Genomic DNA, 69,318 nt, shown 5'->3' with positions numbered 1-69,318 from the left:
CTCTAACCCATGAGCAACCTACATGGTTTGATAAGAGTGTAGAAAGCTACACAAGGTTACCCTCCATGGTACATTGACTTCATGATGTATATGTTTCATTTATGTACCATGAGCATAAGCTATAGGGTAAACTTCCCATTGTTGTCAAAAACAATGTGCATACATTTGATTAGTGATTCAAACACTAAATGCACACATTTAGGGGGGTGCTCATCCTATGGTTTGTGATTTTGGAGACTAAAATGTTTACAAGTCTATCTTTTGCAGTCTCTTTCCGGAGTTAACACTCTAAGAGAATGTTGTTCACGCTCAATGTGAATTAACTACTCTACAAGAGTTATTAAATAAAGTAGTGTGCTTTCATGCATATTGAATCATGATCTATTGAACTTAAATTTCGATATCTAAGTTCATAGGCTATGTGCTCATACATTTGCTCACCTTAGTGTACCAAGTGTTCTTCACTTCAAAGACTTTCGATTGGTGTCTAATTTCAAATTATCAATATTGTGCAATTAAGTTGGAGCCATAGGTTAAGGTTTTAAGTTGCCTAATTCACCCCCTCCCTCTCTTAGGCTAGAGCACGCGATCCGAGCTTTCAATTGGCGGAGCATTTTACGAGGTTTTGGTGCTCTAATAGAGGGTCTGATTTGGAGAGTCGGTGATGGAACCAGAATAAATATATGGAGTGATCCTGGCTGCCAAACAGTGTCATAAGGAGACCAATCACACCAAAAGGGAGAACAGCTAAATAAAGTGTCTGAACTCATAGACCCTTACACAGGCAATTGGGATGAGGAGCTGGTGTGTGATATTTTCTGGGAGGAAGATGTGCAACACATCCTAAGTATCCCAGTGAAACAAGGCTATGATGACTCCTTAGCGTGCCACTGCGATGTAAAGGGATTATTCTCTGTTAAATCAGCATACCCATGTGCTTGAGGATGGCCGTGAGCACAAAAAGGTGAAACAAGTTGGCTCAACAAGTTCTACAGAGACTGATCCTGCAGGCAAGTTTTGGAACCGACACTGAAAAGTTGATTGCATTTCAAAGGTGAAACAATTCCTTTGGAGGTTTGCACATAATAGCCTCCCCTTGCCGATGAAAATCGTGCGTTGGGGTATGGAAATCGACACTCGCTGCCCTAGGTGCTGGCACCTTAATGAAGATGGTAGCCGCTGTTTCCTCAAGTGCAAATTGGTTAAGAAATGTTGGCAGCAGTTGAACTTAGAGGATGTTCGTATACTTCTCCTAACACTTGGTTCAGCTAAGGAGGTGGTCGAACATATATTGAGTCTGAACAAAGACAGGCAACAACTGGTCATCATCTTGCTGTGGGCTTGGTGGATGGGAAGAAATAAGGTCAATGTTGGAGATCGAGTGCCTTCGGTGTTCGAATTTGCGAGCAGGGCATCTGTGCTTGCTGCTGAATTTCTCGGAGCTCGTAAAGAACAGCATATACTTGATTCTATATTGCCTTGCTATTTCCTCGAAAAATCTAATGATGAACGCATGTCCTAACTTCCTAAGGCTTATCAATCTAGATCTTCCATCACAAAACCTTTGCAAGAAACCGATGATCGCATTACACATTCTCACCTGAAAAGCTGCAAAGCCAGCCAATTGTCCATGGTAAGCAGCTGATCCTTACGAACCTGCATGATTAACGAACAGTTCTTTCTCGATATTTTCTAGGAAGCCAAATTCTAATGAAATCATTACCATCGACAGATATGTATGTGGGCGCACATACAGTATTCACGCTGGCTTAGCAAAGGCCCGAAGCGCGGCAACGCCGCGGGTTGTTTCTAGTAAAAACTATATTCTGATTGCCATCTTAAAACATACTCTCAAAATGACACGAGTCAACTAGTGATAGCCTCATCGTAACAACGATTTGAAAATGTCAATATAAAGCGGAAGCAAATGAAAAATAATCTACCCTCCAGCAAGGCTATCACCAAAATTTCACTTAACCAAGTATGCGAATATCTAATAGAGATTAGCAAGAACAAATATTTAACTAACTTGATCACATGTGCTAATTAACTAATTTAACCAAGAGAGCAGGTATTACTTAACCAAAAGTGATCAAAGATTAACTAAACAAAGCAGCACCGAAGGAATAAGTAATAATTTTAATTTCTTATCGCCCAAGAAAAAGGAGGCCAACCATACCATCAGGTTACTGTGCGAATGCGTTTCAAAAAAAAAAGTGCACGGCGCTTCCACTCGGTGAAAATCAGATCGGCTGTACTAATGCTCCCTCAACGCGTGGCATATCAGAATTCTCTGGTGCACTTCACGCTGTGGAAAATAAGCGCTCGGCCAGGAGCGTCATCCTTGCGTAGCGAAGAAATCAAGCTCTCCAATATTTCAAAAAAAAAAGAAATCAAGCTCTCCGCGTGCGTAGCCCCAGATCCTTGGTGCTTAATTTACGAAGAAATTATTGACCAGGGAGGAGGATAAAATATAGCTAGAGAATTATTTGCAAAATTACTACTACCTGATCCAAAATAGAACAAGTTTTAGACTTAATCAAAGTTAAACGTTTTCATCTGTCACCAATAAAATCTTCAGAAATAATAAATTTAAATAGAAAAGCTACATGTTACGATAGTTGGTTTCATTATGAACAAACTAACATCACTTTTATGCTGTCCATTTTTATATTGTTAACCATCTATTCTCTCCGTCCTGAAATGTAAGGCACTACATGGTTTAAAAAATTTGTACCAAAATGTAAGACATCCTAGGTTCTTAGATAAAAAAATCCGGTCAGCGTTATCCTATCTCCCCCAATCTCCCTCTCTGTCGTTCTGCTGCTCCAATGGAGTAATTAATTCTGGTGGGCCAGAAGTAGGGGTGGTAAAGGGTTTTAATTTTTTGCTTAGATAATCTAAGGGCCAGTCCATAAAAAGATCGGGCTCTAATCCTATACAATTTTAATCTAAAATTATTAACGGTCAAGTTAGATTGTGAAGAGAGCATTAGAGTCATGGCTCATTACTACCCCTAGCCAGAAGTAATAAAAGAAATGGAGACCACCTGGGTTTTGGTGCGGCAACCAACAGGTGGCCAATAATCTTGCAATTAATCAAGCAAATAGGGGACTAATGTAGGGTACATACGTCTTTTTCCCATCCTTTTATTTTATCGGCAAAAAGCTACAGTACCCATATAACTGGACGGAGGGAGTATAGTCAAATCAAAGTTTAAATATCTAACTTGGAGAAAATAAAAAAATAAATATATGCTAGGACGGAGGTAGTATATTAAAGCAGGAGCGTCATCCTCGCGCAACGAAGAAATCAAGCTCTTCGTGGCTCCAGGTCCTTGGTGCTTAATTTATGCAGAAATTAGGGATAAGGGAGGAGGATAAAATACAGCTAGGGGATTACTTGCGAATGAAATTACTATGGAGATGCTCCACTTTTGGTAGACAAATAGAGATTGAAGCATTTCTTTCTCTTTTTTTTGAATACGCAAGAGATATGCGTATCTTTATATTAAGATAGAAGAATATAGTTTACATATCATGCTACAACTTCGTGCGTTTGCCCGCCTTAAGCTAGATTACATGTTGTAGCCCGGACCAAGAGTTATTACATAAGCAATTACTCACTAACTAAACAACCTAGTTTTATTGCTCCTGCATCAATCCACAACTCAGCTTCTCTCTTGATGACTGCGAGCAGTTGTTGAACCGTCCCTGACGCCTCTGAAAACTCTTGCATTCCTCTCTTTCCAAGTTTGCCAGGAGACTAGAGCAAACACTGCGTCAGTTTACACATCGAAGCATCAAATTCAGAGAACGAATTCTTCGGGTACCAAATGGCAAACATTGCATCCAGGCAACCACCAATGTCTAAGCCAATTGCAGCTGCATAAACACAATTACACAAGTTGGCACAGGACTAATAATCCAGATGAATTAAATCAAGGCATCGTGAGGAACGAGAGTTCTCTATCCTACTTGTGATGAGTAAATTGTCAACCGTGCGGTGTGATCGTGCGCTTGGTCTTTGGATTGCAGGTACACGGGCGTCAAGTGTCGACGGAGAGCTGCCGTGGAGGTGCTGTGGCCGATGGACCGAGCGGTGGACGGCGGTGAAGGGCAGCCGGGACCGGAGCTCGGACCGGGTGGCAGCTGTGGCGTCCACTCCTGGATCGAGGGCGCAAGCGGCGACGGAAGGCGGGTTTCTTGGTTTGCGCCACAAAACCAAGGAGGCGGACGGCGGTTGAAGACGCCGAGTCGTGGAGGCACGGGCGTCGGTCTCGGGACTGACGGAGGCGACGGGCGTCGACGGCGTCAAGGGCCTCGCTGCGGGCGAGGAGGTAACGGGCATCGGGCGGTGTCTAGGGCCGTCAGAAGGCCGAGACGGGAACAGCGTCTGGGGCCACGGCGTGGAGGCGGGAATCTTCCCGCGCGTGAGGTTTTGGCGGTTTTCTCAAAACCGGCCACCTACCCGGGTTTCTTGGACCCTCCAAAACCGCGGACTGGATCTTCATCGAGACGGCGGCATCGCGGAGAAGACTTCGTTTCGAAGAAAGAACCTCGGCCATCGGATGAGATCGTTGTACAGGGGGTGCTGCAGGCCAACCGGTCTGACCGGTCCCTGGCACCGGTCTGACCGGTCTAACCAACCGGTCTGACCGGTCCAGCGTACCGGTCTGACCAGTCCCGCGGGTATAAATACCCCTTCACTTGTGTTAGGTTAATTGTGGCTTTTGTATTGTGTCCGTGAATTCTCTGTTTCCCCAGGCCGCCGCTGTAGTGAAAATGGCCTCTCATGCCATATTTCAATATAATGTTTTGGCGATTGATGACACACACAACACTTGGACTAATGTGATTGTTAAGATGACTATTCTCAGGCTTTTAGATTCAAGTGATGACAAAGAGAAGAGAGGTGTAGCAAGGCCCGAAGGGCCACCCCTACGAGGGTTCCGCTATCATCGGTTAAACCGACGTAGGGCAAAATGAACTCACCGGTGCAATCACAGAGAAGGTCTGCGGGCTAGGGTTTTACACCGGATTAACCGATGTTGAAGAAAATGCATACGTCGGTGCATTGCCAAATGAAGACCGAGGAAAATACCTACACCGGTTGAACCGACGATGCATCAGTCAATTGCATCGGTTCAGTTGTCCAGAGAGGTGGTTTTTGGAGGAACGTGAAGAAGTTACAATCACCGGTTAAACCGACATTAATTTTACATACACCGGTTGATTGCATCGGTTAAACCGGCGATACACCGGTTAATTGCTAACGGCTAGTTTTTCAAGTGGCAGTTTACATACACTGGTTGAACCGATGATGGCTTTTGGGGTACGTCGGATTAACCGGCGTTAAGCACATTTCTGGTAGCTTTTCTCCAACGGCTACATTTGCTTGTGCTGCCTATATATACCCCCAAGGCCGGGTCATTTGAGAGTGCTGGAGTTCAAGGAAGTATACAAGAGCTAAAGATCATCTCCAACCACCATAGAGCTTCATTGTACATCATATAGGCTTAAGCACACTTGTGAGAGTGCTTAGTGCTTGTTTAGGCTTAGTTCTTGAGAGAACTAGCTTGAGAGAAAGCCTTGCTGCGGCAAGCACCTTGTGTACTCGTTGTGTGACCCTCCGACTTGGTGTGGAGTGGCAACGACACTTTGTGCGGGGAAGGAGGCCCCTACTTGGTGTTAAAGCTCCAAGATAGTGAAGACGGTGCCGTGGTGACGCTTCGAGATAGACGGTGGCGGTGACCTCGTCTTTGTGACTTGGCGTCACTTAGCCTTTGCTTGTCGGGAGCCTTTGAGGCGTGGCAAGACGGTGATCAAGCGAAGAGACTCGGCATCACACTTGTTCTTTGTGAGCAAGTGGCCGTGGACGTAGGGAGGGACTTTGGTGTCCTAACCGAACCACGTTAAATCGTGTGTCTTGGTGTCTTCACGGGAGCTTGCATATTCTCTCCCTTACCGCTTTACTTACCACATTACGTTTTCCGCATTTACTCTTTCTTGCTTACCTTTACTTTCCTAGTTAGTTTGATTAGGATTGGTTATAGGTTGCAAGTCTTTTTGGGTAAGTAGAGGGTAGTATAGATAAACCTTAGTCATAACTAGCATGTGTAGGACGTGTTAGGTTTATCTTATGCAATTAGATTGAGCCCTAGGTTAAAAAGCGATTAGCGACCTTATTCACCCCCTCCCCCTCTAGGGTCGGAAACCCCGGTGATCCTTACAGCCGCCCCTGTGTTCCTCCCCCTCTGTTCCTCTCGTTTGAGTTGATTTTGTCCATGGATTGTTGAAACCTTGTAAGGGATTTGATTGGGAAATGAGGCCCTATCCTCCTCGTGCCCTCAGGGCTTTTGAATCTGAAGAGTTCACTTGCATGTGCTGAGCATCTCGTCCTCCCTTCCTCCTTTGCGTTTTGGACTCGATTCTCCTCTTTTGGTGCGATTCTTGTTTGGAGGAAAACAATCCTTGTCTCCGTGGTTTAATGAACTCTTTGCAATGATTCTTTTGCATCTAGCCTAGTGCTACACTCCCTGGAATCATGAGTTCTCATGGATTGGCGATTTCGTGTTCTTGAGAAAACCCCAATCCTCTTCGATTCTCCCTCGATTTCTCACGATCTGTTGATCCTTCGGGAGAGATCTTTTGGGGATATGTTCATGGGGTAGTTACGACGCTTTCCTCCAAGTTTGATGAGATTTGGACTTCGTTTGCTCAAGATTTGTGATTTGGAGCTTTTGTTCGCGGGTTGTCTGGGAGCAACCGGTCTGTGAAACCGGTCTGACCGGTCGGCATTATCAAATCCCAGCCCGATCGGTCTGACCGGTCCGGGCAAGCGGTCAGACTGGTCTGATTCAGCAGAGACGCAGTTTGGGAAGTTTTCTTATTTTGCTTCCGCTTTGCGACTCGGGTCTTTTGCTTCGAGATAGCTTGTTCATAGCTATTCTCGCTGACCTAGGTTCGAGGGTTTGCGGTGGTTTTGGGATATAGGCCGACAGTTTGAATTTCGGAAGAAATTTTGATCGGCTCTCATTCACCCCCCCTCTGGTCGCCAGCTTCGGTCCCACAATTGGTATCAGAGCTTGGTTGAGGTTTTCAGTACCTTAACCGGTTCGAAAACCACTTGGCGACCATGGCGAGTCTTGGTAAGATCCCGGTGTTTTCCAGCGAGGATTATGCCTACTGGAAGGTTCGCATGAGAGCCTTCCTGCAGAGCTTGGGAGCCGAGGTCTGGGATATTACCAAGAACCAGCTTTACGAGGTGCTGGCTGTTCGAACCACGCCTCTTCAGGTGACCCAGCACGAAGCTAACACCAAGGCCGTCAATGCCTTGTTCGCTGGCGTTTCTCGTGCGGAGTTCTCACGCGTCCAGGGTTTTCAGGAAGCCCACAAAATTTGGACGTGCCTTGAGAACTACCACGAGGGTACACCTCAGGTGAAGGCCAAACTGTTCGAGACTCACCGGCGTGAGTACGAGAACTTCACACAGGAGCCGGGTGAGAGCATTGACCTGATGTTCAGTCGTTTTCAGTCGATTGTGAACAAGGTCAATGCGAACAGATCTGCTGGTGCCCTTGAGTACACAGAGCACGAGAAGGCCCTCAAGTTGCTTTACGCACTTGATCGCTCTGTGTGGGATCTCAAGGTGAACACCATCATTGAGTCTGTTGTCTATGAGACTCTGACGGTGAACGAGCTTTTTAGCAAGCTCAAGGCCACGGAGGTGGATAACCAGACACGAGCCAAGCTCAATGGTGCCCCTCCTTCCAAGAGCGTCGCTCTTGTGACTGGCCTAGGTGGATCGAGCTCTAACGCTAACTCTGCTCTTGGCTTTTCTCTTGCCTCTTTGCCTTCTGTTTCAGATGAGCAGCTGGAGACGCTGGGCGACGACGACTTGTGCCTTCTCATCAGTAAGTTCCAGCGCGTCTACCACAACAGGCAGAGGAAGAAGAACCCCGGGTGCTACAACTGCGGTGATCTAAACCACTTCATCGCCGATTGCCCCCAAGAAGTCCGGCGGTGGCCAGAACAACTCCTTCGACTACTACCGCCACCACGACCGCGACGAGGGAGGCTCCAACAAGGAGCGTCGGCGCCACAAGCACCGCAGTCGTGACCGGGGAGGACATTTCGACAAGGAGTCGCTCAAGAAGCGCTTCCAGTACAAGGCCAAGAAGCGGGAGAAGGTCTTCCTGGCGCAGCTCAGCGACCTCGACAAGAGCTCCGACACCGACCGCTCTTCTTCACCGACCTCCGACGACGACGACAAGAAGAAGAAGAAGCGGGACAAGGAAGCCACCGGCTTCATTGGCCTTTGCTTGGCGGCCGGTCGGCGCAAGAGCTTCTGCACCATGGCGGGCGAAGCCAATGGTGCTCGTGCGTCTTCGGGTGGACACGCTACACCAACGCACTCCGGCTCTTCTCCTGGATCCGAGAGCGATTCAGAGGTAAACTCCACGATCGACCTGCTTGATACAGAGGTTAGGGAGTTGTACGCTGCTCTCGACAACCAGAAGAGGCTGCTTAAGGAAGCAGCTAGAGAGCGTAGAAAGCTTAGGGCTGAGCTGGCTTGTTCTAGGGAGAAGTCTAGTGAGGATGAGTGCGCTGGCTGCATATCTCACATGAATGATCTTGTTATTCTCCGTGCCAAGCATGATGAGAACGTCGCGGACTTAGATGTTGCTAAGACTTCGCTTGCTAACGTTTCTTATGAGCTTGCTAAGGCCAAGCATGAACTAGAACTGGTTAAGGATGCTCCTATTGTTAGCGATGTGCTTGAATGCGAGGAGTGACCTATCTTTAAGTCCGATCTAGCTTCATTGCAGTCCAAGTTTGCTACTGTTGTGTGCGAGCTAGAGGAGATGAAGTCTAGGCCAGTTTTGCTTGGTGCTTGTAAGCTTTGTCCCACGCTTAGGTCGGAGCTAGAGGAGAAGAACGCTTTGATCAAGTCTTTTAGAAAGACTAAGGTCATAGAGTCTAGCCCACCTATTGACTACTCTGTTTGCCCTGGTTTGATCTCTGATTTGAATAATCTTGCGGTAGAGAAAGCCAACCTGGAGAATGAGAATACCTATCTTAGGGCGATTCTTAGTTGGGTTTCTGCTAGCGAGCCGCAGTTGGGCATGATGATCAAGCAGTTCAAGCGTGGTGATGGGTTTGGGGTCGGTTACACATACACGAAGTCAGACTTTGACAGGTTGTATGGTAAGATCGGCAAGACTGCTGGAAACACTGCTAGCACGAGCATGTGGCCTTCGCTTGTTGACCCCACGGATGGTGTGCTTAAAGAGCCACCGAAAGCACCTCCGCAGAAGCAGGTTTGGGTTCCAAAGCCCAATGAGCTGAGGAACTCCCTCGACACGCTCCCTGCTGCCACAGCCCAGGTTGCCCAGAAGAAGAGGGCTGCTCCTCCCCGTCCGCAGGCTAGGCCTCCACCTCCCAAGCGTGAGGTGAGATACCACTGCGAGTTCTGTGACAGGGAAGGTCACTTGGAGGAGTTTTGCTTCAGGAGGAAGCGGGCTGTGAGGAGAGAGCAGGAGAGACGGAACACGGACATGTACTCTGCTCGGGTGCATGGTCCTTCTCAGCGTGGTGATAGACGAGATGCTAGGGCACGCCGTGTAGGTGGAGGTCAGGGAGACGGTGGTGGTTACCGTGCTCCAGCAGGTGGTCGCTTTGCCGGCCGTGCTCCTGGTCGTTTTCAGTACGGCTATGGACCACGGGACCGAGGCTTTGGAGGAGGTTTTGAGGCTCCACGCTTTCCTCGCGGTAGTGTTCGTCAGTCACGCGGTAGACGGGACGGGGGATACGCTTTGTCTGGTTTTGCTAACCCTTCTGTAGAGCAAATGGCTCGACACTGGTTTGCTTCTCACTTTGCTAACCCCAGTGTTGAGACATTTGCTCACCCTTTGTCTCACTACTGATGTGCAGGTCGGAGGCTTGGAGAACAGGTGGATCATGGACTCCGGTTGTTCGCGCCACATGACCGGAAATGACAAATAGTTCTCCAGCCTCACCCCGATGCGCTCAAAGGAGTACATTGTATTCGGGGATAATGGAAGAGGAAAGGTACGTGGACTTGGCGCTGTTCGGGTTTCTGATCGCTTTACCCTGAGAGAAGTTGCTTTGGTTTCGAATCTTGGCTTCAATTTGCTTTCTGTTTCGCAACTTCTTGATGAGGGGTTTGAGGTTCGCTTCAAGGAGGGCTGTTCGCGTGTTTTGGATTCCTGGGGAGATTTGATTTGCCGGATTACACCTCGCGATCAAGTTTTATTGGTTGACTTCTCTGGAACTCCTTTTGGCCCTTCTCATTGCTTGATGGCTGGTCCTTCTTCTGATTTGTGGAAGTGGCATAGGAGACTAGGACATTTGAGCTTCGATTTGTTGTCGAGACTGAGCTCACTTGGCCTGATCCGAGGATTGCCCAAATTGAAGTTTGAGAAGAACCTTGTTTGCCATTCGTGTCGCCACGGGAAGATGATTGCCGCTTCTCATCCGCCTGTTAATCAGGTGATGACCGCTCACCCTGGAGAGTTGCTACACATGGACACAGTTGGTCCTTCTAGGGTGATGTCTGTTGGTGGGAAGTGGTACGTGCTTGTGATTGTGGACGACTTTTCTCGCTATTCTTGGGTCTTTTTCATGAGAACCAAGGATGAGGCTTTCGAGTTTGTTCGAGACTTGATCTTGAGGTTGAAAAATGAGCTACCCCAGGCCATGCGAGCGATTCGCAGTGATAATGACAGAGAATTCAAAAATGCTCGTTTTGACTCCTTTTGCAGTGATCAAGGGCTCGAACACCAGTATTCTTCTCCCTACACTCCACAGCAGAATGGAGTTGTAGAGCGGAAGAATCGGACGCTGGTTGAGATGGCGAGGACGATGCTCGATGAGCATAGGACTCCTCGCAAATACTGGGCTGAGGCGGTTAACACCGCTTGTTACGTGTCCAACCGCATTTTCTTGCGTGCTTTCATGCACAGGACTTCTTATGAGTTGCGGTTTGGACGCCAGCCCCGTGTTGACCATCTCAGAGTTTTCGGTTGCCGGTGCTTTGTGCTGAAAGATGGAAATCTTGATAAGTTTGAGTCTCGCTCGTCTGATGGTGTTTTTCTCGGTTATGCTTCTCACTCTAGAGCATACCGTGTGCTGATTATTGATACTAACATCGTCAGAGAGACTTGTGAAGTCACTTTCGACGAGACTGCACCGTGCAATTCTTCTGTCTTTGAAGTTGCAGGAGATGATGAGCTCGGCACCTCCATCTTTGAAGATGAGGAGGAAGAAGCTGCAGATGGCGAGGCTGAGGTTACCATGCGTGCTGTGGACCCAGCTATTTCTGCCACGAGCTCGGACGATGACGACGGCCCCGACCCGACTACGTCTACTTCCCGGGGGCTGTTCGAGGAGGTGACTCAGGCTACACCAGCTGCACCCGAGGAGGCACCAGCTTTGGTTGAGGAGGAGGCGACTTCGACACGGGAAGCACCGCGACACATTCAGCGTCGCCATCCCCCTCAACAGATGCTAGGTGATCTCAACGAGCGAGTCACCAGGTCCAAGGTAACAAGTATCGCTGGCTTTGCTCATTCAGCGTTTGTTGCCTCTTTTGAGCCCAAAGATTTTGGACACGCTCTTTCTGATTCTAATTGGGTCAATGCCATGCATGAGGAACTTGAGAATTTTGAAAGAAACCAAGTTTGGGTCTTAGTCGAGCCTCCACCTGCTTGTAATCCCATCGGAACGAAGTGGGTTTTCAAAAACAAGCAGGGTGAGGATGGTTTGGTTGTTCGGAACAAGGCTCGTCTTGTTGCCCAGGGGTTTTGCCAAAAAAGGGTATTGATTTTGAGGAAACCTTTGCTCCTGTTGCTCGTTTGGAGGCTATTCGAATCTTTCTTGCATTTGCTGCTTCCAAGGGTTTTAAGGTTTTCCAAATGGATGTTAAATCTGCCTTCTTGAATGGTTTTATCGAAAAAGAGGTTTATGTGAAGCAACCCCCTGGTTTCGAAAATCCCAAGTTTCCAAACCGTGTTTATAAACTCCAGAAAGCTCTTTACGGTTTGAAACAGGCACCTAGAGCTTGGTATGATAGATTGAAAACCTTTTTGTTGGCTCAGGGCTTTAAAATGGGATGTGTGGATAAAACTTTGTTCCTCATGCGATCTGGCACTGATTTTCTTTTAGTTCAGATATACGTGGATGATATTATCTTTGGTGGCTCTTCTCACGCTCTTGTGTCCAAGTTTTCTGAGCAGATGTCCAGGGAGTTCGAGATGAGCATGATGGGTGAGCTGCAGTTCTTCCTCGGGCTGCAGATCAGGCAGACTCCTCAGGGCACTTTTGTCCATCAAGCCAAGTACACTAGAGACTTGCTGCGGAAATTCGACATGAGCGACTTGTCTCCTCAGCCGACTCCGATCAGTACATCTACGGCGCTTGATGAGGACTTGGATGGCGAGGCGGTGGACCAGAAGGAGTACATGAGCATGATCGGCTCCCTCCTGTACCTGACGGCGACGCGACCGGACATCCAGTTCAGCGTCTGCCTTTGTGCTCGCTACCAGGCTTCTCCGCGCACCTCCCACAGCCAGGTGGTAAAACGCATCTTCAGGTATCTGAAATTCACCCCTGAATTTGGTCTTTGGTATTCTGCGGATTCTTCTCTGGTTTTGGTGGGCTTTTCTGATGCCGATTTCGGTGGGTGTCGGTTGGATCGCAAGTCGACATCCGGCACTTGTCAATTTCTCGGTACATCTTTGGTGTCTTGGTCCTCTCGCAAGTAGGCTAGCGTAGCGCTTTCTTCCACAAAAGCCGAGTATGTTGCCGCTGCTAGCTGCTGCTCCCAGATACTTTGGATGAAACAAACCTTGCAGGATTATGGCTTGAGTTTCGGTAGGGTTCCCATCTTTGTAGACAACATGTCAGCCATTAGCATTGCAAAGAACCCTGTCCTACACTCCAGAACCAAGCACATAGACATCCGATTCCATTTCCTGCGAGACAACCATGAGAGAGGACACATAGACTTGATCCATGTCCCTTCTGAGAGGCAAACTGCAGTTATCCTCACCAAACCGCTAGAGCAGGACACCTTTGCTCGCTTGCGAGGGGAGCTTGGGGTTTGTTACCCCTTTTGATCGCTGACTTTTGTTTTGGTTAGCTTGGTAGGTCTTTGTTTTGCTTCTCTTTGTTTTTCTAGGTTTGGTAGTTGCATTGTGAATATGTATTGTACATGTTTGCATTTTACATTGTCTCACTTGCACTAGCATTCTTGTATATATTGCTATGATCTTCTAGTGCCTGCTAGTGTGAGTTGATAAACTTGATCATGTATAGCTTGCTCCATTGTGTATATGACATCATCTGAGTTAAGCTATTTTGATTTGAAAATCTGAAAACATGATCACCCTGTCTTGGCTACTAGCATGTTAGGGAGTGTTGATGTGCTTTGCTATCTTATTCATGCTAGTATAGCCTTCTGTTCAGCAATTCACACTTGAAATGGTCTAAATCTGATAAAATTGCTTGAACTGTTCTTGAAATGGATTGAAAAGATTCAGGTGGGATTGCTTGTCGCACTGATCGAGCTTTCGGGACGGCTCACTTTGCACTTGTGAGAACCCGGACAAGGCTGTGCATGACTGAAACGAGTGCTTTAAGCTTCTGATTGTCTTTGGCATAGGCTTGGCCTCGTTGCTAAGTAAAGCATGACAAGCTTTCAACCCCTGTCATTAAGAATTACTTCATATAAATTTGGTTGAAAAATGAATGTGTGCACTATGCTTTTGGCTGGTTTGGCTCACCTGTATGAGTTTGAGTAGCACTGCTTTCCATTTCCTAATTGTTGGTGCTAGATCATGGGTGATGCTTTTATTTCTCCTAAACTGAACTTGCCTAGCTCTAGACTGATTTGATATACCATGTTGAGCTAGATGCAGGTCTTGTTTATGGATGCACACATGCTTGAGACTAGATGTTGCTCATATCTTTGTATCCCTGAATGCTTTCACTTACACCTCCTGCATTGCATTCATTGCATAGCATCTGTTCAGGGGGAGTTTCAGTTTCAGGGGGAGCTTTAGGTCTTTTTAGGCTTGATGTGTGCATGTGCCAACAAGGGGGAGAATTTTGAGAAGTGATCGAACAAGGGGGAGACTTGTTTGATTTTTGAAAAACTTGTTGTGCACAGGGCTTTGAGAGTGCATCATTTTGGGAGAGTTGCACATGTGAGAGGGAAAAACTTTGCTTGTGGAGTTTCTGCTTTGGTTTTGGCACCTGGTTTTCCTCGTTTTCCCTCTGCTTCTTGCATGACTGCGTCGAGCATTACCTCTGTCTTTGAGGAGTCATGTTTTGGCTTTTGATCGATTGTGTCGAGCCGTTGCCCTTGTCTTAGGGGATCGATCTTTGCGTGGGTAAGTGACTGTTTCTGCTTCTCTGAGCTTTGTGTCACTTGCTTGAGTTCTTCACTTTTTTGCTTCTCTTTTTATCACTTCTCTGCTTTCAGGTGGTGTGTTGACAATGCACTCATCAAGGGGGAGATTGAGGAACGAGAGTTCTCTATCCTGCTTGTGATGAGTGAATTGTCAACCGTGCGGTGTGATCGTGCGCTTGGTCTTTGGATTGCAGGTACACATGCGTCAAGTGTCGACGGGGAGCTGCTGTGGAGGTGCTGTGGCCGATGGACCGTGCGGTGGACGGCGGTGAAGGGCAGCCGGGACCGGAGCTCGGACCGGGTGGCAGCTGTGGCGTCCACTCCTGGATCGAGGGCGCAAGCGGCGATGGAAGGCGGGTTTCTTGGTTTGCACCACAAAACCAAGGAGGCGGACGGCGGTTGAAGACGCCGAGTCGTGGAGGCACGGGCGTCGGTCTCGGGACTGACGGAGGCGACGGGCGTCGGGCGGCATCTTGGGCCGTCAGAAGGCCGAGGCGGGAACGGCGTCTAGGGCCACGGCGTGGAGGCGGGAATCTTCCCGCGCGTGAGGTTTTGGCGGTTTTCTCAAAACCGGCCACCTACCCGGGTTTCGTGGACCCTCCAAAACCGCGGACTGGATCTTCATCAAGACGGCGGCATCGCGGAGAAGACTTCGTTTCGAAGAAAGAACCTCGGCCGTCGGATGAGATCGTTGTACAGGGGGTGCTGCAGGCCAACCGGTCTGACCGGTCCCTGGCACCGGTCTGACCGGTCTAACCAACCGGTCTGACCGGTCCAGCGTACCGGTCTGATCGGTCCCGCAGGTATAAATACCCCTTTCACTTGTGTTAGGTTAATTGTGGCTTTTGTATTGTGTCCGTGAATTCTCTATTTCCCCAGGCCGCCCCCCTGTGTTCCTCTCCCTCTGTTCCTCTCGTTTGAGTTGATTTTGTCCATGGATTGTTGAAACCTTGTAAGGGATTTGATTGGGAAAGGAGGCCCTATCCTCCTCGTGCCCTCAGGGCTTTTGAATCTGAAGAGTTCACTTGCATGTGCTGAGCATCTCGTCCTCCCTTCCTCCTTTGCGTTTTGGATTCGATTCTCCTCTTTTGGTGCGATTCTTGTTTGGAGGAAAACAATCCTTGTCTCCGTGGTTTAATGAACTCTTTGTAATGATTCTTTTGCATCTAGCCTAGTGCTACACTCTCTGGAATCATGAGTTCTCACGGATTGGCGATTTCGTGTTCTTGAGAAAACCCCAATCCTCTTCGATTCTCCCTCGATTTCTCACGATCTGTTGATCCTTCGGGAGAGCTCTTTTGGGGATATGTTCATGGGGTAGTTACGACGCTTTCCTCCAAGTTTGATGAGATTTAGACTTCGTTTACTCAAGATTTGTGATTTGGAGCTTTTGTTCGCGGGCTATCTGGGAGCAACCGGTCTGACCGGTCTGTGAAACCGGTCTGACCGGTCGGCATTATCAAATCCCAGCCTGATCGGTCTGACCGGTCCGGGCAAGCGGTCAGACCGGTCTGATTCAGCAGAGACGCAATTTGAGAAGTTTTCTTGTTTTGCTTCCGCTTTGCGACTCGGGTCTTTTGCTTCGAGATAGCTTGTTCATAGTTATTCTCGCTGACCTAGGTTCGAGGGTTTGCGGTGGTTTTGGAATATAGGCCGACGGTTTGAATTTCGGAAGAAATTTTGATCGGCTCCCATTCACCCACCTCTGGTCGCCAGCTTCGGTCCCACACATCGGATCTGGGCTGAACCGCTGGAGGAAGATGAAGCACAAGGCAGTACTAGCGTACTACAGTCAACTTTGATGCGGCCAATCAGCTAACTTCCCTCTGCACTGTTGACGAGATTGCCCGGCGACAGAATGCTGATTCTTTGGCTCTTTGACCTCGCCGCCGGTTCCTTCTTGAATCACTACCACGCCAAGCTTGGATCATGAAGCGGGAAGCAGAAACACAATGAACTGACGGACAGGATGGGCAGGCGGCTAGACGCGCGTGGGCTTGAGCATTCGTGGTCGCGAGCAAGAGCCTGATTTAGCTCATCAGGCGTCCAACTGTCTATCTGAAGTCTACAAGCCTTGCAACAGGATCTTTCGAAGAAAAAAAAAAGACAAGCTTTGCAAACAGCAAGCTAGTGGAAGTTTTGGACAATCCATTAATCACAAAAGTCATAATAACAGCAATAAGAATCTCTTTCACAGTGCACAGGAATACATGGGATCCGGGACTCACCTTCACTCCAACTCTGGACCCAGCAACTCAAGTAAAAGAAAAGGACACCACAACAGCACAACTACAATACAATCTGTATCCATGATGATGATGGGGTTGTCAGCTTCGATGGATGGCCAGCAGCTGTTTGGCCGTCGCCACAAGGGATGACAAAGGCACGCGGGCCTCCATCAGCCCTACATCACCTAGGAAGAGGCTGTAGTTCTCGGCCTCCGAGGCCGTCTCTTCCACCATGGACAGTGCTTCCGCCATGCGGCGGTCGATGAAGCACCTCGCGTAGCGAGAGTCATGTTCCATCATGTTTATGGCTTGCTCGAGTATCACCCTCCTGATCCCGGGGCAGTGAGCGCTGGGTTCCATGTTTGCGTTCAGGGCGTCTACGAGCCGCTTCACGAATCTGTCCTTGAGATGGCCGTCTTCTAGTTCTCGGGCGAAGTCTCCTGGAATGACTTTGCATATCTGCGAACTAAGGCCAATGAAAATCTCCAGTTCTGCCTTCTCGTCTGCAACCAATATTATTTCCAACGCCTGCGATGAAACACTAAGTCACCATTATAATGCAACTTATCGCAGTTAACTCATGATCATTCTTCAAACATCTCCCCTAGCTAAGAATTTCAACCGAACATACTTGAATGACTATAGCTATACCGTACCTGTCCACTTTGCTTCCAATAATAATGTAAAATGTTCACATGCATTTCCTCAGTTTTGCTACTATAAACTTTGATATGAGTCTGCATCATTATGGTATCATTGAGAGCTAACTGTATGCCATAAAGAAAAACAAAAGGCTAACTATGCTTTCCTAAATCCGAATAACCACCGAATGTGGAAACTTGTTTAATATTTTCTTAGCCAGACTGATAGACATAATTCACAAGCAGCACTATAGGCCACCCAAGTAAAATCAAGTATCAGTTGGAGAAAAATCACAGCTACAAATGGAGCACATACAGGCTAATGGTAAATTGCACCACTTAGCTTTGATTACACTACTCCAGCACCCCTCATCACCGCCGGTTCGTAAGGAGTATCACCAACGGTTTTGGGTACCGTTGGATTTAAGTCGTTGGTGATAGTGGGGCCATCACCGCCGGTTCCAGAACTGTTGGTGATGGGGACATCAACACCGCCGGTTCGTATCTGGAACCGTTGGTGATGGGGACATCAACACCGCCGGTTGAAGACACGAACCGGCGGTGAAGACCTTTTTCCCATCAAAAAAAATATTTTCATATAATAATATTGCATCATTGTGGAAGCGAGCAATAAACAAGAGTATGATTATTTTTTTAGACAAAAGTTCCTTGCCTTATGCAACAATCTGCTGAATTGAGCCAAGTGGTATACCAATATTTAAATAGTTGTAGCCCAATTCAGCCAGTCCTGTCGACACCAGCGCATCAGCTGTTCAATAACAGGGGAAGTCCACTTAGTTACACGCCTAAGCAAACTCTACTTTGGACAAGGCATTTGGTCCTATTACACGCAAAAACACTAGGTGCTGCTTGCAAACATGGCAGTTGAACAGTAAACATTACTAATCCCACACATGGGCGGAGGGCGCGGGAGAATTGAGTTATTAACCTTTGAGGCTTGAAGAAGATCCACAGATATTTGATGTAGCTAGCCGGAGAAGAACTGCAGTTTGCTACGCGTTACCAGAAAACAGAGATTTCATGAGAGCTAGAAATAGTCACAAAAATAGCTAAAACTGTCACGAAAATAGTCTATACATTGAAGGACGATAGCTATGTTTCAAATAAAAGTAGTGTTGCATCATTTGACAATGAAGGAAAAGAGCTCAAAGTATCTGGACATCGTGTTGATCCTCTTTGCCTTGAAGCCATGGATGACAATTCTCACCTTGCAAAAGGTTTAGCAATATGGCCAAAGCCCCCTCCAAGGACGTTGGTCCCAGCACAACCATAGCCTGAATTGATCTTCAGAACTCATCACGAGGGCGGAGGGCGGCGCCACGAGGGAGGGAGGGCCGTGGGCGGACACCAGGGGAGGAGGAAAAAAATACCGGAGAGAGAGGGAGGGGAGAATGAAAAAAAAAATAGATGGAGAACACATCACCACCGGGTCATATTACAACCCGGCGGTGATGCTTACGTATCACCGCCGGTTCGTAATACGACCCGGCGGTGATGTTGTCGAGAGCATCACCGCCGGGTCATATTACGAACCGGCGGTGATACGTAAGCATCACTGCTGGATCTATTTGGAACCGACGGTGATAGACTATCACCGCCGGTTCGAAACAAACCGGCGGTGATGGGGCGTTGGCAATAATGTATTCTGTAGTAGTGTTAGTAGACCTCACCTGTCTCAAGCAATAAGATAGTTCCTTCAGGTCCGGCTCTTTAAGCTCAGGTCGAGCGTGCTGGCAAATATTCCGCAACAGACTTGCTGCCACGCATCTGTACCTATCCATATGGATCATACTTGTGAGCACCTCAATGAACTCATGCCCTGCTTCCCCTAACATGGCTAGACAATTGTTGACATTGTCCATTGCCAACATTGCCAGTGCCTGCCCGGCCACCTCCCTTAGCAACTTATCAGCATCCGTACTGGAGGGTCTGTCTGGTTTGAGAAATGCCTGCATCAACAAGGTAATAATCACTTGGATGTGCCCAATCACTTGCCTTGTGTTCTCATCAATGGCAAGGTTTCTGATGATTCCTTCCGCCAACGTTCTTACTTCTTGGCTGCTCGTACCGTCTCCCAGGATCTCCGCAAGGTTTCTCAGTAGAAAGGGATATTTAGATACCTTATGCCGCAACGTTATGCCAATTTCCCCTTCAACACTGGTGAGCCTGTGCAACAACTTCACTGATGACTTCACTAGGACCTTCCGTTGTGCGTCCGTATATGTGGTCCCACTTGTTCTGCAGCTTGTGAATGCTATGATCTTGGGGATGAGGCCGCTTGCCTTGCTGATTTCCATACAATTTCCTTGATCAAAGCTAGCAAGGCCATCGAGAATTAACATGGCTAGTGCAGGTAGAAGATCTTGCTCTGTCAATGGTTCCTCCTGAGGAATTGACCATAACTTGGAGATCCCTTGACAACATCTGAATATCCTGGACTTTTGTTCGATAGTCCCAACTTGTTGGGTTGAGCGGTCTTGTGTTTCCATCAGCCTGCGGCCAGTGTTTGAAACTGCATCAGGTCTTCCCTCTTGGTTATTCTCATGGCCAACTTTGCTGTCCAATAGTGGGTTTCCTCTTTTCTGTTGGTTGCCGCATCCCAGAAGAGCTGATACAACCTGAATTATCCCTGGTATAGTTACAACTCGGATGCTTGTTGCAAGCTCAGCGGTGACTTTTGCAGCAAACAATCTAACAGTTGTATCCTCTGGGCTTGTCCAGTCCAGCATGTTGATTAACCTGACCATCGTTTCCATAGATCCGTTGAGTTTCAAAATGAACCATCTCCTAGTTGGCTGCTTCTGCAGAAGACAGTGCATCATTCTAATCCCATGAAACTGCATCTTAGGCGTTTCTGAGTTTATAGAATCGACAGCAAAGTTGTTGAGGTTGATGTTCTTTGGAGCAAGCACATCCCCTTGCATGTATTTCTCAAAGGCGTATGCATAGTAAAGATTCACAGACTCCACTCCCCACTGACCTCCGAAGCCACCACGACGGGCAAGGGACCTTCGAGGGATGAAAGAAAATAACTCGAGTATGCAGGCCACACTGTAGAGTGTTCCTTGACCAAGCACCATCCCGTAGAATATATTTAGGGATGGTGCAAGGTTTATCTTCCCCCCATTCCCAGGGTCACTATTGTCAATCTGCCTGATATCATCACCGTAGTAGTCATGTGGTATAAGGCGTATTAGTGCGAGCACCACGCGCACAATTGCTGCTGGAATCTGTAAATTGCCCAATGACACAATCGCTACAGCAACTAATTCAATTATGAAGATAATGACAAAATCATAAGGGAACACAAACGCCAACAGCACTCCTGTAGTAAGCATGCACGAATTCAGAATGATTCGATGCCAAAACTCTTGTTTGCTGCCTAGAGCACGTTTAACTAGATTGATGATACTTGGAAACCGCAGCCGGCTGATCGTCAAAAGAAGCACAACCAGAAACAGTAGGGCCAACACTACCAGTTTTGCAATTTGACTGGTGGCAATTCCTTCACCTGTGATTCTCTTTACACGGAACAAAGTGAGACCAAGAAATAAAATTGGAATGAAGGGGCTCAATAACGATATGGCACGGCGTAGCAGATTGCCTCTGAGTAACCTTGCAAATACTGAGGACACAAACCGGAGTGTAACCAGCGCTGCCATCAGGAGAACCATCCATCTCAAATAAAGATAACGGTAACTGATGAGGAGTAACAAAACGCTGGTAAAAATTACCACCACAGTCAGCCCATTCCATCCAAGAGGCTTGAAAGCGCCTCTTGTGTAAAAGAACAATTGGTAATCCAGTTTGTTATTGCGGCTGAACATCCTGCAGTAGATATGGTGCCATTAAATAAGAAAGCTATATGTATGTATCAATGTATGTAGATTAAAAAAAAAGTAAAGGCACCTAAATCACATTGTTTACAAGGAAGGAACTTGGTGAAACTATATCGATCTGCAACAGGATTACATGTAGTATAATTTGTATATCGTCGAAATCTATTGTAGTGCATGATGATGATTTGCTTACCTTGCTGCTTCTAGGAAAACTATGGTGGTTGCGAACCAAAAGTCGCAGTCTTGGCGGAGCACCGCGGGATAGCCCCCTAGCAGGACGACGGTCGCCCAGGTGAAGGCGAGCGTGCCGAGGGCGTTGCCCAGCCGCTCGATCAGCGCGACCGCGCGAACGAAGCTGTTCAGCTGCTTCTCCGGCGGCGTGTCTCCCGTGCCCGCCTGCCCGCCGCTGTGAGCCGGCACGCGGACGTGGTGCTCCCCTCCGGTGCTCTGAGCCATGGCTTGTGCGCGCGGCGGGAGAGGCTTAATTGCAGCTCCAGAGACAACCTCGACACCGAGTCACCGACAGTATGGTAATCCCCGGGAGAGGTCAACCGTTCAGGCCAAACCACAAGCTTATTCTCCGAGCACCTTAACTCTAACCTGATTACCAGCTGGCAGATAAGCTATATCTCTTCCACAAGACATTACAGCTGCTCCGACGAGGGTGACATTTCTCGTCTTTCAGATGGAAAACGAGACAATTTTTTCCACATCTCCACGGCTCCATTTATTGACGGAAAATGACGGTCGCCAGTCGCCACTCCAACAAAGGAAAACACATTGGTCATCAATGGGGGAAAATCTATTTATTGCATATGCAATTGGAGCTTGCTACGTCGCAAAGCCAATGTTCATCTTTCCCGTCGAGGTGGGTTAGGGGGGTTGGGGGGACGACCGGTAGTGATCGGCGGCAGGGTCAGGGCCGGCTTAATGGTGTAGGCAGATAGGCAGGGCGACGGCCCGGGACCTACGGAGTAGAGGGGCCTAAAATTTAGTACTCCCTCCATACCCGAAGAGGAGGTCGTTTTGGACAAGATTTGGGTCAAATATTAGAAATATAAATCATGAATAACTTTTAAGTTGTTGAGTTTCAAAATACAAAAACCATATGAATAGATTTATCTTGAAAAATGCTTTCATAAAAATATAAATATATCACTTTGCGATAAATATTTTTTATACAAATAAGAAGTCAAAGTTAAGTTTTGAAGACCTTGTCGCTATCCAAAACGACTTTCTTTTTTAGTATGGAGGGAGTATGTAGTAGGTAGTAATACTTGGTTCAATTTGGAGTATACGAGCACGCAGCCAGGCACGCAGCCACCCACCACTTCTGCCCTTCCGCGCTGCGATTGCCCTTCCAGACGACGAGTCGATGACATTGACACCGGAGATCAGAGACCGACGCACTCACGCAAACGCACGCCAGCCGGCGCGTCGGCACCGTGGCACCGTGACCTGCACGAGCATCTGCTGCCTAGGCACTAGCACTAGCGCTCTAGTAGGTTGCAGCCTTGCAATGAGCCGTAAGTTCAATTTTCTAATTATTAGGGTTCTGAACTTCTCATTTGATTAATTGCTAGGGTTCTCAAGAAATGCTCGTAGAAATTTCTTTAAAAAGAACTAAAGGATTATTATACATGGAGTCATTGGAGTTTGGTTCTTATTTGAGGTAATCATAATTCACATCACCATCGTAATAATAGTCTATGTTTCGATCATTTTAGTTTGTAACATTAATATTATTCTCACGAATTATATATATTATTAGAATTTATATCTTACTTTTAATTACCATCTCATGCGAAAAATAGTTGGCCTAAAGAGCCCATAGTGTCTGGTTCGCTCCATGGCCCTTAAAAACCATGAGCCGGCCCTGGGCAGGGCGCCGCTAGCCAGGGGTGGCGTTTTCACATCCGGTGGACCACGGACTGGATGGGGAAGGTCGGGTCTGAGGTGGTTAGTGGCACGGCGCTGATTGAACCTGCAAAAAATTGCAGAAGGTGATAAACAACCACCCCCATCAATTAGGTTGTGTTGATGCTGTTATCTGAAGCGGTGCTTCTCCTTACAATGAGCAGGCTATGTTTCCCAATGGCCATCAACCTAGTAGGCATTGGTTTGGGCAGCAAATTAACAAGGTATTCTCCATCAATAGCTGGTAGTATGTGGTGTACTAGCACTTTTGGTTCAGAAAAACAAGCAGTTGATTAATTTGGCTTCAGAATGGCGAATAACTAAACTGATAATGAAATTGCTGCAAAGAACACGAGCTCCCAAATCCAAAGTAGGGAGAAGAGAGTAACTGAAAAGCCGATCGATACGTTTATATAACTCTATCGCACGAACACACGACATGATCGTCGAAAGAAACCGATCTACTCCCTTCGTCTTAAATTATTAGTCGTCTCAACTTTTCTAGATATATAGATTTTTACTATGCATCTAGATATAATATATATATCTAGGTGTATAGATTTAGGACGAAGGGAGTACAATATAATTAAACTTTTGCTCGGCTACATACATCTTGATTCGTTGTGTGGCGGTGGGCTTCTTCAAGAAGAGAGTGCTGAGGTGGAGGATGCGGTGGCTAGGTGGAGCCGTGGAGGTCACTGTTTGGACCCGGGGAATCTATTTATCGCACGCGCTACTTAGTGCGATAGCATCGCAGAAGCGCCCCACCCCTGTTCATCTTCTTCCCCGAAGCTTGGTTAGAGTCGGTGGCAGTGGAGGGCGGCGGCGGAGGCACCGGGGGCTGCCGGAGCCAGGGGAGGTGGGGGCGCTTGCTGCTGCTATTGGATCGATTCCAATCACACGCGGCAATGAATACGCGCCCCCATTTGGACCGGCAAACCGCGTTGTGCCCTGCTAGCCGCGATGTCGCTCGATTCGGCGCAGCGCCATCGTGACGAGTGGCATTAGCTTGGCTTGGTAGGCAAGAGGTTTCCCTCCACCTCACAGCGGCACACCGGTGAAGTTCGTTGAGGTGTTGAGCACAAAGTAGGCGCGCGGCAAGCTCGAGGCTGATGTCGCTCGATCGCGCCCAACGTGAGCACGCCATTGGCCCTGCCCGGTCCAGAGATCTTGTTGCAGGTAGAGCACGCGACGAAGACGCCCCTTGCAAACCCACTAGAACCCGGTGCGTCCTTGCAGACTTGCAGTACACCCTGATAATCGCTGCCGCGCCATGGACACCATCGGACTGACAGAGAGGGCAGGCAGGCGGCTCAGAGGCGCGCGGGGTTGACTTCGGCGGGCTTGTTCCGTTGAGGGGCGGGCCAGCGGGGGAGCCGGATGTACGACGGCTAACCGGCACCATATCCATCCCCATCCAAAATTAATATACTTATATACCTATAGCCCACTCTATCGAAATATTTAATTCGTCAACTCTAACCAACCCGCTCCACTAGAAGTGGGTAACCCATAGAAACTCAGGTTCCACTACATACTCGGAATTTGCATAGAACACATATTTGACTATATATATAGAAATTTAGTGACTCCGCTCTTGAGTGGAGCCCACATGTAGGTCTAGCCACGCTATTTTAGTCAATTTCAATAAAATTTTATAGTGTGAACACGAGGATTTATTTATAGGGTCCAGCTCTTAACGTGGAGTCCAAGTATAGTTCTAGCAATACTACTTCGTAGAGAGTAACTACCAGTCATACTGAGTCATCTCCAATAAATCTCAATCAATTTTGATAAAATTTTATAGTGTGAACGTGAGATTTTATTTCTAGGATTCGGCTCTTGATGTGGGGCCCACTTGTAGGTCTAGCCACACTGCTTTGCAAAGAATAGTTGCCAGTCATACTAAGTAATTTCCAACAAATTTCAGCCAATTTTGATAAAATTTTATGGTGTGAATGTGAGATTTTATTTTCAGGGTCCGGCTCTCGACGCAGACCCACATTTATATATAGTCATACTAATACATTTTCATTTGGCCCGCAGCCCGCAAGCCCGGCACAAAGCCCACATTTTTGGCCAGGCCCAAACCTGGCACAGCCCGGAGTCCCTAGGGCCTGGGCCGGCCCGGCCCGGTACCCCGTGCCGGGCTTGGGCCGTAACCCCGGCACGGCCCGTAAAACAACGGTCGTCCTGGTCCGGCCCGACACCTAGGGCTCCTATACCTGCCCCGACCTCCACCGTCCCAACCCTAGCTCTCATTCCCCCCTTCCCGTCGTCTCCTCACCTCCCTCCTCTCGGCTCTGGCATTGGCGGCGGCCAGCGGGCATGGAGGCGGCCGGTGGGCACGGCGGCGGCAGGCGCGGCGGCGTCGGCGGCCGGGCTAGGCGGAGGTGGAGGACAGCAGGCGCGGCAACGGCCGGGGCTAGCGGGCACGGCGGCGGCGGCCGGCGCGAGCGGTGCGGCAGCAGGTCCGGCGAACCCATATGGGTGTGGCGGTGGCAGGCGCATGCGACGGCCGGCATGTGCGACGGCGAGGAGCAGGCGCGGCATCCGGCCGGCAGGCGGCAGTAGCCTTCATAGAGCGCGGGGGCGGCGGGCGGCACGGGCACGACAAAACCCCGTGCTTTTCGGGCCAGCCCGGCACGAAAATAGGCCTGTGGGCTCGGGCTTGGGCCAAGGTCATGACACGACGGGCAGCTGGGCCCGACTTGTTAAACTGGTCGGGCCGGGCCTGGCGGCCCGAATGGCCATTTGTAGTCGTACTGTTTTGAACAAAGTATCCATTTTAACCCGTGCAACCCGCATTTATATAGAACTCGCTCCACCCCACTTCATTACTAATACAATTTATTTTGACTCATCCAAACACACTCCATATCAAAAATCACGGCATAAAACCAATTTCAACTCAACCCACTAGCAGGCCTAATGGCGGCGACAGTGCTGGCTGGTGCTTTTGCTGCTTGCGTGGTCCAGTGGTCCTCCAGAACGGGGCCCACTGCTATGGTTAGAAGGTGGCTATTCTTATACTTTGTTGGGAGGAGAAAAAGTTGGGTGCCAAACTTATATTAGCACTCATACGCGTGCTAAAGTTTTTTAGTTTTGGTTAAAATTTAGTCCACATCATTAGCACTTTCATTTGGAGGAGCTAGTGATAAAATTTAGCACTTTCATCCATTAGTAATTCGCCCTTAATCTTCATCCCGCAAGCTGGAGATTGGATCCCTATCTAGGAAGGAACTTCAGATCCTGAAAATACCAGCACGTTCACGATATATTCCTCAGGAATGGCGTGTCCTCTGTGCAAAGCGTCAAAACGTCATGACCTCCCAAGATCTGCTGGCTCTTCCAGATCGTCCTCAGGAATGATAAGGTCTTCCAGTATCCGGCCAGGTGCCTCCACCAGATGAACAAATGCAGATAGCCCATACTGCTTTTTCACGCACATGGAGGTCAAGTGTGCTCACATGAGAAATGGGAACAAGACAAGGATTTCTATATACCTGTGCGTCTGACGTAAACCATGCTCACTACTCACCAGATTAGTTCATTTTTATTGATCAGATATCTCCTAGCAATTATAAAGGCAAAACTGTTATCTATTATCTTAGTATTTGGCCAACAAACGGAGCCTCCACGTTCGCTCTCAAGGTCTAGAAATTTCAACGTTAATCGGAGAAAAAAAAATTAAAATTACCCACAACTGCCATTACGAAAAAATAGCTTAAAATACCCATATACATATTTATAAATTACTCACCGGTGCCATTAAAATATATTTCTATTTATAAATATAAATCTATCCATCGTTTTGCATATCAAGGTACATATCGTGCATACCTATAGAATACTAGCTACACAAACAATTAACATATTTTACCACACGTATATCTTATTATATTACCAAAATTCCAAATGCACCTTCACGATTATATTATTATTAGTAAAAATAAACAAGATAATTTTAGGCTTAGCACTGTATTAGACTACCACCTGGCCTGCAGTGATCATGATGAGAGGGTGGCCAAAGTTGGGCCAGCGATGAGGATCACAGAGTTGGAGGCTAAGAGCAAGTGTAAGCGTTGCGCCGCAAGGTTCTTCATCCTCCCTGGAGTCTGGAGACTACCATCACCTACTGCCTACTGGTGATGTCTGAACGTGCATGTCCGCAGGCCCAATGCAAGCACAAAGCCACTGCTTGTCCAACCTAACCCTTTTTCGCAATCCTCCTGCATCTCTGTCCTTGCCGAGGGAGGGTCCTTGACATTACTCCAAAGGTTTGTTGCCGACATTGCTACAAGACACTACCGCACCTCACAATTAACACCACAAGCTCAAAAAAAATTAACACCACAAGCAGATCAGGAACCAGGACAATATCTATCAAGCTATGATTGGTATAGTAAGCTCATCAGGCTTGAACATGAACATATATTGCTGAAATTCTGAACGGAATCTTGAGCTCTGCACTATGGAGATTTGTTGGCTTCCAAAAAGTAAGAAACTTGGATTGATTGTTCCCCAACAGAAACTAGGCCATGGAGGCATGGCGCCATGCAATAAATGACAGAATTAAAACATAGTAGCAACAAACGACCAAGAGGATCATAAAGTAGGGAAGCTAACAAAAGAACAACTGAGTCAGTTGAACTGAGCAGTGGGCAGCATTACTGCAAGGGCTGGCAGATAAGAAATATGTTACTACTACTACTAGCGAATGGTAGTAGCTAATATCGAGGAGAAAGACAGTCGTGATAGGATTAGGGCTGTGCGCTTGCCATGCGGCCACATCACTGACAAAGAAAGATGTAGGCAAAAGGAGGCACCACTGCACTAGCAGCAGAGAAGCACTCTTGATTACTGAAGCAAGTAGCATGTGATAAAAAAATTAAATTTATGAATAATAATTAGATAAAAAAATACAAGATCTAAGAAGGAAGTCTGTTGACCCCTCCCTCCCGGTGAGTCTGCCACCATCGCATATCAGCCGTCTGATTGTCATCGTGTGCATCTCGTGCCTCCAATCCTTCTCCGACCCACCTCCAACCCTTCTCCGACCCACCTCGCCTCTTCCTCCCCACGACCTCATGCCTGACAGCCTGACGGTTCCACCTCCGCCCCTCCTAGATCCAGTCCCGCGACCTCCTCGTCATCCTCCGCCTCCGCCTCCCCTGCCGCCCACCCCCGAGCTTCGCCGCCGCTCCCGCATCCTTGCCGTCCCCCTCGCGCTGCCCTCGCCTCCTCCTCTGCCACCTCTCTGGCGATGCTCTCCCCACTCCTACTACCGTCGCCCTCCCACCACCACCCTTCCCACTGTGCTAGCCGTCGCCGCCACTCCTTGTCCGCCTCGCGCCCCTACCTCCGCAGCCGCGCCACTCCTCCGCGCTCGAATCTGCCGGCCAACGACAGCCCTCGCGCCGTCGCCCAGCTGCCCTACCTTCAACGCCGTGGCCGGAGCGCCTCGCCTCGAGCCGCGCGGGTCGACACCATCCCTGTCGCTCTGTGCCACGCTGAGCCTCGGCCAGCCATCCTCCCCATCACGCCTGAGCGGCCGCCGCCACAACACATCCTAGCCGCCCGTGAGGAACCGCATCCCTCCCGTCATGCCTAAAAGCCGCGGCTGCACGGTGGCGACAAAACCTAGCCGCCCATGCAGAACCGCGGCCCTCCCATCGTAGAACGGATGCCCTCGCGCGGAGCGCCAACCTTGTTAATACAATAAGAAAAACCAAGTATTAGGGGAAGAAACAAAGTAGGCAACAGCTATAGACCAGGAATGATATATCTATTGAATTTTGATGAAGTTACTCTTGGGATGATCTTTGTTCTAAATCATTTAGAATTAGAAAAGCAGTAAACCTTGAAATGCTAAAAATAGCAGTAAAAAAATGTACATAGACTAGATTTTTTTTTCCTTGGAAATCTAATTTCCTAGTATGTATGCTTATAGTATCACTTAGAACTTCACTTAACACACATCTTTGATGAATGATCATCCTCACCGGCCGGGAGGTCGGCGCGCTCGTCTGGGCCGCGACCACGACCACGACCACAACCGGCGCTTCCGTCGTTCACGGCGCGGCTGGGGACGGCGGCGGCAGCAGGTACTGCAGCGACGATGACGACCTGCTCCGCAGCATGTCCGTGGACGGGGAGTGGGTGCGCGACGCCGACGCGCTGTACGAGCCCGGGCAGTGCCCGTTCGTCGACGTGGGGTTCCGGTGCAGCGAGAACGGCCGGCCGGACGGCGAGTACGCCAAGTGGAGGTGGCGGCCGACGCGCTGCACGCTGCCACGGTTCGATGCCGCGAGGCTGCTCGAGATCCTCCGCAACCGCCGCCTGGTGTTCGTCGGCGACTCGATCGGCCGGAACCAGTGGGAGTCCTTGCTGTGCATGCTCGCCTCGGCCGTCACCGACAAGGGCTCCATCTACGAGGAGAACGGGAGCCCCATCACCAAACACAAGGGCTTCCTCTCCTTGCGGTTCCGCACTACTAGAAAAAGGACCATAGGTGCCGGTTAAAAATGAGCATAGGTAACGGTTTTACAACTGGTACCCCAAAACCGGAACCAATGTGATCGTCTAGAACACCAGGTGAATTACCCGGTGCCTAAGGTCTTTTTGGTACCGGTTGGTTACCAACTGGTACCAACAGCTGCCATGCCGTTCGCTAGCATCTCTCCCATTCCCTGTATCCTCTCCCATTCTAGTGCCAACAATTATTCCAAGAATCAACCACAAAATATTAAATCGACCGATACAAATTCCATAAATGTCACAAATCATTCAAAGAATAGATTACAAGATTGATACATTCAATACAATTCCACGTGCATCTCTATTTCAGAAAAATTTCAAAAAGAAAGAAAAATTTCAATCTCACATACATTCAATACAATCGATTGCGAGCGAGCTGGTCCTCTTCTCCTCTTTCTTCTTCCTTGCTTCTTCCTCTGTTCTTGCTCCTCTGTTCGAGCGTGGCCAGCGGCCAGCAGGCACCGGATCCGCGCCTCCGTCGCCGCGCTCAGCACCTCCGGAGAGAGACGTTGGAGCCTTGGAGAGAAAAACAGCATGAGCTCACACGAGCTCGGTGCCTCCGGTTTGCTCCATCCCAAGTCGCCAACAGCAGGACGGGACGAACCAAACTCGAAACCAGATGCAGAGAAGCGCACCGTGCGCGCACACGTACCTCGACACCAACGTGGACCCTCCTCTCGGCGGATCCGGCCGCGGCCCCGAGCACCGCCTCGGGCGGGCGCAGCCGCCACACCCCGGCCGCGAGCCTCCGCACCGACACCTCCCCCGCCTGCTTCTCCCGCGCGGCCTTCCGCGAGGCCTTCAGCGGCTGCCCGCGCAGCCTCCGCGGCATCCGGAGCAACGGTGCCGCAGCAGGGCGGAGCGGTTCCTGGAGCTCATCTGCGGCGGTTAAGGCACGGCGACTCGAGAGGATTAGTAGAAAGAGATGAGAGCTAGAGAAATGAGAGGGGTAGAGAGACGAGAGAGAGGACGGCGAGGACTTAGAAATATCCAGACAATGCGAAAGGACATTGGTACCGGGTGGTTTTTTCCACCGGTACTAAATCTTAATATCCAGATGCGAGAGGACATTGGTACCGGGTGGTTTTTTCCACCGGTGCTAAATCTTAACATTTAGTACCGGTGCGTGCTATCACCCGGAACTAAAAGGTGTCTCTTTTATTAGTCTCGGGTTATGGCACAAACCGGTGCCAATTCTTGATCATTGGCACCGGGTTGTGCCACGACCCGTGCCAAAATCTTCCCTGGACACTTGGTCCAAATCAAAAGTAGCAGCTGCCGCGCGCCTCGTGCCCGGCTGCTGCTCGCGTCCCGCGGGCCCGGCCACCGCGTGCCAGGTGCCCGCGCGCGCCGCCGCTGCCAGGCCGTGCCCGCACGCCGTGCCTCCAGATCCTGCCGCCGTGTCGCCCATGGCCGCCGTGAGGAGCCGAGCGGGAGCAGGGAGGCGCCGCCGCCGCGGCTGCCGCAAGCCGCACCTCCCCGCGAGCGCCGCCGCTGCTAGGCCCTGCCTGCGCGCGCCAGCCCGCCCACGACGCGTCGCCCGCCGCGGCCGCCGCTCTCCCCGCGGGCGCCGGTCGTGCCGCGGCTAAGCTTCGCCGCCCCGCCGGTCGATCCGCTGCGCCTCCTGTCGCGCTGCTCACCGGCCGGAGGGAGCAGGGAGGTGGGAGGGGCGACGGGGTGGGTGGGGAGCAGGGAAGGGTACATGCCCGTCGCCGGCGAAAGGTAAGAGAGATAAGAGAGAGGAGTCGTGGCCATGACTTAAAATATCGAGGAGGGAGATCAGGCCGGGCATTTTGGTACTGGGTGCTCGTTTTAACCGGTGCCATTGTGTCCAGGGCCAGCATAGGCACCGGGTCATGGTATGATCCGGTGCTAATAATGTCTGCTCCATAAGCACCGGGTCGTGCCACCACCCGGTGCCATTGAAGCATGGCCAATTTAGTACCGGCTGATGGAGTTAACCGGTGCCTTTGTCAGTGCATTGGCACCGGTTTTTGCCGTGGAGCACCTTGGCAGCGCTCGGCGCATGCTAAGAGTACCGGTTATTGATGCAGCCGGTACTAATGTCTCACATTAGTACCGGTTCAAGCAAAAAGTGGTTCTTTTGGCCTGGATCTTTGACCCGTTTTCTAGTAGTGTGGTGTTCAACACGGGCCACTGGTGGAACCAGGAAAGGCTGCAGCGACTGTAAGTACTGTCACGGCCGCATTCCATCCGGCTACAGATTAAGATCATTTCGTTTCTATTAAAACCGTGAATTGCCCACATAATTGCATAAGTTCTCTTCAAAATTATTCAACTACTCCTAGAATCACTTGGTACTTCAGTTTACCTGGCAAGAATTGTGATTGACCTCCGATCCACTGTTAATTGTTGATTATTTATAATATTTTTTTGACAGTGTTTCTTCAAAAAATATTTTGTTGACAGTAATAATAGGAAAAATAAAGCAATTAATGCTTAAGGATAAATAGGAAACCATTAATAACGCAGTTAATGTTTTAAAAACTTAGCTAATCATAGGGGTCGGGTCATCTACGGCAGAAAGGTAGTATCATCCATGCATTTTGAAATTTGGAGCACCCTAGCTTGTGTGCCAGACATTTCATACACGTTTGTTTCCTGTGTTGTAAAGAGGATGCTACTTCTCAATCTGCTAGTGGTTTGGACTAAAACCAATCTTTGTGGTTTGATTTTTGCATTTGAGCCGATATGATTTGGTGGTAACTGGACTGAGATGGCTAGTGGTCTGGTTCGGTTCGGATTGACGATCTAGATGGGTCGATCTGGTCTGACCTGGTTTGCTCGTGGATTCCATCGTCTAATTCCCATCGCCCTTATCGCCGCAGACCTGCTAGGGCCATCGCGCTCTGCAGCCAACGGTGCCGGTGCCGCAAGCCTTCGCGCCCGCAAGCGACGTGCGGAGAAGGTTGCTCCGCTCTGGCGCCGCGTCCACTAGCATCCCGCCGAGCCTCGCGGCGTCGCAGGGCCTCCTCTCCCACCTCTACTGCCATGGCGTCGAGACGGACACGCTCATTCGCATCGAGGTGCACTACGCGCTCGATTCCTCGCCAAGATTTGCACTTGGTTCCGTCCCGTCACTGGATTCGCCTTGGTTTGGAATCCGTGTGCGCAGAACAAGAGGCTGCGGGTGGGCTGCAGGTGGCGCGCACGTCAGGGCGATGGTGCCGGCGGTGGAGTGCGCGGCCGCGCAGCGCCTGCGGGCGGCCAAGGCCGAGCTGGAGCGCGCCATGCTACATGCTGCGCAACGCGGATCTCGACGAGAGGCTCCGGCAGACGGTCTCCAAGAGCCTCCGCGCCACACTTGATAGCCTCGTGCGGTCATCGCCGTCACGCGCCAAGGGCGAGGGTGACGCCGAGGATGCAGAGTCGTATTGGTTCGAGCAGGAGGAGAAGAGGCAGGAGGGCGGCATAGGCGTCCGGCAGGGCGAGGGCGGCGTGGCGGACGCGTGGTGCTGCTGCTACCGTGCTGGCGCTGAGGTGTGCAGCGTGTGCGCGACGCCCCGCTCCACGTCCTCCTGCCATGACCAGATGTCTGTGCGTCGACCGATAGGAATACTCTGTACTTTTGGTGGTGTCTTTCTCTCCTTATTGGTGTCTGTTAGTTTGAAACCGTGGTCTGTTAGTTTGAAACCGTGGTTTGGGAAGATGGGGTGATCCAATTTGGTTGAAACGATGCATGCAGATTGGTGTAGTTTGGTTTTAGAAGATAATGGATTGGGGCGGTCTGGAGGGAGATACGATATATTATTAAAGTAGTTTGGTTTGGTTATGGTCTGGTTATTACACCATTAGCAGGTGTGGCTACTTCCAGGACGGCAAGAAGCTGCGGCTGAACATGAGCATCGAGGAGGCCTACCAAAGGGCGATTGGCACACTGCAGAAATGGGTCCAGAAGGAAGTGAATGCCGCCAAAACACTGGCGGTGCTCCGGACGTACTCGCCGGCACACGTAAGGTCAGCACGCAGCTTCTGCAGTTCTGCACGACGCCAACAACCGCTAACAAGGCAGCACACTTCAATTTGTTCGACTAACAATTTGGAGATTGTGACATCCGGCCAAGCTCTATCTATGCCCAACAGGTTGACGTGTTAGAAATATCTCTTGTAATCTCTGGTTGTTTTGCAACCTGAGGAATATTGAGTACTCTATCCTGCTTGTGATGAGTGAATTGTCAACCGTGCGGTGTAATCGTGCGCTTGGTCTTTGGATTGCAGGTACACGGAGAGTTGCCGTGGAGGAGCTCAGGCCGGGCGGCAGCTGTGGCGTCCACTCCTGGATCGAGGGCGCAAGCGGCGACGGAAGGCGGGTTTCTTGGTTTGCGCCACAAAACCAAGGAAGCTGACGGCGGTTGAAGACGCCAAGTCGTGGAGGCACGGGCGTCGGTCTCGGGACTGACGGGGGCGACAGGCGTCGACGGCATCTAGGGCCTCGCTGCGGGCGAGGAGGTGACGGGTGTCGGGCAGCGTCTAGGGCCGTCAGAAGGCCGAGGCGGGAATGGCGTCTAGGGCCACGGCGTGGAGGCGGGAATCTTCCCGCGCGTGGAGTTTTGGCGGTTTTCTCAAAACCGGCCATCTACCCGGGTTTCGCGGACCCTCCAAAACCGCGGAACGGATCTTCGTCCACATGGCGGCATCGCGGAGAAGGCTTCGAGTCGAAGAAAGAACCTCGGCCGTCGGATGAGTCCAATGTATCTTTTCCGGTTTTGCCCCTACGGGCTTTCTAGTATCTAGTAAAGTCTAGGGGTATTTTAGTCTTTAGTTTAGAGAGTTAGAGGGGATAAAATAGAGAGAGAGAGAGGAGGGCAGCCCCTACTCCCGTCGCCCCCTTCTGTTTCCCTTTTTGGTTCTGCTGGTTCCCCTTTCTCCTCTCTAGGGTTAGAATTTTACCATGGCGATTTGAAGAACTTGTACCTTGGATCCGCGGAAATGGAGATCCTTCCCTCCTAGTGTCCTCCGGAATTTTAATTCGACTCATTTGCGTGTGCATTCTGTGCTCTATTGTGCCTCCTTGTGTGCTGGTTTTTCCGTGCCATTCATTTGCGTGTGAATTTTGTGCTCTATTGTGCCTCCTTGTGTGCTGGTTTTTCCGTGCCCTTTGCTACTGATCTTGCGCAGGTTCTTGGGGGGAGCTCCGAGCACTGATTCAGAGCACAGGCAGCAGCCCTCGTGAAAGAGCAAGCAGGCAGTGCAGCACTGCACGGCAGCAAGCACAAGTAAATTAAATCAATGATCTTGTGATCTGTGTGCACATGTATGCTTGGCTTTTGTTTGTCTTTGCAGGTCCTTGGATTCGGGTGCGTGTGTGGGAAATCCCAGTTTCGATTCAGATCGTTCTTCAAGAAAAGAACTGCGCCCACAAGGTGTTCGATGGTATGTTTCACTGGTCTTTTCCTTTTCCGTTGATTTTGTTAGATTTGTTCTAGGCTTTAGTCATGCACCTAATCACATTCCCGTAGTTTGTTCTTTCTAGCTTTTGAAGTTTTGTTGTGGAATTAAATTTCTTGCTCTAGGCCACAATTAATTTCCTGCTTAATTAAAATCAGAAAAACCTCTAAAAATTAGTTGCTAGCCTTTTAATCTTGCCTACTAGCATGCTAGGGTTAGATTAGTTTTTACTTGAGCATTTAATTTAGTTTTTGTTCGACTAACCCTCTCGTTTTGGTCTGTTCTCGTTTTGCCTGGTTTCAACTCGTTTTGCTTTCTGATTGCGTGTGCTCTCGGGTTTTGCTTCCGCAAGAGTTTTGCGACACTCCGATTGTGTTCCTAGCACTAGCAGCTTGTCCATGCTGTGTAGTGTTGGCTCATTTTAGGAGCAGTGGTGTGGTGTTTGTATCGAGATTTTTCGGATCGAGTTTGAGGCTCCCATTCAACCCCCCTTCTGGTCGCCTTTTCGGTCCCTCACAACCGGACTCCTTGTGTTGTAATCCTACTACAGATAGGATATGACCTTTTTCCTAAGCTTCCACTGCAAGCTCTTGTAACAGACTCGGATGTAATCTTGTTGGCTTTGTCCATATATAAACATGCAACCGTGGAGACCAAGGGTCAATCCACGTTGACACCAAATTGCACATGGTGCCAGGGCCATCTCTTCCACCGAGAAAATACATCTAGCCGAAACCATCTTCCATCCATGGCGTCTTCATCTTCAGCTTCGGCGAGCCTTATTATGCCGGCCATTCGAGGAGCCCAGCTCGTCGACATCCTAGAAGGAAGATCTGAAGCACCGGTCAAGACAATGAAGATCACCAAGGATGACAAGACGGAGGCTATTGTGCCTAACCCAGCCTACGTGACTTGGGTAGCACAAGATCAGCAGCTACTTGGATATCTGCTGAATTCGCTGACAAAAGATGTACTTGCACAAGTAGCAATGATAACATCGTCAGCTCAGGTCTGGGCGTTCCTTGAAGGAACATTTGCTGCTCAGTCCCGTGCACGCGCAACAAATCTGCGTATGCAACTAGCAAGCTGCAAGAAGGGTGACATGTCTGCCATGGCTTACTTCGCCAAGATGACAACAATTGGCAACGAGCTTGCATCCATTGGCAAAGCAGTTCAAGATGATGAGATGATCTCGTTTATTCTCAACGGCCTGGATTATGATTACAACTCCCTTGTATCGTCAGTCATGGGACGCCCTGACTTGACCATGAGCAATCTCTACGCTCAGATCATGGCCTTTGACACACGCCTGCAGATGCTTCAAGATAACAATGGTGGAGAGGCTTCCAATTTTCTGCTAATTCTGCATCAAGAGGACGTGGCGGATCTCGTGGCCGGAGTAATAATCGCGGTTGAGGACGTGGCAATGGTCGCAGCTCAGGAGGACGCAACAACAGCAACAACTTCGGGGGAGCTCTCAAGCAAGGAGGAAAGACTGATACCGTTCGTTGTCAAATCTGTAAGAAGCCGAACCTTGAAGCAGATGAATGCTGGCATCGTTTTGAGGAAGACTACCAACCCAAGGTAGCAGGATCAGCCACCACAAGCTATGGGGTGGACACAAACTGGTACGTTGACAGTGGTGCTACTGATCATGTTACCAGTTAGGGCTGGAAACGAGCCGAGCCGAGCCAGGCTCGCCTCGTTGGATGACCGAGCCGCGGCGAGCCGAGCCGTTGAAAGAGGCTCGGCTCGGCTCGTTATCGGCTCGCGAGCCGGCTCGCGAGCCACAACTAGTTATTGCATATTTGCATCATAGTTTACAGATTCACAGATCACATACAAGAGTGCAACCACATTAAGATTTTAACAGTACCACATAAAGATTTTAACAGTACCATATCAAGATTTTAACAGTACCATAGCCACAACAAGATAAAATGAAGAGAAAACATTTTAAATTACATGACAATTGACAAGTGGTCCATAGGTGGCTCAGCTCGCGAGCCAGAGAGAGCTGGCTCGGCTCGGCTCGGCTCGGTATTTTAGCGAGCCGAGAAAAGAGGCTCGGCTCGGCTCGTTCCAGGCTCGCGAGCCGCTCCGAGCCGAGCCGAGCTGCTCCGAGCCCGAGCCGGCTCGCGAGCCGCGAGCTTTTTTTCCAGCCCTATTACCAGTGATTTGGAGAAAATAACTATTCGTGACAGATACAATGGGCAAGAACAAGTGCACACAGCAAACGGATCAGGTATGAAAATTAGCAATGTTGGTCATTAGATTTTACATACCCTTAGTCGTGCTCTTCATCTTAAAAATATTCTCCATGTTCCTAGCTCCCAGAAAAGTATTGCTTCTGTTCACCATTTTACTGCTGACAATAATGCCTTCCTTGAATTTCACCCAAATTGTTTTTTTATAAAGGATCTCCGGATACTACTACAAAAACGATTTATAGGAACGCCCTGATTTTTTTAGCGGCGGACCAAAATTGCACCCGTTGCTATAAATAGAACGGAGTTACTATAGCATCCAACCCGCCCCTAGAAAATCATTTTTAGAGGCGGGTCACCCCTTCACCCACTCCTAAAAATGAGCGTCATTTTTAGGGGCGGGCCATGCCATCACCCGCCCCTAAAAAGAGCATTTTTAGGGGCCGGTGATGCCATGAACCGCCCCTAAAAATGGTAGCATTTGTAGGGGCGGGTCATGGCCTCACCCGTAACTACAAATCCATTTGTAGGGGCGGGTGATGGCATGGCTCGCCCCTACAAATGGTTACACGCAAAAAAATCATAACTTTTTCATATGATCTCGGATTAAGTCAAACTTTATACCAAAATTATAGAGAATTACGAGATCTAAAATTTTGTAGTCGACAACCTTTTCATTTAAGGTCATCTAATGGTCTAAAAAATTATTATGAGTTCTTTAATAGCTATAACTATATAGTATCTCATATAACTCAAGCCATACTTTGAAGTTTCCAACAATCTTAACCTTTATATACACTGAAATATACTTGGCATTTTTTTTATGTTTCTATAGTTCATAATAACCATAATATAGAAGTTTCACTTTTTTTAAATTTGCTTTGCCATATGTAAACAATTAAATAAACTTTTAGATAAAATAAAAAAATATTTTTAGGGGCATGTGGTGGTATCACCCGTTCCTACAAATCTATTTGTAGGGGCGGGTGGGCATAACCCGCCCTACAAATGGTTCTACGCAAAAAAAATCATAACTTTTTCATATGATTTCAGATTAAGTCAAACTTTATACCAAAACTGTAGAGAATTATGAGATCTAAAACTTTGTAGTTGACAACTTTTTCATTTAAGGTCATCTAATGGTCCAAAAAATTATTATGAGTTCTCTAATAGCTATAACTATATAGTATCTCATATAACTCAAGCCATACTTTGAAATTTCCAACAATCTTAATCTTTATATACACTGAAATATACTTGGCATATTTTTTTATGTTTCTATAGTTCGCAATAACCATAATGTAGAAGTTTCACTTTTTTAAAATTTGTTTTGCCATATGTAAACAATTAAATAAATTTTCAGATAAAATAGAAAAATGTTTTTAGGGGCGGGTGATAGCAACACCCGCCCCTAGAAATGCATTTGTAAGGGCGGGTGATGGCGTCACCCGCCCCTACAAATATTTTTTTTGATTTATTTCGAAAAATCATTTAATGCAAAATAAATAGCCAACAATCTTGAAAAATTATGAAATTTGCACAATAAGACTATTATGATATACAAAACTAGGTTAAAATGTGACAAATATATTTCATTGTACGTAATGCTTAAATGTTTGAGAAACATAAAGCTAGCCTTAACTTATATGAAATAAGTTAGTGTGAGAGCTATTCATTGTGGTTTCCATACCTTGAACTAATATGGACATTCAAATTAAATTTTAATATTTTTTTTAAATTATACGGGTCACAATAAGCTTCTGGTTAAAATTTCATATTTTGTTGATATATTTTGCTATTTTAAATGAACGAAATGATTTTTTGTAATAAATTGAAAAATTATTTGTAGGAGCGGCGAATGCTTCCACCCGTGCCTACAAATCAATTTTTAGGCATGCGCGGTCATCTCAGCCGCCCCTACAAATCAGCCTCGTCAAGGTTGGGCGCTCGGTCCACGTCATCGAGCCGCAGCATCCACTCCCTCCACGTCATCGATCCGTTCCTCCAAACGCCCTCGCTCAGGCTTGGCCTTATCCTTTCGCGCTCCGTGGAGAAAGACAGCAGCAGCAGGCCAGCAGCGCACATGCATCTCTGAATCCTCTCTCTCGGGCTTATCTGTTAGGTGGATGGGACGATGCTTCTCCTCCATGGCTTGCCGGAGCTCTAGTTCTCCTAGCGCCAACAGATGGCCGTGCCTCGTGGGGCCGCGACGAGCGCGGCGAGCGGCGGCCTTCGCGCTCGCAGCCTGCAGCGAGGGAGCGGCGGCCTGCACCGCCGGCTTGCAGCGAGGGAGCGGCGGCCTGCGCCGGCGGCCTGCGCCGGCGGCCTTCGCGCCCGCGGCCTGCAGCGAGGGAGCGGCGGCCTGGGCACGGCGGCGTGGCGACGGCACCCCGCAGCCTGCAGCACGTCGGTGGACACGGTGCCGGCCGCTGGAGCGAGGGAGCGTGACGGGGAGCTCCGGCGTGCGGAAGCCTCCGGCGAGGTCCGCCATGGCGAGCCGCACGGGCGTGGCGCGCGCGTCGAGCTGCGGCCGCGGGGCGCGCGCGGCGGTCTCCGGCGGCGAGCGGCGGCGGCACCTCACAGCCTGCCGCGCGTTCCCGTCGAGCGCGGCAACGTGGCGGGCGCGCGGCCTCCCCCTGCGGCCCCGTCGAGCGCGGCGGGAGTGGCGGGCGCGGGTCGGACGATGCTCCTCCTTGCAGCCGAGGAGCTTGGCATCGCGCGGCGGTCCGCCGCCGGGTGCTGGACGACGGAGCTCGCGAGCGGCAGGAGCCGGCGGGCGTCGCTCCGGGCGCGGCGGCCGGCGAGCCGGCTTTTTTTTTTATTATTTCGTTTGTAAGGGCGGGTGGCCCCCTACAAATCTATTTTTTGGAACGGGTCAGAGCGTTATCCGCCCCTACAAATCTATTTCTTGAAACGGGTCATAGTGTTACCCGTCTTTGGAAATGAGTTTGTAGGGACGGGTGAAAGGGTGACTTGTCTCTGTAAATATATTTTTAGGGGTGGATAACATACCTGTCGTTACAAACAGCTATTTTTAGGTGCGAAAACTAAGGGCGGTTGAGACATCCGCCTCTAAAAATATTTTTTTACTTGTCTCTAAAAATTATTTTTGTAGTAGTGGAACTCTTATTATGCCATGTCATCAAATTCTTTTTCTACCGTCGGATTCAAATCAGATCGAGCACTGTAACATGCAAACAGCAGCCGCCCGTCTCTCCAACCCCACCCTCCAGATGCCTCCATCCGTTTCTACAGCCATCGGTCCACGTTCTCCGTTTCAAGAAACGTTTCGCGACCAGTTAGGCGAGTGGAGCGACTCGTCTTGTCGCTCCCAGCGGCGGTGCGACCGTGCATGCAAGCGGCTCATCTCGTCGTTCCCCGCCGGCCCTCCTCTTTCCGGCGGCACCATGTAGCACAGCAGCAGCGGCTGTGAGGAGAAGAGATGCGGCAAGGGCAAGACGCGAGGAGCAGGATAAACGGTGGACGACGGTGCATGGCTGCAGGCAAGCGGCTCGACTCGTCGTTCACAGCCGGCACTCTCTTTCCAGCGGCTGTGAGCAGGAAGGGATGCGGCAAGGGCACGACGCGGGGAGCACGATAAACGGTAGCCCGTGCAGCGCCCGCAGCGGTTTCCTGATTTGTTGCGCTCACCCACGGAGGAGCTCTAGCCAGCGTGACACTCCGGCATGGCTACCAGGAGATACTTCTGCTTCTCTCCGTGTCTCAGTATACCGCCATGGTGCCGGAGAATTTAGGCGTGGAGCAGGCCAGCAGCTACAGCGGCGGCGCAGTACTGACAGAGACCCGAGGGCCCTTAGGATAGTAGCGATTGAGGCGAGGCTTGGGGCGTCCCCATTCTGATAGTAGCTGCTCCCCAAGTGCTCGATCAAATTTCTGAGAACGGATCTTTACTATCGAGCTCTTGGAATTACTAACATGAACACTATTGGTTTGATGCCTTTTCTCTTTGCAGGCATTCCGTATGCTGCTCTAGGAAGCAATGCCTAAGCAAAAGCAACTGGGCACTACCCAATCCGCCAATCCTCTCTTTTGCTATGCGCTTGTGTCAAGAGGATGAACAGTGAAGAAGGTAGCTAGTTGTTGATGCATGTTAACAGTTGTTCATTCAAGTAAGTTTCCAAGCAAATTTGTAGAAAAACAATGACAGATCTTAAAATTCCTAATATTGTCATGTAGTTTTACTATGTACTACTCTCCAATCTGAAATTACCAACCTGAACGTATTTAACCGTGAAATAAAACAAGTTATAGAAGAAAATAAATGCTAAAGGCACTTATGAGGCTGTTCGGCTGATTTAAAAGCCGGCTGATTTCGGCTGATTTAATAGTACCATATGAGAAGAAATAAGCCAAAACAAGCCGAAATAAGCCGGGAAAAGAGAAGCGAACATGACCTATATTGAACATTGTTTTACCTATTTTCTCCAGGTTATGAGGAATCCTAGAAATGCATTATTACACACACAAAATTATTTTTTACTGAATTATCAAGATAGGCTTTTGCTCAGATAAACCTTTTGCCTACTTCAGGACTTTGCAGTTGACCAGACTACTACCAAGCAGTTAGAACAACAGTGGATCATGCTCACTACATATGGACTTAGCATACAGTAGGTTGAGCAGGAGCTTAGTATCAATTTATCGCATACTAACTCTTTTACTGTATATGCATCTTCTATCCCACCGTAAACTGAATGTGCTATAACTCCTGACCAATATATGAATCTGCAACATATACATCAGGAATATAATTTTGATCTAGAGATATCAAATATACTATCCTGCTATTGCAGAAATTCCAAATGCTCTTTGGTTTCTTCTTATGTAGCGAATAGGTTCCTGATAAGTAACCATTGATAATTTGTTGTGCTATCACTTTCTCATTTGTGTACGGGTCCTGTTTCAAGCTGAAATAATTGCAATAACAAGGTCAATAGTAAAAACCCCAAAATCTCCATAGTATCAGTGGAGAGTCGATAAGAAAAGGAAATAAGTGGAATCCCCCTCCTATAGATATGCTGAAGATAAACTCTGATGGTTCTTTTCATGAGAAGGAAAAGATAGGTGCTTGGGGTTTTGTGGTGCGCGATAGTGATGGCCATGGTGTGCTAGCAGGGTCTGGAAAACTGGCCGCTGTCCATGATGCCTTGTCTGCTGAAAGCGAGGCTGTTTTAGCTACATTGAAAGCAGTGATCGACGTGGGGATTTCGCGAGTGATCGTTGAGGCTGATTCGACTAACTTGCTGTCGGCCATTCAAACTGCAAGTTTTGATCCAACTCCTGGTGGTGTCATCTTCAGAGAGATCCGGGATTTAATTTCTTTGCACTTTATTGATGTAAAGTTCAGTTATGTTCCTCGTTATTGTAATCAGTCTGCACATGAGCTTGCTCAGTCTGGTTTTGTACGGGACCGGGTCACCCAATCCTCTGCCTTGACCCCCTCCCAAGCTTTGTCAAAACTCTGTTGGACCGAGACATCCATGGCCTCAATTATTTAATTCACGTTAATTATTGGACAAGCCACCCATATGCATCGGTGTCAGACGCAGACCCTAAGCTACCTCTCTTTGTCCTTGTTTGGATGCATTATTCTAGAGTTTCTAGAATGTGTTTTCTAGGATTTGCATAAAGAGCTAAATGAAATCTATTTGCAAAATTTTTTTAGGGATGGGCGTAATTTTTCGCGACGAATCTAATGACGTTAATTAATGGATAATTAGCTACATTGATGCTACAGTAACCATTCTCTAATCACGTGGCAAAAGGCCTTATTAGATTCATCAGGATTCCTAGCGCAGGGTTCTGGAGTTGATTTTGTAAACTAACTTTATTTAGTACAGTAATTAGTGGTCAAAGTGTTACTGTTTCTAGAATTCTAGGAAAGCAAACTAGTGGCATTGGCAAGCCCGTGACTCTGGGCCTGATTTTTGAAACGAACCAGGCAGAAGAGCTGCCGATTATATTAAAAAGAAGAGACAACACCCAGACTGGGCACAACATACAACAACAGAAACATCCGCTGGTTGGATTGGAACATCAACACGGCCGCACAACTCCACTCAACTCGACTCAACAACAGCCGGTTGGAATGAGACATCAACACAGCTGCTACAAACTCAACACAACTCCCCACCAAACCACCACAAACCGGGAAAAGCCGACAAGTAGCCCTCGGCAAGCGCCGTCGACCCCGACGATGGCCTGCACCAACCAGCCGCTGCCATGTAGGACTAGCCACCGCAGTCCGCTGCGAGCCGAGAAGCCACCACAACTCCTCCACCATGTCACCGCCGTCTTTAGGTCACGCACCCACAATCATCGATCTCCTAGACTCAGTAGAGAAGCCCACCGCACCACACCGAAAGGGCCGCCGTCATGCAGTGCCCCTCGCCGAAGAACCGCTGCAGCAACATGCACACCAAACAAACGAAGCGTCGCGCCAAATCCTGGATCTCCGAGACAACTCAAACGCGTGGGGGCCTCGCTACATCCATTGCCGCACACCACTCCTCGGACTCACCACCTTAAAGTGCACGAGGGCCTCGCCACTCCCGACGCTGGACTCGCCAAGGATCCGGGTTTGCTTCGCCATTGGTAGTGCCATATCCCCACCGAGCCACTCTAAGGACTTCACCTTCGCCGTGCCGCCGCCAGAATCACATATGCACCACAAGTGCGAACTCAAAGCCACCAGAGACACAGCCCGCCACCTCTGCCTAGGTCGGATTGAGACATCAACCCTAGCCACCACTCCCTTTGCCCAGTCGGATTGGGTCATCGACCTGAGCCTCTCCACCCACTGCTGGTCGGATTGGGCGGACACCAGAGCCACGACAACACTGCAAGCCAAGCATGGGCAACCACCAACACTGTGACCACCGCAACCAACGAGCCACCACCTCCCTTGGCTGCCAGCCCCACCAGCGGCAACACCAACACTATCGCAAGCCCAGCCGGGTCTCGAGAAGCGACGCCTCAGGAGGGAGCGACGCCAACGGCGCCACCGTCGCTCGTCCAAGGCTGGACAAGGTTTTCACCTGAAGACACCCCGTGCATCAAGGCATGGAGGCTCCACAATGGCGCCCCTAGCGGGGTAACGACGCCCGCAAGCGCCGCCGCCATCGTCACCGGCAAGAGCGCCGGTGAAAGGCTTTCGCCTGGAGCGTTCGACCAAACCTAATGCACGTGTCCGGCGCAATGCGCCGAAGGGCGTCACTTGCGGCAGCCCCACACTCCCCGACGCCGCCGCGAAGCCTGTGCAGAAGGATGGCCTGTCGCAGCCCGCTGCACCACCTCGGTACCATGAGCGTGCACAGACCACCCCGGCCCCTCCACCATGGAGGCGCCGCAACACCGTGCCGAACCGCGGCGCCGGCGGGGAGAAGAGGATGTGGAGCGCAGAGGTGGAGCAAGGCAGCACTCCAGCCACCTCGCATCCCGCTCCAACCACCACCCGTCTTGCCGTCAACCCTCTTCTTGCCCGCGCGCCGCCAGCAGGCTGTCGCCAGATCCTGAGTCGCCAACCTCTCAGCGCCGCCCAGCTCATCGCTGTCCCCCGTGGCCTGCGCACCGTAGTACTGCCTCCTCATCGCTCGCACGGATGCCGACGTGAACGCCTGTACCCAGGCCAGCCCGCCGCGCGGCCTCCTCACCACGCGCGTGACGGCTAGCTCGCCGTCAAGCCGCACCGCCGTCGGCGCACATCAGCGCCGCCAGCCCGAACGCCCGCGCGTGCCAGCGCAGCCAGCTGGGAGCTGCCGCCAACCAGCGCCGTTTGCTGCCCGCGGCCGCAGATCCACCAAAGGGGGTGACAGATCCGGCCATGAGGACGGCAGATCCGGCCGCCGAGCCGCTGGAGGTGCACCGCCGGCGCCGGACAGAGGAGCGCCACCGCCCGCATGGCGCGCCAGTGCCGGTCCTAGAAACCCCACGGCCGCCCTCTTTGCGGGCGCTCGACTTCCGGCCCCCCACTCAGGCGACGGCGAGGAGGAGAGGGGGGAGGGCGGGGGCTCGGCAGCGAAGGCGCAAAGGCCCCCCCCCGGGGGGGATTTGCCCTCCGGATACTATGTTTCTGATCGATTACCGCACTCTGGGCCTGATTGGTTGTTGCCTCGATGGCATCGCATCAGTGAAGCTGGCTCACACGATCCAAGCTGAGTACATGCAAATTTACGTTGTTTGGTTGCCTATGTGCACGTAGCTAGCCTGGTTAAGTATAGAAATTGTTTGGTTGGTTGCATCGGTCCTTCCGCCCATCGCAGTCAAGCACTCGTGGAGCTAAAATCAGAGCAGTAAGACCGCGTCTCTTGCACCGCCTGAACGAGGCCGGCGAGAAACGAGTAAAGTTTTCGTTTCCGCCGAGGCAGGCCGACGGTGATAGGTATAATTTGCATCCGGCGAGTCAGCCTCTAGTGCCGGCGCAGGCAACTAATCTTACTATTATTTAATTGAAGGTTTCTTTGGAGTCTCTACAAGAAAAAGAGCGTACCCAGTGCCGTAGGCTTCCTGCACTGTGCGGGGTCTGGGGAAGAGTTGTTTTTAAGCCCCAAGCCTTACCCACACAAATGTGCAGAGGCTGGGACTCGAACCCAGGACCTTCCGGTTACAGACGGTAGCCTCTACCGCTGCACCAGGCCCGCCCTTCTTGGAGTCTCTACATGAAGCTACCTAAAATCCTTGGTGGACATTCTAAAAAAATAGAGAAATTCTATAAATTCTCATAAAAATCAGAAATATCCGGCTATCAATCCAACAACTCTAATCATAATAACCATCAGATCTGTTATCTTTTCTAATAAATTATCATCTCTGTCATTATGAAAATAGATTAAAATAACCCTCTAAATATGTATCTAAATTACCCACCTCAGCCACTATAAAAAAATCTAAAATAACCCCCTAATCTTTGTATAAATTACCCACCTATGCCATTTTTAAAATAATACAAATGCCCCCTTAAATTTGCATATAAACTATCTAATTATATTATTATTACTACAAGTTAAATTACTCCTAAATATGAATCTAAATTATATAATTATAATAAAATATTAAAGTTCATCAATATAAATTTCTCAATTATAATTTCTATCATTATTGATATATTATTTATATTATTATTTATATAAAATACTACTAATGATATATGTCACCATATATTCATGTATGATGGAAGAGACAAGAATATCAATTTACAAATAAATAGTTCAACTAAATATATGTCGAATATATATGGAGGTGTGATCCAAAATGAAATCTATTGTAACTAGATAATGATAAATATATATTTTAGAGTATGTGTTATAATATTTATTAGATGAATCGAATACATATGGAGGTGTGATGTAAAATGAAATTTATTGTGACTAGATAATGATAAATATATATTTTAGAGTATGTGTTAGAATATTTATTAGATGAAAAAGAGAATGAGATAGATAATTATAATTGTTGATCTCATTCTTAGTCCGTGTGGGAGCACCGGTTGATAGACTAGTCAAATAAATTTTGCTTGCAGCGAGTCTGGTCCGACCACATACAGCTAACCAATCATGTCCACAGTAAATACGCGGGCAGCACACGCTGGTGAATACGCGTGCAACACTTGCATTAATTTCATCCACTCCTAGCCAGTTCACTTCTCATGACCTACCACTATCAGATCTGCTCCTGCCTCACTCGCATTCCCGCGCATCTACTTCAATCTCTCCTCTAACAAGTGAGCTGAGCTCGATCTGTCTCATCAACGACCCCCTCAACCGCAGCGCAGCAGTTCCTTGGATCTTCAACCGTGCCTGGCCCGCGGCTCTCTTCATCCCTTGTTAGGTTACATCTCCTTGATCTTGCATCATCTCTAAGTTGATGTTCAATTCGAGCCAGCTAGTGGTAGAATGGACCAGGGTTTAGCTTTTCGTTTTTTTTCCGAATCCCGCCGTTTGCCGGAAACGAAATTTCGGCCGAAATTTCGTCGAAATTCGCTAATTCCGAACGGAAAGGGACCTCAAATTCAAAAAACGAAATTCCGATGAATTCCGACCGAAATTTCGGTGATTTCGACCGAAATTCGGTGATTTTCGACTGGAAAATTATGTGATTTGTGTTTTTCCTACTGTTCCCGAGGTTAAATGAAAAACTTTTGAATACCAACTTTGTTCAGTTTTTCGAGATCTACAACTTTTGTTTTACGAACTTTTTCATTTGATCAATGGTTTGAAAGTTATTTAATTATTTCAAAAACTACCAATTAAAAGTCTTGTCATTTCATGTGACAACTTCCATTTTCTCTCTTAGGTCTCAACTGGACTTTTATTATTCTTGTTATTGCGGATATGCCTATAAATTATTACAATACAATACATCCAAAGTCTATTAGAATTATTACAATCCAAAGATACAACAGAGGCAAAGACATAGTCCATACTAAGTCCATGTAGCATATTCTCTGCATTTAAATACAACAGAGTACACCAATTGTTATATATATTCATCATCTGACAAGGAAGCTTAATTTGTGTAACAATGTTAGAAATTATTCTGTTGACTGCGCATACATTGTAAAATAAGAAAACGAATCTAATCTGTCTCGGTAGTTTACCATCCTTAATAGGACAAAGATACTTTATTCGTGCGTACAAGGCAAGCAACCTATATAGTACAAGCCTAGCAGTCAAATCTCCAGACAAACTTTTATTTTAAAGTGTGAGTTCGGTCATGAAAAACATATTAATAGCTGGTTAAAATTTTCAAGTTCTTAAATACTCCAATCTGTTTTACTCCTACTACTTGCCATCCTAAAATAATTACGGTCTCTCACAAATTTTGTCGCTAACTTTAAGGAAAAGCATGCATATAGATATTATTACAGGAAAAAAAACAATTCACATGCATGATACGAACGGATTCATCGTCAGAGTTAATTCTACATTACTACAACTTCTCATGGTTTCTGCGTATAGCTAGCAGAAGCGACATAATTAAAGAGTAAACGTGCGTGTGTATTGCACACCTGCCCATGTCATGTCCAAACCACAAGCAAATTCCTGACAAATAAAGAAGAAGCGTTTATGTGCGTATGAAATTGAATAGGTACCTCACCAACATCAAGATAAACCAAAGTCTAGTTGAAGTCGAGGGGAGAAAACAAATTTTTGCACATGAAATGACGAGTCATTCAAATTACGGTTTCAAATGTTAATTTTAGCCTAGCAAATGATCTTAGATTTGAGTGTGTTCTAGTCCTATTTGCTTAGAAAAACACCTAGTTTTTTATCATATTTTTTTCCAATTTTTTATAATTTTTTTTGAATTTTCCAAATTCAAAACGAAAAATACCGAAATATACCGAAATTTCTTTTCCCGGTAACTAGCGAAAACGAAAAATTTTCCGAAATTTCGGCAAAATTTCGCCGAAATTGTTAACCCTGGAATGGACAACAGGAAACAAGGAGGGTAGACCAAAGCTCCCCATAATGTGTCCATCATAGAATTCTAGTAGTACTCTCCGAACTATTTGTAAAATATTATTGGCATATGTTTCCATATTCTCACCCAGGGGTCTTTGTACTAGATCAAATTACAGGACGGGACAGGACCGAAGTATGAATTTAGAGGATGAGATACCATTTCAAATCTTACAATAAATCACGGATGGTTTCTCCAAGGAGCGGAAACTTGGTGAAGGAGCATTTGGAGTTGTTTACAAGGTAAGACTTGGTCATGCTCTTTCCTTATGGAGTACGGAAAAATATAATCTCAACAAGTCTGGCCAGCACAATGTGAGTGCTTTGAAACAATATATGGTATTATTGCGTATAGTAAAACAATAAATATAAGTAGTACATAGAAACAGGGTCAACTTGTACTAAGTACTGACAATATATGTTTGGCAGGGAGCGACTAGAAATGGAGATGATGTTGCTGTGAAGATGCTACCCAATTCCAGTCTGGACTTTAGGCAGTTAAGAAATGAGTTCTATAACCTCAGGAAGCTTAATCCTCAGAACATTGTACAGGTTCTTGGCTATTGTTTTGAAACAGAACAAAAACCATTTATCATGCAAGATGGAAGTAGGGTGTTTCTTGACGAGACACATGGAGCGCTATGCTTGGAGTATATGCACAATGGCAGCCTTCAACGGCATCTTTCTGGTAGGCTAGCTGCTGCCCTATTTTCAATATGTATTGAAAGAATACTTGTATATTTGCATTTGATTAAGATTTTTTTGTTTACCACTGCTGCAGATGAGTTTTCAGGACTTGAATGGCACACACGGTTCAAAATAATCAAAGGGACTTGTGAGGGTCTAAAGTATATTCATGAGGAGCTGGAGGAACCTATTTATCACTTGGACCTAAAACCTGACAACATATTACTAGATAAGGACATGGTGCCAAAGATTGCAGATTTTGGTTTGTCAAGAATCTTTGGTAAAGAACCAACACAAATCACACAAAATCATTATGCAACACAGTAAGCTGAATGTCTCAACAGAACATATTGATTAGTCTAATTGTACAAATTAAGTCATGCGCATTACAAATTAATTGGTTGAATATTATGCAATGCAGAGGGTACCAGCCACCAGAATACATTGAGCGAGGTGAAATATCAGAAAAATTTGACATATTTAGCTTGGGTGTTGTAACGATAAGGATAGTGTGAGGACCCAAGGGATACACCAAATGTCTAGATATGTCTTTAGACAAGTTTATTGATCAAGTGAGAAATGATATTTCTTATTAACAGACCCCTCTATTTAATCTAATATACTATATCATATTTACATTGGAAAAGTATATATCATAGCTTGCTGACAGTTCAATATAATGTATCAGGTCCGATTGAACTGGAGGAACAGGTTGCAGGCTGAATATGGTAGTGGTTCCTTGGTTGAATCATATTGCCACCAATTAGAGACATGCATTCAAATAGCATTGCAATGCGTGGAGGAAGATAGCCAGAAAAGGCCCAACATAGGGGAGATCACTAAGAAGCTGAATGAGATTGAAACTGCCATTGGCGAGGTAATTAATATCATTTGAAACTTGAAAGGCATATAATGGATAGCTAGGTCATGAAATAATTTCAATAAAAGTGAAATAATGTCATCAACCTACTTAGTTATTTTTTCTAGTATATTAGCAATTGTGTCTTAACACTCATCAACAGTATTGATCCCTCCAGGATTATTCAAGAACTTAATAATATGTAGAAGTTTCCCAATCATCTAAAACTAGGTAGTTTGGGAGGGCTCTCCCAAAACTGCTTCACTGGTGAAGCCAAAAAAAAAGTGACTTCACCCGGCTTTTTGTTCATTTTTACCCTCGTTTATAGAACGGCTTCACGCTTCAGTGTCTTGTTTTGCGCAAAACAGTCGGAGCTGAAGCCACAATATGCCCTCCAAAACATGCATTGATAGAGAGAAAGATCAAGACTATTAATGCATGTACCATGTTCCTTCTGCAATTGAAAGCTATATCAGTCGCATCTTCATATCGAAGCTGGATAATATATACACACATGAAATAAGAATTTATGATTAATCTTTTAGATACTAAAATTATTTGGCATGACATGTCAAACTATTGAGTAACATGAACAGGAGCTGCTATCAACTATCAACAATGCCTACAGACATGCAGCTGCCCTGCATGTTCAAAAAGAAAACAACATGTTGCACTATTTATGCTAGATTTTGGTTTCTGTCATATAGCTTAATTATTGTGTGGGAAAAAAGAAAAACAAAATTTCACATACTATTTAGACACTTCTTCTCTTTCAATCAAAATTATATTCATTTTGTTATTCAGTTCATATATAAAACGTTGCTGAGAATGACAACACCATACTGACATTAACTGAAACTTCAAGAAAAAACTTTCATAATACATATCTTCCTTTGACTTACACACTTTAAACAAACTTTTACTCAAAATATCATCTCTAAAATTGTATCGATGTCTTCAACAAAATTATTAATTGAATTGTCCAGTTTGTTCACAACCAACTGAAATATTGCAGCTTCCCCAGAAAGGATGTACCAAAAAGGTTTCTGGAATGACAATGCATAATAACAAGATAGATTTGGCAAAGGATATCAAAGATCAACACCTGAGTACTAATTTGATGGTAGGCCCTAGTTGCAGTAAGGTGGAATTTGCTGATGCGCGAGAGACATTGTCAGATGTAGTAGAAGAACTCATTATTGGGAGGACAGAAGAGAAATGGAAAATAATTGCTTCTTTACTTGAGGGTATTTCTGAAAAGATCATCATCCTTCCTATATGTGGTATTGGAGGCATTGGAAAGACAACTTTTGCTAGATTGATTTACAACGATCCAGAATTCAAATGTTATTCTCAGGTATGGGTCAATGTGTCCCAGAGATTGGACTTGAATAAAATTCGTGAGTCAATTGGACTTGAATAAAATTCGTGAGTCAATCATTTCACAGCTATCTAGAAAAGAATGCCAGGCTATTGAAAGGCAGATAATATGTAGTTGCCTCATGAAGCTACTTTCTGGTAAGAGGATTATGATTGTTTTAGATGACCTGTGGGAGGAGGATCAATTTCACCTGCAGGAGTTGAAGGATATGCTATACCATGCTGATAGCAACATAATTACTTTAGTAACAACACGCAGTGAACGTGTTGCCGGAAGAATCTGTACTAACCTTCAACCATACAAGATATTACCCTTGACAAATGACATGTGCTGGGATATAATAAAACAAAGAAGTGCGTTTGAAGCTAGAGATGACAAAAAACCGTTGACGGATATTGGAAGGGAGATTGCCCAGAAGTGTGGGGGTGTGGCTTTAGCAGCTCAATCGCTTGGCTTCACTTTGCGGTCCAAGAATTTTGATCAATGGATGAAAGTGAAAGACAGTGATATCTGGAATGAAGCTGTTTCAAATGATGCATCTTTGCCAAATCATGTTCTTGCATCTTTGAAGTTAAGTTATAGTCATATGGATTCAAGCTTGCAGCCATGCTTCACCTACTGTGCAATCTTTCCAAAAGGTCACAAGATAGTTAAACATGATTTAATATATCAATGGATTTCTTTGGATTTCATCAAGCCATCAAAAATACTCTCCAATTTGTAGCTTTGCGAGAAGTATATTGCGCAGTTGTTGGGACTATCGTTCTTTCAATATTCAGTGTCACCCAAGGTATGTTTTTTCTGCATGCTAATAATACATTTGAATTATTCTTCCTTATAATTCAATCAGTTGAAGGTGAACTTACATATATTGCGACTTTGATAAGTCATAACTAATTAATATGTAGTTCTCATACCTTTTAAAAAAAATACAAGTGTGGTAAGGACCATCAGAGACATGGTCTATTAGGGCTACTTTTATGTGGGCTCGGGCTTAAATCCACATGGTCATGAAGCATGTTTGTACGGGAAACTTACACAGCTTCCTATCGGGTATCAATATTAGGGTTACCCGGAATGAAAGGATTAGAAGCTAAGTGACTCGGTTCATTTGGGGACGAGCCCTTCAGGCGTCCCGACCGACCTATGATGGGAGGGGTCCTCCCTCCTTTGGCCGACCTTTACAGGACAGAATCCGCCTCACCTGACCTCTGCGAGTGTTCCTCCTTGCCCGACCCTTGCCTAGGGGCCCTGGCCCGCACGAATCGGACAACCATCACTACTAGAAAAATGGCTTAAGGCACCGGTTGGAAGTGCCCTTTGTTACCGGTTTCTTGAACCGGTACACCAAAAGCGGTACCAAAGGCTCGAGTCTTTGGTACCGGGTAAAATAACTGGTACCTAAGGCCTCCAAAATTACGCAAAATATTCTTTGGCTGGGATTTGAACCCACGACCTCTAGCCTCGCGCGTTGCTCTTTTACCATCTCAGCTACACAGCAGTTCTAATTGAGAAGGAGATATTTTCCTTTTAAAGTAACTCATGTATGAGCCTAAGGTACCGGTTGGTAATACAAACCGGTACCTAAGGCTCGTCTATTAGTACCGGTTGGTGGTACCACCCCGTACTAATCTAAAAGTTACCAGAGGCTTAGGTACCGGTTGATAATACTAACTGGTACCTAAGGCTCATTCATAGATTCCATCCACCCCAAAAGTACCGGTATGAAGATGAACCGATACCTATCTTCATACCGGTACTTTTGGGGTGGACCTAAGACTTGTTTTCTAGTAGTGCATGCGCCCGACCTCTGACAAGGGCCTACGATGCCAGCACTGTCTGGTGATCGGCAAGTGAGCGGACGACGAGGATGGTGGGACATCCGCTGACACAGTGAACAGTGGAGCAGACGACCCACGACACCTACGGGGCAGTAGGCCGTAGGATAGGGGCGTACATCACTTGTACGCGAGGCTGCCACCTCCCCGCCCCGCAGACCACGCGACGGGAACGTCCTGGGCACGAAGGAGGAGGGCAGCAACGGCAAGCCCAACGGGGCCCATGACAAGCGGGAGGCGCGGCGCCAGCAAAGGAGGCCGCCGCCAACCCCCCGCATCCGACGACGCCATAGAAAATCTCCCTGGCCTCAAGACACGAAGTCTCTCTCTCTCTGTACGTGGACCCCTTCCCTTGACATATAAAAGGGAAAGGGCCCGCCCCTTGCAAGGGAGTACGAAGCTTTTCTCCACACTCATGCACACCAGTAGACAGAGTGCTCATGCCTCTCCAGCAGGGGACCGAGAGCAAGAACAACCACAAACACTTCTCACCAGAGACTTAGGAGCCCTTCCCTCTCTCGACCGTTTGTACCCCTACTACAAACTGATGCAAGATACACGAGCAGCCGTGAGCTAGACGTAGGAACATTCTACCCGAACTAGTATAAACTCTTGTGTATTCTTTGCATATCATCCACTCCAAGTGCGCAATCCACGAGAATCACTAGCTGGTGGAAAAAACACCGACACTTCTGAAAGGCTTTTTTTCCTATGAAACTTGTATTGTTTGAGATCCGTGCTACATTAGATGGATGGCTCAAATAAGGTGGGGAGCAATCCAACTATAAACGAATATATCTCATCCCCAAAGCTAATAATAAATAAAGGCCTGAACACGTGGTAATCCTATATTAGCCTATTCAAAATATTGAATCAGGGTTCAGGCCTTGTTGAATTAGTCGTAACAAAATACTGAAGTATGTATCAACTATCAAAAGTGGGGAAACCTGGGTGAGGTGGGGGAGCAAGCCATGAATAAATATCTGACCCAATGTTGTATTAATATATTTGAAATGTTGACATAGGATTCACTGATTGTTGAATCTAGTGTAAGAAAATGTTGAATGACATCAGAAGGAGATTGATGGATAGAATAGTTATGCCAGATGGTCCTAGTGGACTCTAAAATTGTAATGCTTAACTATACCTTCCGAAAACTATAGACGAGGGCCCTGCTTGTAGACCCCAAGCCAGACATAGGCAGGGTTCTGGAAACACATGGATACAAAAGCACCCGCTATTTGTCCTTTTGTATCCCAATCTTCAAAAAAAGATTTTTATTATTTATTTGGCTTGATTACATATTAATAAGAAATTTAGGAATTAAAATTTAACTTGGTTGATTTACCTGAACAATAATTTGTATTAGAAAATAATTTATATTACAAAGAACATGAAATGAAGCTCCGAATGGGCAAAACAACCAATGCAAAAAAAAACAACTAAAAAATAATAGGACGGTTCGATTGGATATAAACCTGCGCCGCACAACTCCAATGCACCTTCGAACTCAACAAACTACAACGTTGTTGCTCCAGTCAAAACTATGCCACCGCCTCATCTCCCACTATAGTACCCTCAGCTCCAAACTCCAGTGTAAACCGCCTCATCAACACCGCCAACAGCAACAACATACCACAAATAACATCACCATCATGTGCACTGTTTTTCTTTTTCTTTTTTCTATTTTCTCATTTTTTTAGAAAAGAAATACAAAAGAAGCACTACTGGAAAAACGCACATTCGTCCGCGGCTGTTAGTACCGGTCACGGCTTTGCCCGGTACAAACGTGCAAATTTAGTACCGGGCCAAAGGAACAGTGGCCCTGGGAGCCTATTAGTACCGGCTGGTGGCTCCAGCCGGTACTAAAGTCCGCAACCGACAGCTAGTGACAGTTTTAGTACCGGCTGGAACCACCAGCCAGTACTAAACTGCCGCGAGGAAATTTAGTACCGGCTGGTGGCTCCAGCCGGTACTAAACTGCCGCGAGGAAATTTAGTACCGGCTGGTGGCTCCAGCCGGTACTAAATGTGGCGCGTTAGTACCAGCTGGAGCCACCAGCCGGTACTAACGCGCCCACTATAAATTGGCACCCTTCTTCCTTCCCGAGCGCGAGCCAGTGCCATTTCACCAGAGAAGCTCGAGCTCAGGGTTGTTCTTTCCTTAGAGAGTTGCCGCCATTTATTCTAGTTTTAGTGAGTGTTCTAGTTATCCAAGTACGCCAAAGATTTGCAACTTCATCCTCTCTTCATTGATAATCTTTATTCTTCGTTTTATGCTCTATAGTTAGAGAAATTTGTGACTTTTAGAAATAGTGAGGATGAGTATGATTTCTTTAATTTATGCAATGATTTGAGATATATAGAACCGATGACTTAAATGTGGGAGTAGGTTTATTGGCTAGGTTGAATATGAAAAATTTATAGACATATTTTTCAATCTTTTTCTATATATTACAAATGACCGTAGCACATTTTTTATTTTTAGATTCAGATGATCATGTGGATAGTAGAAATTTTTAGAATGTGTGTAGACAAAACATGTGATTGTAGTAGATATAACCATAATGTAGATAGTTAATTTTTTATAATGAACTAATGAAAGAATTATAATAGATTTTTTTATTATGAATTGATTATTTTGACACTCTAGTGATGTATTTATTCAGGCTCACATTGAAACTATCTATAAACTAAAAAAATCTTTATTTTGAAACAAGTATACGTCGTTAATTTCCATCCAATAGTGATGACACTACCTTTCGGGGAAACACTATGCGCTATATGGACGTCGCGAATCGGTTGGTCGCATCACCAGCACTTCCGATTGATACGAAGACAGCATTTGACACAGTCAGCGTGGCCGTTGTTGCACTGAGAGCATATCAACGAGCACGCTGCCTGTGCCTAGTGGTGCTGCGACTGGCCGATTGGTGACATCCTTGTACCGCACCGTGTCCCCCCCGAAAGGCATTGTCATCACCGCAGGGTCGAGGTTACCGACAAATACATTTTCCGAAATAAAGGTTTTTTTTCTTCTAGATGGTTTCTGGATATTGAAAAGAGTGTTCTCCTGGAACTGAAGGGTGTCAAAATAATTAGGAGTCATCATCCTCTCTTGTTTGATGGTATTTATTATTTGTTTCATGCTCTGTAGTTTGAAATATTTGTGATTTTTAGAAATATATAGAATGAGCACGATTTCTTTGATTTATGCATGGATTTGAGATGTATAGAATCCATTACTTGAATTTGGAGAAGGTGTATTGGATAGTTTCAATGTGGATAATTTATTGGGATTTTTTTTCAAGTGGCATGGTTAATTAGTTTGGTATTTGTTATGTATTTAGTTGCATTATTTTGGCACTCTAATGATGTATTTATTCGGGCTCATATGGAAACCATCGAGAAGTTTAAAAATATATGTTTCGGATCATGAATATATCATTAACCTTGATCCTGCAGTGAAAACGCTGCTATTCGGGGCTAGCATCGATATCCACGATACGGTGCGGTATATATGAGGACGCGATGAAGGAGTACGGTCTTAGTCTCAATTATGAAATCCACACCTTTTGAGCCAGTTAAGAATGAAATTATCCGGACCAAGGCCGTACTCCTTCATCTGGTCCTATTGTACCGCACTATGTCGTGGATGTCAATAGTAGCCCCGAATATCAGTGTTATCACTGCAGGGTCAAGGTTGACGACATAGACATGTTTCAAAACAAATATTTTTTCTTCTCGATGGTTTTAGAGAAAGTGAGCCTGAAACAAAGCCGCGAACATTGATTGCGCATCCCTTATGGCGTGGAACGACGTGTTCGCGTTGAACTGAAGAGTGTCAAAATAATTATAGTTTATAATTATGTTTTCATTTTAATTCTAATAATTTGTTCAGATTTTTTTCAATTTTTTTCAAGTGGCATGGTTAATTAGTTTGGTATTTGTTATGCATTTAGTTGCATTATTTTGTCACTCTAATGATGTATTTATTGGGGCTCATATTGAAAACATCGAGAAGTTTAAAAAATGTATGTTTCGGATTATGAATATGTCGTTAACCTTGATCCTTCGGTGAAAACTCTGCTGTTTGGGGCTAGCATCGATATCCACGATGCGGTGCGTGTTGGTCTGGTTAGCGGTCGTATTCGTTGTTTGATTAAGAAAGCTTTTTATATATTCTCCCTTGGCAAAGAAAGCCGTAAATTTTGTCGTGAATTTAATGTCGAGTTGCATGGTACTGATGATGATCGTGAGTTGATGACTCTATATAATGCAAGACGTGAAGAGTCGGGGCTGGCGGAATATGACCGTTCCATGTCAAGACTTCGCGAGGCAGTTCACGAGGCATTGGTCCAAAGATCTCATGATGAGTAGTTTGTATTAGGTAGCTAGCATGTAGTGTAATGTATATATTAATTTGGACTTCTGTTTATCATATTCTATAATTTAAGCATGTAGTGTAATGTATCTATTAATTTGGACTTCTATTAATTTTGTATTTCAATGTTAAATTCGCAAAAATGGCTTTTGTATTTCATTATGTTATGTGCCAATTTAAATGATATGAATACAAGTAAAATAATGTTGTTACTTAATTCAAAAATGTAGATAGATGGACCGACAATGGATGTACGGCGACCGGTGCACCATGGCGTGGATTAATGGTCTAATGTCTTTTCTCGATGCGGCGGAGGCCCACAAGTCATCGAAAGGTTTTATGTGTTGTCCGTGCCGCGTTTGCCAAAATAAAAAGGAATACTCTGAGAGGAGCACTCTACACGCCCACATTTATGAAAATGGTTTCATGGATAACTATACTCTTTGGACCAAGCATGGTGAACCTGGAGTTGTGATGCAAGATGGTGAAGAAGATGATGATCATAATATTGCAGACTGGGCTCATCTATATGAAGCGGGAGCCTTTGAAGATGAACCCATGGACGATGCTGAAGAAATGGACGAGGCTGGAGAAAATGCAGCAGAAGACCAACCACTTGATGAATTAGGTCATGTTCTATTGGATTCACAAAGAGACTGTGAAACTTTAAAGGAGTCAAAGAAGTTTGAGAAGATGTTGGAGGATCACAAAAAATTATTGTATCCAGATTGCAAGCAGGGGCTTAAAAAGTTGGGTACCACACTTGAAATGATGTAGTGGAAGGCAGCTAATGGTGTCACCGATAAGGGATTTGAGGAGCTACATGGAATCGTAAAGAACATGCTTCCAGAGGGAAATGAACTGCCCTCTACAACATATGAAGCAAAGAAGGTTGTTTGCCCTCTTGGATTGGAGGTACAGAAAATTCACGCATGTCCTAACGATTGTATTTTTTATCGAGGCGAAGAATATGAGAAACTGGATGCTTGCCCTGTCTGTGATGCAAAACGGTACAAGATCAGGCAAAATGATCCTGGTGAGGTCGACGGGGAGCCCGTCAAGAAAAAAGATCCCGCTAAGGTGATGTGGTATTTCCCAGTAATACCACGTTTGAAGCGCTTTTTCAGAAATAAATCCAATGCTAAGTTGATGCGGTGGCACAAAGAAGAGCGTAAGCAAGATCAGATGCTGAGACACCCTGCGGATGGGTCCCAGTGGAGAAACGTGGATAGAGATTTCCCAGATTTTGATAACGACCCAAGGAACATAAGGTTCGATTTAAGTATGGACGGAATGAATCCATTCGGCGAGTGAGGCAGCAGTCACAGTACATGGCCTGTGACCCTCTGTATGTTCAATCTTCCTTCTTGGCTATGCATGAAGCGAAGTACATGATGATGCCGGTGCTTATCCAAGGCCCAAAACAACCGGGCAATGATATTGACGTGTACCTAAGACCGTTGGTTGATGAACTTTTACTGCTGTGGAAGGAGGAAGGTGTAAGTGTTTGGGACGAGTACAAACAGGAGAATTTTGACCTGCGAGCATTGCTTTTTGTTACCATCAACGATTGGCCTGCACTTAGCAATCTGTCCAGACAGTCGAATAAGGGATACCAGGCATGCACTCATTGTCTAGAAGAAACCAACAGCTTGTATCTAAAAAATTGTAGGAAGGTCGTGTACATGGGTCATCGTCGATTCCTTCCCCTCAACCACCCCTTAAGAAGAAAAGGAAAACATTTCAAAGGGGAACCAGAAACTCGTGCTAAGCCTATATTCCGAAACGGGAAGCGTGTTTTCTCGATGTTGAAGGATGTCCATGTCGTGTTTGGAAAGGGCCGTGGAAGCAAACAAGTTCCGAATGATGAAAACAGTCATGCCCCAATGTGGAAGAAGAAGTCCATACTATGGGAGCTCCCATATTGGGATGTCCTGGAGGTCCGTAACGCAATCGATGTGATGCACTTGATGAAGAATCTTTGCGTGAACCTGCTAGGATTCCTTGGTACGTGTGGGCAGTCAAAAGATACACTAGAAGCAAAACGTGATTTGAAAGAAACAAAACAACGAGAAGACCTATGTCCTGAGAAGAGAGAAAATGGACAGCACTACTTACGTCCTGCTAGCTACACTCTCAGCAAAGAGGAGAAGGAAAGCATGTTTGATTGTTTGAACAGTATGAAGGTACCGTCCTGTTACTCCTCATATATGCAGGGAAGAATTAATATGAAAGAGAAAAAGTTCACAAACCTAAAGTCTCATGATTGCCACATTTTGATGACCCAATTGCTTGTAGTCGCGTTGAGGGGTATTCTACCAGAAAATGTAAGATTAGCAGTGGTCAAGCTATGTGCCTTTCTTAATGAAATTTCGCAGAAGGCAATTAATCCAAATAAGCTCACAAGGCTATAGAATGATGTGGTCCAATGTCTTGTCAGTTTTGAGATGGTCTTTCCACCTTTGTTCTTTAATATTATGACCCACCTCCTGGTTCATATTGTGAAAGAGATAAACATTTTAGGCCCTGTATTCCTACACAATATGTTCCCTTTCGAGAGATACATGGCAGTCTTAAAGAAGTACGTTCGGAATCGTTCTCGGCCAGAAGGATGTATCGCCAAGGGCTATGGAACAGAGGAGATCATTAAGTTTTGTGTTGATTTCATTGATGAACTTAGTCCGATAGGGGTCCCCATGTCACGCTATGATGGGCGATTGGAAGGAAAGGGCACACTAGGTAAGAAATCTAATATGCACATCCCTGAAAGTGAAATCCACAAAGCAAATTTCACCATTCTACAGAATTCATCCCTCGTGGCCCCATATATGGATGAGCACATCAATATTGTCCGATATGAAAACATAGGGAAGTCTGAGGCATGGATTACACATCATCACATAGATAGCTTTGCGGTTTGGCTGAGAAGAAAACTCATAGGTGACAGCACGATTGATGTACAACTACAATGGCTTGCTAGGGGACCATCGGCCACAATCATGCAATACCAAGGATACGAGATCAATGGATATACGTTTTACACAAGAGCCCAAGATGAAAAGAGCACGAACCAAAATAGTGGTGTGCGTATTGATGCAATAGGCCATGATGGAAATAAGGACAGCAATTTTGGTGTCATAGAGGAAATATGGGAGCTTGACTATGGCCCCTTGAAGATTCCTTTGTTTCGATGCCAATGGGTGAATCGAGCAGGTGGCGGTGTAACGATAGACCGGTATGGAATGACAATAGTGGACTACAAAAAGATTGGATATAAAGACGAACCATTCATCCTCGCCAAGGATGTGACGTAGGTTTTCTATGTGAAGGACATGGCAAGCAAACCTAAGAAAAATCAAGGCAAGTCCGACGACGAGCCAAAACGCCACATAGTTCTTCCAGGAAAAAGAAAAAACGTTGGAGTTGAAGACATTTCGGACAAGTTAGAAGACTTTGATCAGTTTTACGACCGTCCTCCATTCTCTGTCGATGTTGACCCTAGCATCCTATTGTCCAAAGAGAACGCTCCTTACTTACGCCTCGATCATGATCAAAGGACATTCGTAAAAAGAAAGGTTATCAACGTTCCATTAAACAATGATGTGTAATCATTATGTTATACTTTCATGTTCATGTAACCAAGTGATTGATGAAATATATGGTGTATGAAATAACTTATATTTTAATTTTTATGCATTTATATAATAGTTTGCACAGAAAACACAATTGAAACAGATATAAAAAAATTTAGACTCAATATGATAAATTGATTAAGTGCATACTCAATGTGATAAACATAATTAAAACAGAAAATCTATTTAATTAAGTGCATGCACATATATGATAAAACACCCAAAAAACAGAAAATCTATTTAATTAACTGATTAATTTACATGTATGAAATAACTGAGATTTAAATTTTTTATGCATTTATATAATAGTTTGCATAGAAAACACAATTGAAACAGATATAAAAAAATTTGGACTCAATATGATAAATTAAGTGCATACACATTAAATATATCCAACATAGTGACCTATAATACAGAAATATAATTTTGCATGGTGAAAACAACATATATTTGTATTTATAATTAATTTATTATGAATAAACAATATGTAAAACAGTCAAAAAGAAAACAGAAGAGCTATATAATTAGCTGTTTAGTACCGGGCTGAATCTTAGCCCGGTACTAAAGAGATACGTGAAAATTTTCCAGCCAGATGGGGCAGGTTTGTACCGGGCGATGCCCTTGACCGGTACTAAATTTTTAATCATTTATTGAATTTGTTGCACATAAAACATATTTAAACGAATTGAAATTTGAAATTTAGTGTCAATACTTTGAATTTAGTGCAAAGACTAATACTATTAGGATTAACGTATGTTTAACAATAATAATATAATTTTGCAAGGTGAAAATAGTACATATAGCTATTTTGTAATCGTTTATTAAATTTTATTACACATAAAACATATTATGAAGAATTACAAAATAATTACAAAGGTGAAAAAGACAGAATCATTTTGGAAGTTTAGTACTGGGCCATGGTTGTAGCCGGTACTAAACTGCCGCCCAAAATTTTCCCGCCTGTTGGGGACGTTTAGTACCGGCTGGTGCCGCGGCCCGGTACTAAACGGGACAGTTTAGTACCGGCTGGTGCCACAAGCCGGTACTAAACGTCGCAGTAGATAGTTTAGTACAGGGCGCAGCCATGGCCCCGTACTAAACTGGCTCTTCTTTATAACCGGGGGGACTTGGCGTTCGTCGCCATCCCACCCGTCGACGCGAGAGACCGAACCGCCGCCGCCCATCGCCGTCGCTGCCACCGCCGTCCGGCCCCCCGCGTGGCGCCTGAGGTCCTCCGTACCGCACTGCACTGCTCGCGTCGGCCCCGCGCCGCCCCCTCCGGAGCCCTCGCGCGCGCGCCGCCACCGCCCGTCGTCGCATCGTCCCTCCGGCGCCGGCCTCCTCTGCACTGCGCCGCCACCCGTGCCTCCGCCACGCCGCCGCCCGTGCCACCTCCGGCGCCGAGCAGCCTCCTCCGCCCGCGCTTCCCTCTGTCCTGCCTCGTCCCCACCGCCGCACCGAACCGGCGCCGCCGCCTCGTGCCTCCCCGACGTGAGGCCTCAGGCTGACGTCAGCACGACTATGTGCTCACGTCAGCCATTTTTTAATTAGTTTAAAGCAGTATTCTATTTTGTAAAAAGTTGAAGAAAAGTTGTAGAAATTTTAGAAAATTTGTAGAAATTATAGATATTTTTTCAAATTATGGTAAATTTGTTGAAATTTGTTGAAAATTTGTAAGAAATTGGTAGATATATACGTAGAAATAATGAAAATAGTAGGAAAATGTTAGGAATTGATACGCACTAGTGAAAATTGTAGAAATTTGTAGAAAATTATAGATATTTGTTCAAAATGTAGTAAATTTGTTGAAATTTATAGAAAATGTATGGAAAATTATGGAAAATGTAGAGGAATTATGAAAAATTATGAAAAATGAAGAGAAATTATGGAAAATTTTGGAAAATGTATGTAAAATTATGAAAAATGTATGGAAAATTATGGAAAATGTAAAGAAATTATGAGAAATCAAGGAAAATGTATGGAAAATTGGTATATTGTACAGAAATATGTCTTTATATCTTGTAGTAATTATGGATATTGTATAAAAATATTTCTAGTGCTTTGATGCCAAAGGGGGAGAGAGAGTTAGGGGGAGTTGGAGTCAGGGGGAGGGTAGAGCTAGAGAGAGCTCATAGTTACAGGACTTTGATGTTTTATATCTCATTTGATGTTAGTTCATGGATATGTACATTTGACTCTTGCGTATGCTGTGTTTTGAGACATATCTATGGATTCCGTTGAGCTAGAGAGAGCTCGTAGTTACAGAACTTTGATGTTTTATATCTCATTTGATGTTAGTTCATGGATATGTACATTTGACTCTTGCGTATGCTGTGTTTTGAGACATATCTATGGATTCCGTTTGAGCCGTTGAGCTCTTTGGTTCTTTTTCGAGTTTGTTTGAGCTTATCCTGTTTACCTTTCTCGCTTTCTCGTTTAAGTTATTGTTTGTGTTGTCATCAATCACCAAAAAGGGGGAGATTGTAAGCATCTAGGCCCTCTAGGTATGTTTCGGTGATTAATAACAACCATTATTGTGACTAATGAGTTTGTGCAGCTTAATGAAACATTATCGCTCATTTGGTCATATGTTAAAGAGGCCCCTCAATTTTATTATTCAAAAAGGCGATCTCGGTATTCAACTCAAATATACAACAAGACTAAGGATCTTTCTAGTCCTAAGTGTCGCAAGGTTGAGAAGGACACTTAGATTAGTATAGGTTTTATAGTTTTGTAGAGGTCGCACTATTAAGAGGGGTTAAGGCCAAGTAACTTGAGCATGGACATGGTCAATAAAAAATGGATGCACATTATGGTCACTTAGGTTCCTAAGAAGTTCAAATAAGTGGTTTTCAACTTATATCTCAAGAATATTTGGATTTCATTCAAGACTCAAATCAGAAAAGACAAAATCAGAAAAAGTCTATACACCGGTTTAACCGACGTCTCAAATTTTCTATACGTTGGTTAAACGCAGTTATCAGAGTCTGGACAAGTACATTCACCGGTTGAACCGACGTTATTGAAATTGAATACGTCGGTGTAATGGACTCAGAAGCTGAGGCAAGGTCTATACACCGGTTAAACCCACGATGTTTGAAATTAACGTCGGTGCATTAGTCCAGAGAGTTGGTTTTCCCAGGGATTTCAGAAGTTATACTCACCGGTTAAACCGACGATGGATTTGAGTTAACGTCGGTGCAGTTGTCCAGAGAGTTGGTTTTTCAGTTGATCAGTGGACAACAACACTCACCGGTTAAACCGATGATACGTCGGTTAATCTGCCCAAGTTGTAACGGCTAGTTTTCCAAATGGGCAGTTTACATTCATCGGTTAAACCGACGCTGGCTATTGGAGGTTCGTCAGATTAATCGGCGTTAAGTACTTTTCTGGCAGCTTTTCTCCAACGGCTCTATTCGTGTGAGCTACCTATATATACCCCTCCAATGGGTCATTTTGAGGTCTCTTGACACCAGGCAACATTCATACACTTATACTATTGTTGAGAGACACCTTGAGCTTCATCTTCCATACATTTGTTCATTCAATCATTCAAGAAGCAAGAATAAGGACTTGAGTAGAGAGAAGCTTGTGTGCATCCGTTCTTGGTGATCGGTTCTTGCTCAAGTGAAGGCCCTAGCTTGTTACTCTTGGTGATTGGCAGCACCTAGGCGATCTTGGTGATTGAGGTGTTTCTTCTGGAGCTTGGCAAGGATTGTGGGAGGCCGAAGAAGTTTGTACGTGGCTTGAGCTCCACCATGCCGGGATGGTGAACGGAGACTCTTAGTGAGCGCCCTCGTCTCGGTGACATGGGAGGTGACAAGACTCTTAGTGAGTGTCACAACGTGGATTAGGGGTGTGTGCCAACACATCGACACCACGGAAAAAAATCCGGTTGTCTCTTACCCACTCTTTACTTTCAAGCACTTACTTTCACGTAATTATTCATGTGCTTGACCTTAGAGATCATAACTTAGCTCTACCTTGCTTAGTTTCATATCTTGTTGTATTCTTTATAGCTTGTGTAGTTTTATTAGTTAGCCGGTTGGTGAATTGAGCCTTACTAGCATTGCATAGGTTAAGGTTGCATTAATTTGTTTTAGAAATTTAAAAAAGGCCCAATTCACCCCCCTCTTGGTTCATCGATCCTTACAATTGGTATCAAAGCCTCGTTGTTCATTTGGATCATTAGGCTTCACCGCCTAGAGCTATGGCCAAGATGGGTGGTTCGCCGCCTCACTTCGATGGCAAGAACTTTGCTTATTGGAAAGTTCGCATGGCCGCATATCTTGATGCGATTGCCCCCGAAGTATGGTTAGCGACTAAGACCAGGTTCACCGGAAATCCTACTCCTGAACAATTAAAGTGGAATGCAAAGGCTATAAATGCAATTTTCGAAGCCATTAGTGAGGAAGTCTTTGCTAGAGTAAATGGCATGAACTTAGCAAGTGAGATTTGGAAAGAGGTAATTGAAATTCATGAAGGCTCCACAAAAGTTCATGAACAAAAATATCACTTGTTTAGAGCTAAGTATGATTCTTTTTAAAATGCTAGCTCATGAAAATTGCAATGATATGTATTCTCGCTTGAATGTTATTGTCAAGGACATTAATGCTCTTGAAGTATCTAAAATTGACAGTGGCTCCATCAACCGCAAGATTCTCATGCTCCTTCCGAAGCCCAAGTACAACATCATCAATGCTATGCTTCAAAAGGAGAATCTTGATACGATGGAAGTGGGCGAGCTTGTGGGCAAAATTCGTGCTCATGAAATGGGTATCCTTGGTATGTCTGAAGAGCCAACTACAAGCAAAACAATCGCTCTCAAAACCAAGACCAATAAGCACCGCAAGCTCAAGATGATCAAGCAAGAATCAAGCTCAAGCAATGAAGAGGATGATCATCATGAAAGCTTATCCGATGATGAAGATGATGGAGAATTTGCTCTCATGATGAGAAAGTTCACCCGCTTGAGTGACAAGATCAACAAGAAGGGTTACAACTTTGACCCTAAAAGAAGAATGTTCCGGCCAAGGAAAGATGTCAAGCACAAAATATGCTACAATTGTGGAGAAAAAGACCACATCTCTCCCGATTGCCTCAAGCCGGACAAGAGAAAGAAGGACAACAAGAGCAAGCATCGCCATGATTCAAGCGATGATGATGAAGATGAAAAGAAGAACAAGAACAAGAAACTTGGGAAGAAGAAGAGACATGACAAGAAGACCAAGCTCTTCCCAAAGAAGAAAGGCCACACCAAGAGAAGCTTCTTGGTGGAAAAACAAGAATGGGTGACCGATGTCTCATCAAGTGAAGATTCAAGTGATGAAGAAGACATCGTCACCATCGCTCTCACAAATGAAGAACCATCGCTACCTCCACCTCTCATGTGCCTCATGCCAAAAGGTAACACAAAGGTATGTGAGGTGGATAGTGATAGTGATAGTGATGATGAGCTTGACCCTTATGAGTTTACTAACCTCATTAATGAGTATACATCCGTTATTAAGAGGGAAAAGGGCAAAGTCAAGATTCTTGAGAGCACTCATGCCAAGTTAGAGCTTGCCCACTCCGACTTGCTTGGCAATTACAATGACTTGCTCAAAAAGCATAATGAGTCACTTGTACTTGCTAAGCAAGTTGAAGAGAGCCACAAAAAGCTTAAACAAGAGCATAGGGAGTTGGCTCACAAATATCAAGGACTTAAATTTGCCTATGAAGCTATTGACTCAAGTCTTGAGAACTCTTTCAATGAAAATATTGAAAAGGTCAATGCTTCTACTTCATGTGATGACCTACTCATTGATGCAAGTGCTACTAATGTTGTGCCCGAGCTTGCTCCTTCTAGGGAAAAGGAATTGATGGATCAAGTGGCAAGCCTCAAGAGTAGTGTGGAGAAGCTCTCACGAGGAGAATACATCCACAAGGAAATTCTCTTCAACAATGCTCGTGACTATGGCAAGAGAGGTCTTGGTTCATTTTCGGAGCCAAATCAAGGCACTACTCCTTCTCCAGAGATCAAGACTAGCTTCATCAAGGAAGTTGGTTCATATTGCCAACATTGCCAAGTCACCGGGCACCACACTAGGGAGTGCACCTTACCATCATGCCCTCTTCCCACTTTACCAAAGAATTACTCATCAATGTTTCAAAATAACTATTTTCTTTTGAGTAAAGTGAAGGGCAAGGTGAAGGCCAAATTCATTGGCAAAATCACTAAGGAATCAAAGAAGAAGCTCCCCAAGCAACTTTGGGTCCCAAAAGTTCTTGTCACACATGTGCAAGGCCCAAAGCTTGTTTGGGTTCCAAAAACACAAAAGTGAATTCTCATGTGTGTAGGTGAACTACAAAGCCGGTGGAAAACATTGGGTACTTGATAGCGGTTGCTCTCAACACATGACCGGCAATGATAGCATGTTCACCTCTCTTGAAGACCCCGGCGATCATGAACATGTCACCTATGGTGATAACTCAAGGGGAAAAATTTTAGGTTTGGATAGAATAGCAATTTCAAAAGATTTATCTATTTCTAATGTCTTGTTTGTAGAAGCACTTAGTTTTAATCTTATTTCAATTGCTCAATTATGTGATCTTGGACTAACGTGTACCTTTGACAAGAATGGTGTTGTAGTAACTCTTGAAGAAGACAAGTCATTGGTATTCACGGGGTTTAGGCATGGCAACATTTACTTGGTGGATTTCTCTTCAAAGTAAATAAGCTCCATGACATGCCTCTTCACCAAGTTGTCTCTTGGGTGGCTTTGGCATAGAAGAATTGCTCATATTGGCATGAGCAACCTCAAGAAAGCCCACCAGAGAGGGATGATCTCCGGCTTGAAGGATGTCACATTTGACAAGAACAAACTATGTAAAGCTTGTCAAGCCGGAAAGCAAGTTGCAACACATCATCCAATCAAGACGATGTTGTCTACCTCCAAGCCGCTCGAGCTACTTCACATGGATCTTTTTGGTCCAACTACATACAAGAGCATTGGTGGTAACCTCTATTGCCTAGTAATCGTTGATGATTTTTCACGTTTTACTTGGGTCATGTTTCTAGGCGATAAGAGTTAAACTCTGGAAGTCTTCAAGACATTTGCAAGAAGAGCTCAAAGGGAGTACAACTCCCCAATTGTTAAGATCCGGAGTGACAACGGCACCGAGTTCAAGAACATGAAGATTGAAGAATGGTGCGATGAAGACGGCATCAAGCATGAGTTCTCCTCCATCTACACGCCTCAACAAAATGGAGTGGTGGAAAGAAAGAACAAGACACTAATCACTCTAGCAAGAGCAATGTTGGATGATTATGGCACGTCCGAGAAGTTTTGGGCGGAAGCAATCAATACGGCTTGCCATGCATCCAACTGAGTGTATCTCTACCGACTCCTCAAGAAAACTCCATATGAGCTCATCACCAGGAAGAAACCAAATATATCCTACTTTCGAGTATTTGGTTGCAAATGCTTCATTTATAAGAAGAAAAGGCTCGGTAAGTTTGAGAGTAGATGTGATGAAGGATTCTTTCTTGGTTATGCATCAAACTCCAAAGCATATAGAGTATTCAATCAAACCTCCGGGTTAGTTGAAGAAACATGTGATGTGGAGTTTGATGAATCTAATGGCTCCCAAGAGGAGGTTGTTGGCTATGATAATGTAGGTGATGAGGAGATTGATGAAGCTTTGAAGAAGATGTCCATTGGGGATATCAAGCCAGAAGAGGTGCATGAAGGCAATGATCATGGGGGAGGACCTTCCTCGTCTACACCAAGCACCTCCATGGCACCCCAAGTAGATGAAGATAAAGAAAAATATGATCC

The 69,318-nt window shown here is 46.3% G+C and overlaps 2 protein-coding genes, 1 long non-coding RNA gene and 1 other non-coding gene across 4 annotated transcripts; 2 read left to right on the top strand and 2 right to left on the bottom strand.

Moving 5' to 3' along the window:
- Window positions 1–16,701: 16,701 nt before the first annotated feature.
- Window positions 16,702–21,636, bottom strand: LOC120685820. Its single transcript, XM_039967926.1, has 3 exons — window positions 21,359–21,636; window positions 18,997–21,154; window positions 16,702–17,192 (listed from the first exon to the last, which is right to left on the bottom strand). Exons 1-3 carry the CDS (start codon window positions 21,619–21,621, stop codon window positions 16,764–16,766), a joined length of 2,850 nt encoding a protein of 949 aa, XP_039823860.1. The 5' UTR covers window positions 21,622–21,636; the 3' UTR covers window positions 16,702–16,763.
- On the bottom strand, window positions 18,000–18,641 carry LOC120685821. Its single transcript, XR_005679785.1, has 3 exons — window positions 18,534–18,641; window positions 18,255–18,308; window positions 18,000–18,074 (listed from the first exon to the last, which is right to left on the bottom strand). It is a non-coding gene; the product is annotated as an uncharacterized LOC120685821 (long non-coding RNA).
- Window positions 21,637–36,199: 14,563 nt separating the features above from the next.
- LOC120687097 lies at window positions 36,200–36,335 on the top strand. The gene has a single exon (XR_005680595.1). It is a non-coding gene; the product is annotated as a small nucleolar RNA Z247 (small nucleolar RNA).
- A 14,986-nt stretch (window positions 36,336–51,321) lies between these two features.
- Window positions 51,322–52,369, top strand: LOC120684845 (putative disease resistance protein RGA1). The gene is made up of 2 exons (XM_039966712.1): window positions 51,322–51,635; window positions 51,670–52,369. The coding sequence occupies exons 1-2, from the start codon at window positions 51,322–51,324 to the stop codon at window positions 52,367–52,369; spliced, it is 1,014 nt and encodes a 337-aa protein (XP_039822646.1).
- Window positions 52,370–69,318: the final 16,949 nt, after the last annotated feature.

The sequence above is a fragment of the Panicum virgatum genome, chromosome 8N (assembly GCF_016808335.1).
Source record: "Panicum virgatum strain AP13 chromosome 8N, P.virgatum_v5, whole genome shotgun sequence".
NCBI lineage: Eukaryota > Viridiplantae > Streptophyta > Magnoliopsida > Poales > Poaceae > Panicum > Panicum virgatum.
The sequence above is the reverse complement of the archived record's forward strand: the minus strand, read 5'-3'. Positions and strand labels throughout refer to the sequence as shown.

What these genes read in the sequence shown, in the direction of transcription:
- LOC120685820 (XM_039967926.1), bottom strand. Translation starts at nt 21,621, where the DNA reads ATGGCTCAGAGCACCGGAGGGGAGCACCACGTCCGCGTGCCGGCTCAC. An exon ending in GTTTTCCTAGAAGCAGCAAG is followed by an intron (nt 21,155 to 21,358) that starts GTAAGCAAATCA and finishes TATCTACTGCAG; the next exon opens with GATGTTCAGCCGCAATAACA. An exon ending in TATCTTATTGCTTGAGACAG is followed by an intron (nt 17,193 to 18,996) that starts GTGAGGTCTACT and finishes GTTTCATCGCAG; the next exon opens with GCGTTGGAAATAATATTGGT.
- LOC120684845 (XM_039966712.1), top strand. Translation starts at nt 51,322, where the DNA reads ATGCATAATAACAAGATAGATTTGGCAAAGGATATCAAAGATCAACAC. An exon ending in TCTCAGGTATGGGTCAATGT is followed by an intron (nt 51,636 to 51,669) that starts GTCCCAGAGATT and finishes AAAATTCGTGAG; the next exon opens with TCAATTGGACTTGAATAAAA.